General features: G+C 42.1%; 1 protein-coding gene and 1 long non-coding RNA gene across 6 annotated transcripts; both read right to left on the bottom strand.

Moving 5' to 3' along the window:
• Window positions 1-16,486: 16,486 nt before the first annotated feature.
• Window positions 16,487-24,637, bottom strand: Pdp1 (pyruvate dehydrogenase phosphatase catalytic subunit 1). Of its 5 annotated transcripts, none has more exons than XM_076924167.1 (3): window positions 24,475-24,626; window positions 23,803-23,837; window positions 16,487-20,366 (listed from the first exon to the last, which is right to left on the bottom strand). In XM_076924167.1, exons 2-3 carry the CDS (start codon window positions 23,831-23,833, stop codon window positions 18,706-18,708), a joined length of 1,692 nt encoding a protein of 563 aa, XP_076780282.1. In that variant the 5' UTR covers window positions 23,834-23,837; window positions 24,475-24,626; the 3' UTR covers window positions 16,487-18,705. The 5 variants fall into 5 exon arrangements, with proteins under 5 accessions (XP_076780282.1, XP_076780283.1, XP_076780284.1 ...); XM_076924168.1 differs by lacking the exon at window positions 24,475-24,626 and adding an exon at window positions 24,077-24,167; XM_076924169.1 differs by lacking the exon at window positions 23,803-23,837 and having other exon boundaries at window positions 24,475-24,637.
• Window positions 24,638-56,231: 31,594 nt separating this feature from the next.
• Window positions 56,232-64,275, bottom strand: LOC143438530 (uncharacterized). Its single transcript, XR_013107299.1, has 4 exons — window positions 64,013-64,275; window positions 60,114-60,189; window positions 57,578-57,829; window positions 56,232-57,264 (listed from the first exon to the last, which is right to left on the bottom strand). It is a non-coding gene; the product is annotated as an uncharacterized LOC143438530 (long non-coding RNA).
• Between the last annotated feature and the right edge of the window lie 7,814 nt (window positions 64,276-72,089).

Below are 72,089 nucleotides of genomic sequence, written 5' to 3'. Positions count from 1 at the left end.
GAGTAAAACTGAAATACCTATTCATCCAGAAATCATTTTAACACTGGACTGTGCCTGTGAGTCTATCAGTGTGGTGGTTTGAATAAGGACTCAAAGTTTTGAATGTTTGGTCCTCAGTAGGTGGAGCTGTTTAGAAAGGATTAGGAGGTGTGGGATCATTGGAGGAGGTGTGTTGGGAGGGGGAGGCTTATGAGATTTCAAAAGCCCACACCATTCCCAGTTAGCTCTCTCTATCTGTCTCCTCCTTATGGATCAGCTTTAAGTTCTTAGCTACTGTTCCAGCACGGGGGCTGTCTGCTTGTGACCATGGCCTTTGCCATGATGGTCATGGACTTGATCAACCTCTGAAACTGCAAGCCCCAATAAACTCTTCCATAAGTCACCTTTGCCGTAGTATCTCTTCACAGCAATTGAAAATTAAAGACATGGTGTGACAGAAATGAAGTAACAAGACCTCCTATCTGTGCACAGGTTAAATTATAGAAAGTGCAGTCACTCTGATTATTTCAAACACTTTCTTTATGACCTAAGGCCAGTCATGGGCTGTCAGGGGCATCCTTGCTTATTATACACTGAAGGCCTAAAATCAGCCATAGACCTAAGTCAGCCTGCTAACACAAAGTCTTGAGTCTCTGTGGAAAAACACTGAACAAATGGCCATAAGATCTTGTAAACAAGTAGCCTTGGTGGAAATTTACCAGCCTGGATAGTCATAGACCTTGTGGATAGGTAGACTTGGTGGATAGTACCAACTTAGGTAAGGACAAGTGAATCATAGGCAGAGTCATAGTGACCTGTCTCCTGAAACTTCACCCATCTGATACCCTGTTCTGAAAGATATCTGTACTCCCCTTGAACACCTATGCTCCTGTGTCATCCCCTCCCCCACATCCTGCCTTTGTGTGTTTATAACCCCTGTGTGAAAAAGTAAAAATTATGATTTGATCAGACTATAGACAAATCGTGGTTCTTTGCATTCACCTGTCTCCCCCATTCTCTCTTCCAGGTGATCTCCCCGGATCCTGTTCACTGCCCTGCTGGATGGGGCAATGGGCCAAGTACTTCATAATCTACGTCTTACAAAATAATGCCTCCTACCTTTATTATCCATTTGCAATTAAGCACATTTATGCAAGGCCATTATTCAAAAAAATAATTGAGGGCCAAAGAGGTGGCTCAGCTGTTAAAATCTAGGCTCACGACCAAAAAGAATGTAATTGAGAATATAAAACTCTACTGTAAGGGATTCACTGAAAAAGATTTTTTAAAGAGACACAGACAAATATACTGCAAATGTGCAAATAGACCAAACCTACGTGTGTGTGTGTGTGTGTGTGTGTGTGTGTGTGTGTATGCAGCATCTTTAAATGGCTATGGTGGTATGCACATTATCATCACCACTTTCAATATTTGAAAACAACCTTTTAGGCTATCTTCAGGACACTGTATTAGCTAGATTTTTCCTTGTGTGGCACCGTATAAAGAGGAAAGAGTTGTTCAGTTTATAGAGGTTTAGTCTATCTTGGTCAAATGTGTACTAGAACAATTGCACGTTGGTGGACAGGAAGCGGAGAAGGAAGAAAGGATGCTGGATCAAACATAGCTTTCCCCTCCCCCCCCCCCCCCATGAGACTCGGGCAGAGTCGCACAGGAGAAGCGGGATTCGAACCGGGAGGCACAGGGAGAGCAGAGGGCGGGGGCTCACCCTCTGCATGCGGCTGCCTAAGCTGCTGAGCCACCGCTCATTCTCTCGCCACCGCTCATTCTCTCGCCACCGCTCATTCTCTCGCCACCGCTCATTCTCTCGCCACCGCTCATTCTCTCAGACATAGCTTTCAAAGTCATAACCTGGAGTCCATTTCCTCCAGCCAGGCCCTATCTCCCCCAAATAGTGTTGCAAGTGTGGGGTCAAACATAATACACACGCCTGTTGGTGATATCTCACGTTCAAACCATAACACTATTCAGGGCAGCGCAGAATTCATTAAAATGGCTCCATGAGGCACACATTTTCAAGCATGTCAAGTAGAAGTGCAAATAAACTTCCCATGTTTTCCGTATTGTATCAGCAGCCCTGGGGGAAAGATATCACCCATAAGGTAGATACTGGTAAAGAAACTGTGCCAAAGAAATGAAAGTTTTATTTTATAGATATTTCTAAATGAATAGTGCATAGAAAAGCTGTACAGAAAAATACAATATTTCAACCCAAGAAAATTTTAATTAGAGGGGACAATAGAACTCAGGCAACATGATGGGGAAGTGGGGATTACTGAGATTAAAGGTTTAAGTTGGGATCGAGTTGGGAGAGGAAACAGTATAGGGTGAGAGACAAATCTAAGAGTATATAAAGAATCCTTGTAGAGCTCCGCTAATACCAATAACTGGCTGCTCCAGTGCGCATGCGTCACCTACATCACACATTCCCGTCCAAGGCCCAGGGAACATCATGAAACAGCCAGAAGAAATAGTGTAAGAGACTGTGGGTTAGGAGTGGGGCTGTGAACTTCTGGACATGGCATGGCTGTTACACACAGCAAACCACAGCAGCTGTGGTCACCTGTATTGTCAAGCCAGCCAAGATTCCAGCATGGGTTCGGGAGTGGCCCCAAGGCCCCAGGCTTTGGAATAAGCTATCAGCATTTTGGGCAAGGAGAGTTATTTTTCTTAGAGGGTGCAGTAGGTTGCCCATGCCCTATTGAGTAGCCCCACAATCACGTGCATACAGACAGCACTACCTACAAAGGGAGGCTGTGAAGTTGGGAGGGATACTGGGTGGGGCACTGGTGGGAGTTGGAAGGAGGTAGTGGAAGATGAGTACAATCTGAATACATTGTAGGAACGTGTGCTAGCTTCAAAGAATAAGTAAAACCTTTTATTAAAAATATTCCAGTATCTACTAGGATTGTCAGAAGTTGAACCAGGTGACTTGAGGAGAGAAAATTAGGAAAGGCTAGTAGATTTCCATCCTGTGTTTTTTCATTTCTAGACGGCATCCGTTATCTGTTGTTTTTCTACAAGGCTAGCACTTTAAAGAACCTACAGACATGCTTGGAGAGAAAAAAACATTCATGTAAAGTGTTGATTTTTTTAGTATATTCAGAGCTGTGCAAACCATCAATTTTGAAGATTTTCAAAATCTTCCTTCTTCAAAACAAAAACAAACCAAACAAACACAAACAAAACAAAAACAAAATCCACTGGCAGTCACGCCTCTCATCTCCAAATTCTCTTCCCAGGTTTAAGTAGCTGTTTAGCTGCTTCTGTCTTAGTAGAGAGGCCCCTTTTGAGTATTTCATGGTGGAATAATATAAAATGTAACTCTTATCTACAACGTTGTTCTTTTACTTAGCATAACATTTTCATGACTTAATCATATCCTAAATACTTTATTCCTTTGGTACAAGGTCATATTACATTTTATGGACATGCCATATTTTATTTATCCCTGTGTCAACTGGTGGGCATTTGAATTGTTTCTACCTTCGGATATGAATAATGCTTTAGATTCAATAATAATGCTTTGTATACGAAGAATGCTTGAATGAATGACTGTGCATAAGATTTGGGGGGGGAAGGATGTTAGGCGTGACTATAAAGTGTCTGCTACCCAAGCTCAAGGACATAAGTTTTGAGCCCCATGATCAAAAGACATGTAAAAAAAAAACAGCTAGGGCTTAAACCCCATCACTTGGGGTTGAAGACAGAGACAAGCAGATACAAGACAATCCAGTCAATTGATGAGACCCAGGCTCAATGAGAGTCCCTGTCTCAAAAAATAAGTTGGAGAGAAACAAAGTAAGGTAGCTGATATTTGCTCAAGCTAGGCCTAGTAGGGCAGAATCCCTGATGCCTCCATAACAAAATATAGAACTTCTCCAGCACCATGTCTGCCTGCAGGCTGCCATATTTCCTGCCATGATATAGACTAAACCTCTGAACTGTAAGCCAGCCCCAATTAAATATTTTCCTTTATAAGAGTTGCCAAGATTATGGTGTCTCTTCACAGCAATAAAACCTTAAGTAAAACAAATTGGTACCGGGGACTGGGGTATTGCTGTGATAGGCCTGACCATGTTTTTGTTTGGAGGAATATGGACTTTGCGACTTTGGATTAGAAAAGCACCTTAACTCAAGATGGGCTTAATGAGCCATCCTAGTAGAAACATGGAAGACAATGGTGCTGACGGTGACTTGAACTGTGGATTTCACTCGGCTCAAGGTGTTCCAGAAAAGAATGTTAGTATGTGGCCTAAAGACAGTGTTTGTGATATTTTGGTAAAGAATCTCACAAGCTTAGTATGTGGCTGCTTTTTGCCCTTGTCCAAAAAGTATGCCTGAAGCCACATTGAAGAGTTGTGGATTCATTGTACTGGCAGAGGAAAATTCAAAACAGCCTAGTTTTGACTCTGTCTTGTGGTTACTAGTATTCACTGTTATGAATATCTATAATAAAAAGGAGCTAGCTGAGGAAGGAAAAAAATTTTAAAAATGTACAATTTGAAGAGAAAGGGGTACCAGGAAGTGGAAAGGAGTTAAGTCCTATGTTCAAGGAGATAAAAAGATTGAAGATATTAAATGGCATAAAGGAAGTGGTGAGCTCTGGGAAGACTCCACCTAGCTAAGCTTCCAATTGTGAAAAAGAATTAAAGAAAAAGCTTAGGGCTAGGTATGGTGGTGCATACCTTTAGTTCCAGCACTTGCAAGAAAGAGGCTGGCACATATCCGAGTTTGAGGCCAGCTTGGTCTACAGAGCAAGTTCCAGGACATTCAGGCTTAGGCAGTGAAGAAAATGATCAAAACCAGAAAGCTAGTGTGGGAGGGGCCATGTTCCAGCCCCGGCGAGCAGCAGAACTTGGCAGTTTTGGCCACAGGGTACTGACTTTAGAGTCAAAGATAGGAAAAAGAAATCTCCCTCCATGATTAAGGAAAGCTGCCGCCGCCAGGCAACTGTCAGGAATGTCCCTAGATGGAGGCCTAGAGAGGCCATTGTGTGAAGCTGTGAAGGCAAAGTCTAGATTGCCTTGGAGACCCCATGATATTGGAGATGCCAAAGTCACAAGATACCTGCCAAGGAAAGCTGCTGACAGGGGATGGAAAGGGCCCCAGACAGAGAAGTGTGCTGCAGTCAACAATGCTGAAAGGAGTTGGCAATCTGAAGTGCATTTTGACATCAGACATGGAGATGCAGAGTTTAGAGTTTACCCAGCAGGTTTTCAGCCTTTCTTTGGTCAAGTATTTCCTCACTATGTTCCCTTTCCTCCCTTTTGGAATGGTAATGCATGTTCTGTGCCATTGTATGTTAGAAGTATGTGATCTGCTTTTTAATTTTGATTTTATAGGGGATTACAGTTAAGAGATTGACACGAGTCTCCGAAGAGACTTTGGATTTTTTTAGATTATGGGGACTTTTAAAGTTTGACTTAATGCACTTCTGCATTACGATATAGCTACAAGCCTTTTGGATCAGGGAGCAGAATGTTGTGGCCTGAATAGGAACGGACTTCATAGTCTCATGTGTTTGAATGTGTGGTCCATAGGGAAAGGCATTATTAGGAGGTATGGCCTTGCTGGAGTAGAGGTGGCCTTGTTGGAATAAGTGTGTCACTCTGGAAGCAGAATTGGAAGTCTCATGTGCTCACTAGACCTCAAATTCTGTGGCAGTCTCTCCCTCATGCCTGCAGATCAAGATGTAGAACTCTCGGCTCCTTCTCCAGCACTGTCTGCCGGTACACTTGCCATGTTTCCAACCATGATGATAATGGACTAAACCTCTCAAGTGTAAGCGAGCCCCAATTAAATATTTTCCTTTCTAAGAGTTACCAAGGCCATGGAGTCTCTTCACAGCAATAAAATCCAAACTAAGACAGGGGGATTCCTCTCAAGGTTCTCTCTCCTTCCTCTTTCTCCTTTAGCCTCTCCTCACCCCCATCACATTCATAATGACCATGACTCTTACTCTCTCACTTAAGAGTGATTTCTCTTAATGAAGATCCTCTCCAGGTTTTTGAAGGGAAGCCATCCCCCCCCCCCTCCTTTCAAGGCTGCATGTTGTGTTCGGGATACATTCATATGAATTCTCATTCATTCTCTCTTTCCTTCTGCTTTCCCACTTTAAGGCTTGATCATGCCCACCCCACTATGGTCATAAAGCTTGCTCTCTCCTCAGAAAGCTCATTCTAAAGGGTAATTATGTTAGCTTCCTTCTCTGAAAATCTGCTCTTCCATATAATTTAAACTACCCCACTGAACTGTCTTGTCATCTTCCTGGTAAACCAACAGACTATGAATGAGAACGTTTCTTTCTATAACAGCAGTCTGTTGGTCTATGCTGACTTCTCATATGCCAGTATCACAGGCTTGATTACTGCAGCTTTAATGTAGCATGTTTTAAAATCAACAGTGAATGCTTCAGATGTATTTCTTTTTCCCCCAAGATTAATACTTTTTTCCTCATTTGGAAAGTCTTTAGACATTATTTCTTCAAATGTGATTTTTTTTTCTGCTTTTTTGCCTCCTCTAATTCTGTATTCTAATCACATATCTGTTGGTATTTTTAATGACATACATCCCACATTTCTGAGAGAATCTCTGTTTTCACCTTTGTTCTCTTTTCTCTATTCACCAGATAGCAATAGCTTATTGACATGCCTTCATGTTTGCAGATATTTCTTTAATTTTAAACCTATTGCTGAGGCCTTTTAGTGAGATTTTCATTTTGATCATTGCACTTTGCAACTTCAGACATTACTTTATAAACATACATATGCGTATATGTATGAGTGTAAATGTGTAAAAATTTGTTTCTAGTGATAGTCCCATTTGCCCTTATAATACTACTTCTTCTTCTTCTTCTTCTTCTTCTTCTTCTTCTTATTATTATTATTATTATTATTATTATTATTATTATTATTATTATCATTTTGGTGTTTTGTTCGAGACAGGATTTCTCTGTGTAGCTCTGGTTTGATAGTTCCTATCCTGGAACTTGCTCTGTAAACCAGGCTGGCCTTGAACTCCGAGATCTGCTTGTCTCTGCCTCCTGAATGCTGAGATTAAAGACATCACCAACACCACCCTGTTTTTTCTTTTTAAAGTATGGCTTCTAGCTGGGCACAGTAATGCATGACTGTAATTCCAAGATCATGGTGACATGAAGGCCACCATGATCTACATAATGAATGCCAGGCTGGTTAAATCTGCAAAGCAAACCTTACCTTGAATTAAAAATGGCATGGTTTCTTTCAGTACTTTGAACATATTTATGAACATATTATGAACATACTTGATCTTTGCTAAGGCTAACATTTAGGTTCTCCACAGGGCAAAACATGTTCTCCACACCTTTAAAACATGTGCACGGGCCATACTTTCTTGTTTCTTTTCAAAGCTTTTGATTTTTATGGAAAATTAGACTTCTACTATAATATAATATATATAATATAATATATATTTATTATATTATATATATTATATTATGTTAAGCTTTAAAGTTACCCTTCAGAGGACATTCTCAGCCACACCAATCCTGTATCTTCCACCACAGAATTGAAGGTGGGGAGAGACAGGGAGCAAGTCACATCCCAAGGACCACACCCTCACTACCCGAGATTTAATATTCTTGACTAACTACTTATTTGTTTGCTTATGTCTTCTATGTCCTCTTCAGTCTCTGGAGTTTTCAAGTGCTTTTTTCTTTTACAATAATTTTCCCATTAATGATCTTTCACCAGGGAACAGGTTGAAGGAATTTCTTTACCACCATTCCAGAATTGGACCTCTGGAATTTGAATTTGGTTTTAGCAGAGGGGAAAGCACAGTCCAAGCCAGTTGGCAGCCAGAGAAAAGAAATAACTTGGAAGCAAAACGAACCCACTGGTCATGGTTACTTACCTCCAAGGGATTTTGTGGTCCAGCGCACTCTGGAGTTCGACCACTTCTTGGCTGAACCAGCAGTGGCAAAGCTGTGAGCAGTGATGGGTGACAGCTGAGTACCATTGTGACAAGTGACGTCAGAGCTGGTTTGTTCCGACCACAGAGAGATGGAAAGAGCAGGTTGGAGTGGTAATCAAAGACAAAAATGTGGACTCCAGAAGGAATGTACAACTATGTTCAGCAGGGCGGTGACCAGAGACAGGAAAGGAAGGAGGCTCCAGTGGGGTGGCATGGTGACCAAACAAGTAGTGGGCTCCAGAGAGAAGGCAAAAAGGAGGTGGGGAGTAGGGGTCTCCCCAAGTTTACAAGTGGAATAGTGGGAGGTGGACTGGGAACGTCTTGGGCTGGCATTGTGTGAAATATTCACCTGCCTACTCTAAGACTCTGTATAGCAGCAGTATCAAATAGCCATATTCTATAACCACCTACAAGAAGATGGAAAGTCTGTCACTAAATGAAAGGTAAAAATAAAGAGCAGGAAAAATAGTCAAACTCTAGTCAGTTGCTTTTTGTTGTATTGTATGTATGTATGTATGTATGTATGTATGCATGTATGTATGTATATATGTATTGGTTCAGTTGCTGTTTGTTTGTTTGTTTGTTTGTTTATTGGGTTCTCCAGACATGTTTTCTCTGTGTAGTCTTGGGTGTCCCAGAACTAGCTCTGTAGACTAGGCTGGCCTTGAACTCACAGAGATCTATTTGCCTCTGCCTTCTGGGTGCTTGGATCAAAGGCATGCATCACCACCCCTCAGCACTATTTTTTAAATATGGAAGTTAATTCTGTGAAAGAAACCTAACAACCAAACATTAGCTTAGGTTAATTATTTTAAAAAGTAGAAAAAAATTAAGCTATTGTTTAAACATATTTGGGCATATTTAAATGCTGTTATGTTGATGAACGGTGAGCATGTTACAGACGTATAAGTACAGTACAACTGAGTTATTCTAAATGTAGAAACACACAGCAGAGGATCTGGAAAAACAAATAGCAAAAACACCTGCCAGTGCATTTTACAGTTGACAACCACATAGTATAAGTTATTCCAGGCAATGTTCACCAAAAGTCTACAGAGAAAATAGCATTTGTATATTCATTTTCAAATAAGGACTCTGAGACAAGTAGTAAAATCACTTCTGGAAAGGGCCAACTTAAGACACAAATCTAGATGAGCTTTTCTGGGTGAGGTAGCTTCTGACAGTGTCCTTCCTGATGCATGGAAAATGGCTAACACCTGGCATCCTTCAACAGTGAGACAGTGAGGCTTACTTTATTAATCTGTCATTTGCTTTTCTGTGATTTTCCTTTTCTAAAAGGACTGATTTTTGTCTTTGTGGCTGAGTGTTTGCCTGCATGTATGTATGTATGTATGTATGTATGTGTACTGTACACGTGTCTGGTATCTACAGAGACAAGAAGAGGTGTCAGATCCCCTGGCACTGGAATTACATATGGTTGTGAGCCATCACATGGGTGCTAGGAAGAAGCCTAGGTCTTCTGCAAAAGCAACAAGTACTCTTACCCAGGGATTCAGCTTTCCAGCCCCATTTGTCTGTGTTTTCCCGATTTGCTACAATGAGCACTTACTAGGTGATAAATTCAGATTTGTTTTGAAACAGCCTTAGAATAATCAAACACATTCCACATGGAAATACATATATTCAAATTTGTATCTCCCTTGTAATTTTTAGAAATGGACATGGTAGCGTGTATCTATAATACCAGAACTTGGGGGGCTCAGTCAGGAGGAATGGCGTGAGTGTGAGGTCAGCCCATACTATACAGTGTGTCTCAGGTGAGTCTAAGTTAAACAGTGGGAACCTGCCTCCAAAAGAGAGAAGAAAGAAACAGAACAGGGAGGGAGTGAAGGAGAAAAGAATAAAGAAAAAAAAGACATAGATTTATGTCTTTGACCATAAAAATCTCAGTGTAAAACAAACATTTACAATGTAAGCTTGTCATTATTTGCTTGTCTTGTGAAAAAACTGAACTATATACTTGACACCAAAAGTATAGAAAATCAAATGATTCCTAAGTTACACTTAAAAAAAAAAAAAAGCAGGGTAAGTGAAAACATCCTGACCTAGAGGAAAGTTAAGAAGACTAAAGTCAGTTCAATCCAATAGGCATTTTCTGTAACAGGATTGGGAGCAAGCACTGGGGAAAGTGCCAAAGGATACAATGTGTGTGGAGGGGACCTGGCACTTGAGTGCAGGGCACCTCTTGTCTTCTGCATATCATCTGCTGACTACAGCATGTTGAATCAGCATCCTCAGCCTTATTCCATGTACCACAGATAGCCATGACTGGAAGTGGTAGGCAGCCATTAATTGAATTGTTTTTTTTCTTATCTGGAAAACTTCCTCTTAAGTTATGATCTTTGAAATCGGATAAATTTCCATTTTACTGAGATGTAAATAATCCTAGATGACTTTTCAGTTTTAGATAGAATCTCCCTAACACTGATTTTTAATACCTTTAAAATTCAATATACTTCTAGCTCATGACACTATTCTTTCTTGAGCAGGTAGCAAGAGAAATGAAAGATTACATCCATTACAAGACTTACACAAGGATATTTATAGGATCCTTATTCATAAGAGCCAATGACTGGAAATAATTGAAACGTTTCACGGAGGTGGGTGAATAAACAAGTTATAGTATAGTCTAACAATGAACTATTATTATACAACAATAAAAACAGATCAAATAACCAATATACATATGTAAACCTAAAATATATAGTGATGTGTGAGACCACATTCTAGTTTCTATAGTGACAGACATCAGTATGCAGTTATGGTCAGAGAATACCGATGTGTTTGGTGTGTTCACATTATGCTATATATTTGCTAACCATACTCCTAATTTCTTTTTCTCTAAAACTAACTTTGAACAACTTTAAGTAGGTACTCTTATTTGTAAATGTTGGATGCTAAGGTTTAAATAAGCCTGAGTCTCAAGGACTGACAATGACAGGTTAGTGAAAATGGACAACTGGGAAGTTGGTGGCCTGGTACTAGATTGTCCCTGCTCCTTCCTGGGTAAAGTTCTCTTTCACTGACAACCCTGGGAAGCTGGAGCTATCCCCATTTTAAAACAAGAAAAACAAAAGAGAAATAAAAGGAACTCTCGGTAAGGTAACAGATTAGAGCTGTCTCGATTTGACATGGTAAAGGAAAAGTCAGAATAAGAAAAAAAAACAATGTTCTTGAGAGAAAGAGAACAACAAATGAGGTGGGGTGTGGGGAAAGAGGAACATTATGCATTCGTGGCAGGAGCATAAACCTTGCAGCCATTATGAAAATCAGTCTGAAGGGTCTGAAAAAACATTATCCACCTATACTGCTTCTGGACATATGTGCTGGAAGGAATGAGTCAGCATACCACACGGATACTATTACGGCCATAATTACTGCTATTCTGTTCACAGTAGCCAGGAAATGGAACCATCCTAGATGACCACCAAACTACACAAACACAAACACACACACACACACACACACACACACACACACATTTCCTATTCTATATGTTCTAAAAGTCTTTTCATAAGAGTATAGATAGATCTATACGTATCTATGTTTTAACACATATGATATTTAAAGGTAGGGTGTAAAGGCTGGGCAGATAGCTTGGGTGTGGCACACTTGTCCAGTGTGTGCTTGTATGGGGGCTCTGTACTTGTGCTTCCTTCTTCTGGGGATGATATTTCTGGTTCCTTTTCTGTTTGACAAACCTCCTTTTATCTCTCAAATCTCTGCTCAAGCATCAAGCCAATGAAATTACTTTCCAAGGCCTTCTTTGACCCTGCAGCACAGAGCAAAAAGTGTTTTCTAGATTATGGCTAGAATTTGTACTTGTTTCAATTTCAATAATTACAGAAAAGTAATTATTCTTTAACACAATTCTCCTCCCAAATACATTAAGTTCCCTGAAGGCAGATCTTTTATCTTCGACACCCTTATCCTTAACTGCTATCCTTGGTGCCAAGACTATAGATTTATTGTCTATATACGTTTCACAAAATGGAATGAAGAGCTGGAAGCTAAATACTTGGACACTGCACTACGTTATGGTGACAGGCACTTCTGGTTACAACCGATACAGCCACAATGTGGTGTGTATTCTCAGGCACACTCCACCGATTTGTGGATGGCACCATACCCTATGCACTGTGGTAACTGCTGGGCTACCACAGATTTTGCTTCTTCCTGTGCAGATTGCTTCCCAAGAACTCACTCAACAGGCATTCCTTGGACCTTCTTGATAGTGAGGGAATCATTCTGGTTGCAGGGAAAGGTTTGGCAGTTTGATGATTAACATGTAGGCTTTGAAACAGCCATGTTTGTTTGGTGTGGGATGCTCTGACTTACCTAGCCTTATGTGCATATAGGGAATACAGGCTTGTCTTAAAGATGACACTGTTTAGGTCTTGGCACAAAAATCAGCTTTACTCTAAATGGTTCAAATGGGTTACTTACAGAGGTTTGAGTAATAGTGTGTGTTGTGGGGGGAAGGTTGGTGGGACACCCAGAAACTAACGGGACTAGAGAATTCCATGCAATCCCGTGGCATGAAAGGACAAAGGGATGAGTATTACTTGATTCCAGTGAGTCCTAGAATCCTAGAAGGGGATATAGTTAAGGCTGGGACTGCAGCTCCCAGCTAGAAGGGAAAGAGGAAGAAATATCCCCTCATCACCCCACTCTGACTAGCTGCTGGTGTTATCCATTGATTGAACCCAAAATGGCATTGGGATACAAGTGAGACCTGGGGGTGTACCCTTCAGAGTAAAACAGACCAGGCAGAGACAATGAGAGAGGGGGTTATGGGGTCATAGACTAGCAGGCTCCAGGAGTAAATAAAAACAAGTAATCACCACTTCTCTCAGAGCTCGCTACATAGCAAGTACTCAAGAAACAGCTGCTGTTACTGCTATGACAACTGCCAGGCCAAGGAAGGCACTTCCTAGTTCTATCTGATGTCATCTGAGCACCCATGATCATCAGACACCTAGACATGATGCAGACAGCATGGCCTGCATTCTCTGGTCTGCTTAGTCTCACAGCTGTTGTTCTTCACATCAAGGCCTTAATTATCTTGTGTCTGTTCTTCTCAAGCTAAATTAGGCTGTCTAACCTATCCCCATGTTTTCTGGGAGAAAAATAATTTCTGAGCAAAGTTCCTTTGGGAAAACTGTCCATCTGGGCAGCCACTCACTTCCCATATGCCAGCTTCAGACACTTTCCTTTTTCCTTCTTATCCAACAGACCAAGGGAAAATGGCCGTGCTAACAACTATTTCAACTGTTGCTGCTGTAGCATAAAACATAGAAGCCTCTTATAAGGGCTTAAAAATGTATTTTAAAATCTTTTTTCTTGGAGAAGGCATGTTGGTATATGCCTTTAATCCCAGCACTCAGGAAGCAGAGGCAGTTTGATCTGTGAGTTCCAGACCAGTTGGACCTACAAAGGAGTCCAGGCCAGCCTGGACTCTGTTACAGAAAACTATGTCTCAAAACCAAAGCCAACCATCCAACCAACCAAATAAAAAGAATAAATCCTTTTTCTCCTGTTGGGCATGCTGCTGCTGTCCTTCCTCTGCTTGGTAGTTACTGCTGTCTCAAATCCAAGGTATCAGAGGATCTGACGTGATTACAGCTGAGCTGATTAGAGCATGTAATCACTACTTCAACATCCTCTTCCTCTTTGCACTTTCTTTTACATCTCTTGTCATGTTTCCTATTCTTCAGCACCCTTGCCACAAGGCTGGGCTCTCCAAGAGTGCCAAGGAACAAATCACTGTTCCTGCCCTTCAAGAAGATAATTTGATTAATCACTGCAAAGGAGTTAAAATCTCTGGCTATTTGAGTCGCTGGCATCTGGTTTGTTGAGTGCCTAGGGTTTGAGGTTTCTGAGGGCTGAACACATTCACTAACTTCCCAGCATGGTAGTGGATTGGATGGCATTTAGTGGACTAGAAGAACTACAGATAAGGTCAGTTACATGGGTAAGGCTTAGAAGAGAAAGATCAAGGAGTACCCTTTAGGTAGTAGTATGAACTTTAAGTGAACTAAGGTGAGAAAACCCTTTGAGAGTTAGGTGTCAGATGCTTCCAAAAAGTAGTGGGTTTTTTTTGAGGGGAAGAGAGGAGCAGAGGGTCCACTCTAACACCTCTCAAAAGGTATACAGAGGGGGACTTCTGATGGTCCAGGACTGGGTGAGGACCCTGTGGAGAAGTTCTACTGGAGAGTGGGTGTGGTGAAAAGATGTTTGAGCTCAACTGATTCATTTATATAGCTGAATCGTTTAGGTCTCTCCCCAGTTAAGGAAGCAATCTCTCTAGGAATGGAAAAAGGGGTGGGGGCTGCAAAAAGATTAATTTGTAGCCGGGCAGTGGTGGTGCAAGCCTTTAATCCCAGCATTTGGGAGGCAGAGGCAGGCGGATTTCTGAGTTCAAGGCTAGCCTGGTCTATAGAGTGAGTTCCAGGACAGCCAGGGCTACACACAGAAACCCTGTCTCGAAAAACAAAACAAAAAAGATTAATTTGTACACTTCATGGTTTTTTTCTTTTAAACACTAGCTTTTTGCAGCAAGCCCTTCAGTTCACTTTTTAGAAATTGTGACTGTTAACTGCAAAATGAAACGACTGTTACAAGAATAAACTAATTCTGCATCTGACTGCAGTGTCTTCTAATAAAAGAAAGAAAAAAATTCTTGGAATTCACATAAGCTTTTTGGTTGTACAATTTCTAATGTAAAATAACAAATTTTATTCAACATTGTACCGACTCAGAGAAGAAAGATAACCCATAGATGCTGCCCTGGAAGAACTGAAAGTCTCTATGAACAAAGTTCAAAAAATATTACAACAATTAGGTGTATGTTACCAACCTATATACTGGCTAAATAATTCCACATCAATCATATGCTTATTAAAATGTGTGCACTGGATGATCACTAATGGCTAATAGACTATTACATGAACATCATTCCTGATATATCTACTTTGAAGATTTGTAATGAGTCTTGTTTAGAAAGCAATGCTGTGTATTGTTGAAATTTAACCCAAGATAAATTAGATTAAGAACTGGACAAGCAGAGTTTAGTGGGATTAAGTTTGCCTTTCAAAGTAAATTAATTCTGTACACAAAGGAAATGACCTTCATACTACAGTGAGTCAATTCCAGTGTCATTGTCTTCAGTCATTTAGCTCTTCCAGGAAGTGGTTATGACACATCAATTTAACAAGATTCAACTTGCAAATCTGAAAAATTCTAGATTATCAAATGTTACTTATGAAAAAAGTAAGCATTCAACTTACAAAATACAAATGAGACCTTCCTTCTATACTCAAGGACAAGGCCAACAATAAAACAAATTCAGGAATGTGTTTGCCTAGTAAACAGGAAACGCCCATTCAAGCAGTATTAACTGTGTTTACTACAACAGAGCTGAACCTGGTGGTACAGGCCTGTTACCTCTAACTACCTGAAAGGCTAGTACAGATCTGAAAGTTCAAGAGCTGCCTAGACAACTTAGGAAGGTCCCATGTCAAAATCAAAGTGTTATGTATATGCAAAATAGCAAAATAAGCACTAATCAAAAAAAAGCAAAAAGAGGGCTGGGGTATGGCTCAGTGACAGAGCACCCGCCTAATATATCTAAGTGTCTACATTCAATTCCCAGTATTGCAATAAATGCAGAAAATATCAAAGTTAGTCACCCAATCCTTGCTGTGATAGGTAGCACTTCACTATTTTTCTTCCTTCATTCCTGGCAACAATGATTGGTATAACTTTTCTTGTTTTCTTAGGATAGTCATTTAATGAGTTAATGAACACAAATTTATCAGTGGAAGAACTGTAGAGAGGTCTACAGCCAAAGACTCTCCAAAGTTTTCACCATGAAAATTTTGCATCTTTTATTTTCAAGGTTAAGGCATTAAAACAGACTCCTCCCCATTAAAGTTATTACAGGCTATAAAACTCACCTGTATTTGCATTTGTAAAGGTGAAGCTTCACCTTAACCAAATAGTATCCCTAAGAAACCATTCATCTAAAAACCAGCTTAAAAGGAGACTTGATATGGACTAGAAGTGTTTAACAGAGAATGAACAAAGTTAAAAAAATTACTTCAACAATTCTGTGGTCTATCCATACAATGGGATAGCTACTCATAAAATAAAGAACAGCCCATGAAAACATTCAACATAAAATAATCTTTTTTAAAAATCAACATAAAAAAGTATAGAACTTCATGAAGTTCTAGAAAAAAAGTAGCACTGCACTGTTTATGTGTGGAAAGGTTAACTAGAATGGAACATGAAGTCACTTTCTGGTATACTGTGAAAGGTATCCTTTCATGGATACTGACAGCCAGATTTCACATTATAGATGTAAAGCCTTTTAATTTTATTGAATATAAATTATAACTGGACTGAAATAATTAAAGTGCTATTCATTTATTGGCTCCTAAGTTAAATACAACCTCCCATAGAAGGCATACAGTGACTGCTACTACTTTTAAAAACCCACAAAGGCATCTCAGAAAGCAGGTATAAAGCTTTAATTCACTGTGGGCATTTCTCTAACCATAGACAGCATTCAAACCAAATATCACACCACCGATTCTTTTTAACTAGCTCAGGACATATTGCATGGAACATGAAGCACTGACTAAATATAAATACAGAAATTGAATACATGTAAGAAAGTTTAAATAAAACAAGATTAAGAAAGACTAAATTTCATGAACATTTATATAAGCTGACTTTACTTCTAAACATTATGTCATGATTATGACAAGTCATAAAATCACAACTGCTTTTAAATAACAGTACCTAAAAACTTTTGACTATCCAGTTATTTTCATTTTTTCCACATTGCATTTTCATTTCTATACATGTAGGCTGGCTTTCAGACTGTAGATAAAACTTCTTGGGTAATAAAGATTACTATCTTTTCACAAGTACAGAAAGTACAATTTATATTCTCTGTATTATACTGAGATGAGACATTAGTGAGCACGTAACACAGAACTCTCCTATGGTGGTATTCAAAAGCAATTCCAAATAGCACTAAAAGTGGTGTTTCATACTGTAGTGTCTCTGCAGACATTTAGAAGTGGTATTTAAAAAGTTGACTTCAAAAAACAAAACCTAAAAGTACTTTAGAAAACAAACTCTATGCTGTTCTGAGCTGCAATCGTCCTTTGTCTACTTTCATTTGGACCTAATTTTGCAGCCAGTACTTCTATATATTGATTTAGGATTCACAATCCAGAGTCTTTGAACACACAATTCAGATACTACAGAATTCTGAAAGGACTCCTATATTGTCAACTAATTATACAACAGAAATTAATCATGTTTTATATAAAAATCTATGTGAATTTTAAACAAAATCAGATTTTTCTTAGTGAATTACTGATGAAAATATATGCACATTTGTACACAGATCACCATTAAATGTAGGAACAAAAGTATCATTTGATGCATATCAAATAAACTCCTAGAAAGCCTACTTGAATATACTTATTTTCATTTAAGACAGTATTAGAAAGGACTGCATATAATTATGGACACAGCTGCAAATACTTGATGCTACTAAGTGTTCTGTATCAGGCATGCACAGGTTATAATTTAAAGTTTCTCATGTATATATCTTAACACATATATAAGCTATAGTATGTTTAAAGCATTTAATAATATAAATCCAATTGTTTTAATTGGCCTAAGTGGGAACAAACAAAAAATTTTTTGTAACTGTCATAATACAATATTAAAATCTTGCTACTCAAGTTGAAATTTAAACTTATTACATGTTATTTTTAAAACTCCAAAATTCATAAAAATTCCTATCACAATTAAATAAATAAATACAATTTCTCAGCAGCAGTTTGCTTACCCACCACACATACAGCTTGTCAAGATTTCAGGGACTACAGAACAGTGACATGCTGATAACTATGGGTGACAAAAATTAAACTTAGCAGTCTCTTTTCATTCTAGGTATATCTTTATTTCAAACTAAAGCTTTTCATGAATACAAATGAGAAAAACACATTTTCCCTTTATTTAACATTCACTAGAAGGATAAATTAAACTAAGAACTTTTATTGTCTTTTAGGTACAGCAAAACAAACATTTCAGTTACACTGAGGAAATCATGGGTGAGGAAGAACAGTTTAGATTTTTTTGTTTAGGAAGCGTATTTTATCATACAATCACAAAAACGTACAAATCCAGATTTCTTTGTTCATGGTCATTTATGGCTTTAAGTACTGGACCTGAAAAATACTTTAGGCTAAAATAAATGCATGTGAATAAATACCTGAACTGTTTATCTTAAAAAGAAATGCAGAAATAAATATTCTCGTATACATTAGAAGCCTTATTATAGAAGAAGTCTGCGGATGGGCATGGTAATGTTTTTTGCCTTTACTAATACTCCCAGGAAGATCCTTGCTTTTGACCTATTCAAGATCATATCTGCCTATCTTCATACTCTTTAAGTTGGTGAGTCACTGTTACAAGACACCTGGGTAAGGAAACAAGCTGCCTCAAGTGCAGGTACCATGAGGTCCAACAGACAGAACAGACACTCATGATGCTATCATCTGCTGCACAGTCAATCTGAATACTAGGCTAGCTAGAATATCAAACATAAAGTGTTTAGAATGAGCCACTGGAATATTTACTGTATTAGTTTCTTTCAAACATCGATCTGCCCTTCAAATTAAAGAACTGCCAGGGTAGTATCATTTACTGTTCCTGGTTTTGATATGCCCCTACAACATGAGAATTGAACTGAACTACAATGATTGTAATGTCATCTCTATACATGCGAGCAAGCTCTTCAGGAAGACTAAGCATCTTAGAGAGTCGTTCATGATCAACTGCTCCAAATTCATTATTGCCTACAGCATGGCGAATGAGATGGGTTGCTGCATTCTGATCCTCAAAGACTGATGACATCTTTGCTCTCCTTTCTGTTAAAAGGCCATGCATCTGTCCCAGAGTCACCTTGTACCCACCAACGGCTATTGGCTGTTGGTGATGCATACCAGTTAAGTACTCACCCACAATCCTAACCACATCTTGTCTATGCATAGTCTCCCACAACCCATCAGTTGCTAACACTAGGAATTTATCCTGTGGCCTTAATCGGTGATAAGTTACCTCTGGCTCAGCAGTGAGATAAGGAGGTGTATGATAGTTAGGAGGGATAAACTTGGTGTATTCATTGTCATTCAACTGGTCTGGGCCAGACTCTATCACTCTCTTTTGAAGGTCAATGCTCCATTTGAACTTTACATCTCCAAAAGCCCTAAAGGGCATCAGCAAGCCAAGCAGCCGATCCTGCTTTACCACGCTCTTGGCCTCATTTTTTGGGTGTTCCAGTTTCAGACGCTCTAGTTCTCTTTCATTCTGAGCATTGTGGTCATTAGAGAGTGTGACTGCTGACCAAGAGCCATCTTCTTCTTGCACACCTAGCATGGCTCTACTATCGCCAGTGTTAGCCACATGGAGGTCAACACCATCTACATGGGCCACACAAGCAGTAGCCCCAGAAAATGCTACCCGAAGAACCAAATAATTGAGAAAAGAATTAGGATCACCGACTTGAGCCTCCAATGAAATGTCATTATCAAGTCTCTTGAAAGCATTAATTAAAGCCTCCTTAACATCAATATCAGCTGATTCTCCAGTATTGAGGTCTATAAGCTCTTGCCAGTAAGTCCTCAAGCTGTTGAAATACAATTTGGATGCCTCCTTACTGAAGTAATCATTGGGGTGCTTGTGCCACTGAAGGATAGGTAGCAGTGCACGACCACTCTCCACTGCATTTTCAATCTCTAGCAAAGTCTCATGGGGTAACAAGGATACAGCAATATAATAGAAGAGTCTTTCACTGACTGCCTGGGAACAAGCACAGCCTGCATGACCATCAAAAACCCCCAAAAGCATCCCTCTGGTCTGCAAGCATGTTGCTGCACTTCTCCGGTCCTCTATAGGTGCATTTGCAGGCAGCTGATTGCTGTCAAATCCAAGAATGGAACTGACATTTTTGCCATCAAATTCTGGTACTTTGAAGCTGTATTCATTAGCTTTAAGGATGCTGTTGACTTGTGGAGGTGTGAGGTAAAATTTCTGTGGTGTAGAAGCATATCTCCTTCCTTGAGTATACTGCCACCAGTTCTCCCTTGGCCTACAAAAGGTAGCATATGCTGGATGGGGTGTGTATCTCAGACGATTCTGAGGAATGTACGGTGGTGAACAGCAGAGATGTTTGTGATGGCAGTAACATGCAGTGCCATAGATTCTGCTCAGTTCACAGTTACGGACCAGAGGAAAAAACAGTTGAGTCGGTGCTGGCATGGCATCAGAGAACAGTGGTAGACTGGACGTTCTGACTGGGATTCCTAGAGAGCAAATTAAGACAGACATACAAACAAAGGTTACACTCTAAATTATCTGACAAGCTTTGCTTTATAGAAAATATTTTCTAAGGCAATTTATGTAAAATCCCTATGCTAGGTTAATTTCTACAGGGTGTTTTATGATAATTAACCATAAACTTTCAACTATTCATGAAGCCAGGAATGAACTACAGTTAAGTTTCTGTTTTCTTTTTCTCTTTCCTTTGTATTTCTATGTGCAGTGCAGACTGTTCAGCATACACATCTATCTGGCTGGAGAGCACAGAGCAGGAAGTTATGTAACATTGTGCCGCAGCCGTCTACCTGCCCAATCACCACTCTCCCTCTCTATGCTTTTCTAAAGAGCCTGAAGATCTTCCATCTGCACAGGTACTTCTACCATTTATGAAGATCTGTTCCTTGACCTGTGGTCAGTTGTTGGCATTTGACCACACTTGGTATCACCAAATGCATTAATATATCCTCAACAAAGGCATATTTATATATTAGTGGTAAACTATATGAATACACCTCTGCATTAATACAAAGTTTATTTAACCTCTATAGAACATTTTCTACATGGTAAAATTGAACATTCAAAAGAACATCCATCCACTGAGGTTTCTGAACCTCAGTGGATGGATGTTCTTATAAAGCCTCTGTCTCTACAACACTGTGCCAGCTTAGCAAGCTAAAGAAGATAGTTCTGCTCTTCGATAAATGATCCCGGGAAAACACAGTTCACCTCTCTGGGACATTCCCTCCTAAACTTAGCTGAATACATGGAAGCAGACACTCTAAGGCCTCTTTAGAATTCATGCTTTTATGTTTGAAGTACCGAGGCTCTGAATCAAATACAGGATTTACTGATTCATTGCTGAATTTTGCTGTACCATTTGTGATTTAAAAAAATTTCAAGTATTCTTGTAGCTATAAAACCTGATTTTGGAAACGTAAAGTGATTCCTGTTTCAGATGTTAATTAACCTGCTATCATTTTCCCATGCTTAGATGTCATAAAGCAAGCTACAGAAATATTACTTTATCTACTAGAGATCCCTATTCATTCCTTGGGAAATGTTTTCTCTTTTGGTTAAAAATAGATATTTATTTGTTATACGAAAACAACAAAAAAAAAACCCCATAAATTAAGCCCAAGGTCTAGATTATTATAACAGTATAGCATAAGTATCCTCAAAACAGTATTTTATAATAGGCATTTATCTAGAAAACTTGGGTGAACATGTATATCTATTTCAAATAACATATACAAGAAAAAAGAATTTTCAGAAACACATTTTCTCTGAATTCCTAAGATATCGTCTCATGCATTCATTTAAATTACAAGGAACAGACTTTAGAACTGTTTAAAATAAACAAAAATAGGAAAATAAAACAAATCTTATTATCAACTATTTTTTTCAAAAGCTGAATCTATTAAGGAAAAATTTTAAGTATCTCAGTGTTAGTAATATATTTAAGATTTTTCATGTACTTTTTGGTGGGCAATTCGGGAAGTAAAAAGATAAAATGAAGGAAGAGAAAAAATCAAACACTGAAAGTTCAGATTTGTGTCTGCCTTTGTAGAGAGCATCAAATACACAAGCTAGACAGAATGTCTTTGTAAGTAGTAAAGTACTGGACTACCCAAGAAGAGACTTATTTCTAAAGACAAAAGTACAAAATAGAGAGGACTAGATTTTTTTGGAATTAGATTCCATAAATAAGGCTTCTGAAATGAAAAAGAAAAATTTCTAAAAACAAAAATTTACCAGAACCAACCACCTAAATAACAACAGTTCAAACTGAATACCTGAAAGTCATCCAAAGGTTAAGGGTACATGTCTAAGCCAGGAGATGTATTCAAATATGCCACATCACAATAGCTTGTAGATATAAGCTCATACCTTTTTCATGGATGTATGCACAAAAAGCTGTTCTATGCTTCAAATACTTATATTAAAAATTAAAATATAGGTGCAATTCTAATGGAAGCAAATTTACTTCAGACATCTGTAAGTTTGTATTACTTTAAAACTTAATGTGAGAATTGGGAATGGCAAAGCCCCAACCATTTAAATAACACCTACTCGAGGCATAACAAGCCTAGGAAAGCTTCCCTTTCCTTAAGTTCCTGTGTTTTGATAGTTTTTCTGCCTTTAAAGTCAATTCAAAATGAATGAAATCTGGTAACAAAAGAGCCTCACGCAGCAGGTGCTCTGAATATCTGAATTCAAACACTCTGCATCTTTTTTTTTCTTCACAGCCAAAGTATTTGAGGTTAAAAGTCAAAATAGCAGAGTGCGCATGATTTTTTTCAATTATTATCTTTTCAGTTACTCCGAGATTAGTATATGGGTTGCATTCCAATTCTTCAGCTCTTAACATGCTTTTTTAAAAGGCATATTCTTAGGGAATAACATGCTTTTTTAAAAGGCATATTCTTAGGGAATCTGAATTCATGAAAGCCTGCTCTGTAATAAGCATTCTACCAGGTCAGTACCAATTATATAGTATCTCCATCAGACCAGAAACATCTATAAGTCAATACACTACTAAATGCTTTGATATGATGTATAATAAAGATGAAAATTCTTAAATTCTTCTAAACGTCCTGTAATTCAACAAAAAATCTCTGTGCTGACAAACTTGCTAAATTAACAAAATAGAAGCCTCCTGATTAGGCAATAAGAATTTCAAAGTAGTTCTTGGTTAACTTGAGCAATCTCACTTTTTTTTCTTTTTTCTTTCTTTTTTTTTTTTTTTAAGTTCATACACCATCACGGCCGACACTTGGCAACATTGTATAAAGCATCTCAGTCTTGGGCAGATTTGACTGATATTGCCAACAACTAATAAAAAGATGCGCTGTAACCAGAAACAGAAAGAGTCCCATCCATTCTTTCTGATGTGCTGGGCAAAGCCTGTGTAAAGATATTATTCCACTTTATCAATAAACCCATGAACCAAATCAATTAGAAAGATGCTACTGGTGCACCTACTCTGGAGCTTCTCGATCTTGCAAAGATTCTAACGCAAATGAGAATAAATACTACACTAGTCATTACATGTATCAGAACCTCCGTTTATGTAATCTGATTGCATTAAATACCCTGCATAAAGATTTGCATTTTTTCAGCATTTTCTGCAAACGCCTAGCCATTTCACGGCTTAAACTCAGTATCTACAAGAATGAAGAAACCATTATCCTTAAGACACAAAGCACCAAACCAGCACTTGTTTGATCAGTTTCCTGTGCCCCTACCAGAAAATCGCACTTACTAAGATATCAAAAAAATTCTGGTCCAGAGCGCCTTTGTCTCCTTTTGCTTATCTCACCCTTTAATTCCATGAAGACCCCTAGAGCCATCCATTCATACACAAAACCAGTCACCATCCTTCCCTGGGTACCCAACATAGGTAGTTACGTGAATACCTACCAATTCGTCTGGGCCCGGGACACACACACATTCTCCTGTCATCACAACACGGAGCCGACAACATCCACAACCCGCGCGGACAGCAGCAGCGACAGCAGCAGCGGCCCATTGAAAGCAAGGCAGAGATGCTCATTAGAGGAGGCGGCGGCGGGGAGGCGGGAGCGGAGGAGGGGCGAGGTCTCGCAGCAGCCCAGTGAATGGGCTGGGAGGGGAGGAGAGAACGGAGGGAGGGAGAAAGGGGAGGGGAGAAGAAGAAGAAACCAAACAAACCCACCCTGCCGGCGAGGCGGCATCACAGCCCTAGGCGGGGGACTCCAGGAGCCCCAACAGGCGCAGCGCTGCCGCTCCATGCAGCCAGCGCGCCGAGCCCACAAGCACTCAGCATCTTCAGGCCCGCCGGGCCCCACGCGGCGCCCGCTTCCGCAGACCTCCAGGCGCAGCCCGCGGCCGGCAGCCGGCTCGGCCACGCGGGGCCAAGCGTGTCAGCGGGGAGCCGAGGCGGGCGCCCCGCGCGCTGACAGCCGGGTGCCGTCCGGGACCCGTGGCAGCTAGTCGCGACCGAGGCTCCGCGCGCACCCGGCCCTCCACCCGCGGCCGCTCCCCACGCACGCCCTCCACTTCACCGCCCTGACGCCCCCTCACGACACGGCAGCGGCGGACGAGGATACGAACCGGGCACAGTAGGGCACCCGCTGCTGTCTGCCCCGGGTGGCGGCCGCACCCCTCCGTGCGCGTCCTTCCCTCAGCACCACGGAGCACCCTGCCGCGCGGCAGCTCGGCCCAGACCGGCCCACTCCGCGCCCCTGCCTCGCCCGGCCTCCACCCTGCCCCGCCCCCACCGGCGCGCGTGCGCCTTCCGCCTTCCGATTGGCTGAGCGATGACGAGTGGGCGGGACCCGGAGGGCCAGAGGGGCGGGGGGGCGGAAGAGGGCGCGCTCCCCGCCAGTTTTGTGACGTCAAGGAGGTCAGACAATCCCTTCCATTTGGCGCGGTTATTCTATTGGTTCCACGTGTGCGCGCGCTCCGTGACCACGCCCCGTTGCTGGTGAAGGTGGGGCTGCGCGCGCCGCGAGGCGGACAACTTTGGTCGGGTTGTATTTGGGCTCAGGGATGAGGAAGCACCTGGGCGGGATCCAGCATCTCTGTGCGCGTGGCGCCTCGGGAGCCAGTTGCTCCCTGGCGGGCGGGCTTCCGCGAATGCCTGGTATCTCTGCGGGCCCGCGTGCTGCGCTGGGCTGGCCTGAGGGCCAAGCCTCTTCTGCACCGGGAGGCCCGGGGTAGACCGCGGGAGCAACACGAGTGAGGCTGGCGGAGCATCTCGGATATGTCTCGTTAAATTCATTCAAGACCAAGTTGCTGATTTTAGGGTTATTAGGTCGGATGGTGTAGTCTATTATTTTTATGGCCCAGGGCTAGGACGCTGTTGTAAACAAAAGCAAAAGGAAGTTTGATGAAGGAATTTTTATCTTTGTAGAGAAGGCGTGTGCTCATGTTCTTTGAAGGACTTTGAAATCAGCCTTCCCTCCTTGGGTCTGACTCATTCAGGGTTATGAATTTTAAAATGCAGTCAGTGAAAGTGGGACGAGCACTGGGCTTGGAGTCAGAAGAACCTTTCAAGTTTTCCCAGTGACAAAAATCCATCTTCCTCCTATGAGACTCATTTTGCTTGTCTGTGGGGTGAGGTTAGGCTTAGGTAGTGGTTACTCACTAAGGGTTCTTTCTGCCCCTTGCCACCACCCACAATTGTCTCTTTATGGGTTAATGCCTTCTTCACTTACCTACATCCGCATAGATGCCATCTTCATGGCATGAAAGTTTCTTGGGAGAAGCTGTGCTTCTGCCCAGTGTTAATGGAGTCTACGTTGATTTATTCCACACACTTTATTAACAAAGTTTACTATGTGGACTAGATAGCTGAACTCCCAAGTTTACTGTGGAATTTTATTAATCCTGAAGTATTTAACGTTTTATGTAATAAAGGAATAGCTTTATATAACCAAACCTGTAATTCACAATTTCCCCAAATCTTTCAAGCTGCCTCTTTTTCTAAACTGGAGAATTTGCTCATCCTCAGGAGAGGCTTATGGGTAGAGATGCTGGGTGAGGGGAAGAATAGAGGTATCACAGGTACCTAAGATCCCTATCAATCTCCTGCCTTCCCCTCTTGGAGACGGAGATACATTTATCTTCTCCTAACAACAATCAAATTTAGACATTTCTATTTAGATTTATACCCATATGTCCTGATCCGAGGGTTCAGTTTGGTGTGGACACAGTAAGGCAAGATTGTGTATCCTCAAGTAAAGTTTTAGGGAGAGTGCCTTATTTCCTGTCTTCACCTATGCATAGTTGGGTGTGCATCTAATTAAAATCAGGTGCATTATTGGAAAGAAAGTACACAGCTGAAAAAAAAATGGTTGCAGGCCCTAATCAATCAAGCAAAATAGAAGGTCTCATTACAACTCTTACCAACCAAATGATTTTTTTTGAACTCTAGAAAAGGAAACCCCAAGCAGTAATTCATTCCTTCAGTAGTCTTGGGTAGCCTACTGTCAACCTATATCTTTTTCTAATCTGTTATTGCTTCATTTCAATAAAGTTATCATGCAATTATTGCAAATCTGTGTGAGGCCTTATTTTTAGTTCTCTGGATTAAGAGACTGAGAACCTGGAAACGCCTGACCGCTGACTTATTTACAATAATAATTGTAAATAATGAGATTCCGGAATTCTTGCCTAAACAGCAAATGACCTTGAAAGTTGTTACGTTAGTCAAATTTGCTTATCACATAATATTATCAGAGTCACATAAAGTTCTCTTTTCAAACTAATCTTCGTGTCTGCATGGGAAATTCCAACTTGTTTTAATATGTCTGTTCTTTCAGTTTTCTACCAGAGTGGTATTGATTTCTCCATCTTATTCTGGCTTCTGGATGACCTGGCTATATTTGAAAATAACGCTGATACTCAAAAAAAAAAAAAAAAAAAAAAAAAAAAAAAAAAAAAAAGTTACTTGCCATGACTAAATATAGTCAAAAGAATTTGTCATCAAGATTGAATGCCAAGATATTTCTGGAATTGGGATAAAGCTTCCTCAGAGTGATGACTTTGAAATAATCTCAGTTGAGGTGTGAGTTCTATTCTCTAGTTACATGGCTGAGTGATGTGCATATTGTGACATGCCAGCCTACAGGAATCCCATCTCCCGTGTCCTGGATGAGGTTCACTGCCTTGATTCTCTTCTGGCCTAGCCTCCCTCTCTTTGGATGGAATCCACTCAACTGGACTTACTTCAGTAGTGCTGTTATTATGTGGCCAGAGCAGAGCCGGGACAGATCCGTGGGTTTTCACATTGTACCTTGACTTTTTGAGCCACCAGAATATCTGTTGGTATTTCATCGTTAAAAGATATTGAGAAGTAACATGAAAACAGCCTAGGATTATTGTAGAAAAGGAACAGGCAGAGAGAAAGCAGGTCTTTGAAAAAATTAACCATGTCTATCTATCCTACACAAATGCCTGTGAGATACTAACACAGAGATAAGTGACCAGTAACATTGAAGTTGTTCTCTTGGCACACAGCAGATGATTCAGTCGACTCAGAGGTACCAGCCAAGAAGTTTAAAATAGACTTACATGGGAGTGTAACGTGTCAGCCTGGTGGTTACTGTTTGCCCTTTGCCAAAATCGGAAAGAAGAGAAGCTGATTCTTCTTACTACTTTTTATTCTCTACGGGTCTAATTACAGCAAGTAATTAGTAACTAAACAATCAGTGCTTGCTTTCTTGGTGTGGAGTCTTGAAATTAATGGTACTTGGAGTATGTCTTAATCACTGTTCTATTGCTCTGAAGAGATACCATGACTAAGGCAACTTATACAAAAGAAAGCATTCAAATGGGGGCTTGCTTCAAGTTTTAGAGTGTTAGTCCATTATCATATCAGGGAGCATGGTGGCATACAGGCAGCCATGGTGCTGGAGAAACTACATCCTGATCCCAGGCAGCAAGCACAGAGACTGGGTGGGTCTGGCCTAGTTTCTGCAACCTCAAAGCCCATTCCAGGGTACACACCTCCTTTGACAAGTACATGTCTGCTCCAGCTCCTTCAAAACAGCTTGCTAACTGGAGACTAAGCATGTAAAAACATGAGCCTATGGGCCATTCTCAAAGTACCACATTCTGCTTACTGGACCCCATAGGCTTGTAGCCATATTATAATGCAAAATGCATTTAGTCCAACTTCAGAAGTCCCCATAGTCTTTAAGTGCCAACACTGTTTTTAAACAGTCCAAAATTTCTTCTGTATCTTAAGACAATTTCTTAACTGAAACCCCATATAAAATAAATATTAAAAAAGCAGATACTCTAATATACAATGGCACAGAATATACATTACCATTCCAAAAGGGAGGAAAAGGTGTGCGTAGTAAGGAAACACTGGATCAAAGCAAGACCAAAAGCCTAGCAGGGCAAATTCCAAATTCTGTGTCTCCATGTCAAAGTCTCCTCTGATCTACAACTCCCTTCAGCTTTGTTGACTGAAGCACACTTCTCTCTTTGGGGCTGGTTCCACACCCTGTTAGCAGCGTCTTGACAGTTTTCCTACAACACTGGCGATTCCAGCATCTTGGGTTCTTCAACACAGTCTAGGCTTCACCTTCACAGCTCCACACAATGAAGAATGACCTCTCTGCACCTCCATGCAGGGACTGTCTTGCAAAATGCCTGGCCCATTTGGCTTTCCTTAACCTTAGATGAAGATTCCACAACCCCTTTACTCCTGTATCCTGGACTCTTAAGCCAGAACCAACTGGCTGAAGTGCCATGTTTTTCTGCTTGCTACTTGAAATGTGTCTTAGTCACTAGGGCTAAGGCTAGGACTAGAACCAGTGCCCCTAATTTTATTATATTTTGCCATAAGCTTTCAGTTATTATTGGTTTTCTTTTCTACTTAAGCTTTCCTTTAATGCTTTTTCATAAATTGGGAGCTTATCTGGGTGGAGTCTTGCCCTGAGGTCACTCACTACTCTATTGCATTTAGTGTCGGGCTTTTCTTTAAACTTTTTATCTCCATAAGCACCAACATCACCTTTTCTGCTGTTCTTTCTCTACTTGTCTCACTTGCTCCTTTTCATTGTAGATCTGCACAAGAGAGATCACTAATGACCATGTGACACAGTCAATACTAGGCTGTCATTTGAAATCTCCTCTGCCAATACCATTAATCCAAAACTCTTACAATTTAGCCTCTGGCATATACTTTTGGATAAAGGCAAGAGGCAACCATATTCTTTATGAAACTATCACCAGAATGAATGGTCTCTACGCCATTTAGCTAATATTCTTCCCCTTTGAAACCTCTTAAGTTGGGCCCACATGGCTCTCAGTACCACTTCCAAATGCCTAGTAGGATGGCCCAGTAAGCCCTGCTTAAAGTATTCAATGACTTTTCTTGTCCAAAGTCCCAATATGTTTCTGTTTCTTCAACAAATAGCATGATCAGCTCTGGCACAGCAATGTACCACCCCCTGGTACCAACTTCTTCCTTAGCCAAGAGCTTAACATCCTCATCCTTAGGTGATAGGCACAGAGAGACACTGGGCTTGATGTGTTCTTTCCAAGCTGTTCACTAACTGAAGACTAAGAGTGCAAATATATGAGCCTATGGGGACCATTTCTGTTCAAACCACCAGAAAGTAATACAGTGAAATTAACAAATCATGTTCTGGACAGAAACAAGAGCAGAGACTGTGGCTTGTCTCATCCCTGATATTCTGAGTGCATTTGTAGTTTCTCATTTCATGTTTGAATTTCAAGAGGCAATGCAGAGTGATCAAGGAGAAAAATAAAGTGAGGGCAGAGGTCTCCTGGCTCATGGGAAGGCAATTTTTTGACGCTCATTGGATTTACTGGGTTACTGGGCTGTAACCACACTGTAAGTCAAGAAGCATCTCTATTTTCTAAAATTACCTGAGCAGTCACCGACTTTTCCTTATTATTGTGTTCAGTGAATGCACTAGGCAGGAGACCTTTGTCCTAACTTTTAAGAGAAGCTCTTCTTTTCAAATATCAAACGGCAAAAATGTATGAAGGCTCCCCGGGGGCTGGAGAATATCTGTCCAGCTTGCTTAGGTGGGTCTGGGTAGAACATTTCTGTTCCTTACATATGGGCCTCTCTATTGAGATGCATAAAGTATGGCGGCTGGCTTCTCCTGGAGTGAGTGATCTAAGAAAAAGTCCCAAACAGAAGGTTCAGCAATCTTAGGAGTGACATACAACCATCAGGGAGATAGTCTGTTCATTATACAAACCAACCTTGGTAAATCCTTGGGAGGAATTCCATAAAGATGTGAATTCTAGCCCCAAAGACCACCTAGGGTCTTCTGGGAAGCTACTAGCAGCCATGCAGGAGTACTGAGGTGCATCTGTGCCATGCTGCCTTCATGAGGGCATTGGGTTTAAACATGCTTGAGTTTTGGCACCTACTGCTACTTCCAGTTCCTTTTTCTGACAGACTAGGAGAATGAGCATCAGCCCCTGTGATGATCTGTTTTCAGTCTTCCTCCAATACCCCTTCCAATCGCTAGGGCTGCCACAATTTCACCCATAAAACAGTGTACCTCACAACTTTGATCTCTAAGTGAATGCAAATCTTACCTCTGAGGCAGAACTAAACGACTGAACTTTCAACATGCCACTAAGGAGCTGAAATAACAAACAGAACACAATATGTTATCTTCTCTTCATTAGAAACAATTGATTATAATTTTAGTTCCTCACACTTAAAAGAGTGAGGAACTAAAATTGTGAACTATATTGTGTGTAAGGAAATATATTGTGATAGATAACATACAAGGAATTGAAAGATTTTAATGGTTCTACTTATAAGAGGAAATTATCAGTGTATCAAGAATCCCATAAGTACTTTTTTGTGGAACATATTTCTGCTGCATTGCTGAATGGCAGCCAGATTTTTGTCAGAAAAATAAATTAGAAAATGTTGTTTTCCTGGTTTCAGGGAACTGCTGGGCTCGGTGTTCAGTTTTCAGACCACAAATTGATGACTCATCAAAAACAGATCAGGATTAATGAGCACTGAGAGTTTCATTTACTGCTGACTATTACCCTACCTTTTGATGGTTCCTACTCTATACTGTGTCTGAAAATTCCATTCTCACTGGAACACGTATAAATCAGTATCATTAACAATGTTGAAACACAGCTCTAAGCCAGTCTCTTAGCTGAGGTTGTTCTTCAGGACACGGGTGTTTTCTACTTACTTCAACTTAAGTTTAAATCCCCAAAGCCGCGCCTGTGTGCCCGTGGAATGTGGATGTATTTGTAGCTTTCTGTTCATCTCTAGGACTTTGGTGGTCTGCTGTGGCATGCCAGTTGGCAAATGGTGATCAGTTTGGTATAGGGAAAGAATCTTTTCTTTGCATCTAACTATGCAACTGTATTTGATAAATCATTTTAGAATGCTTTATGTATTCTGGGACTCACATTCTGAAAAGGGAGAAAGAGTGGGACAATCAGTGTCATCTGGGTGGCTGTGGAGATGACTCCACAGGTAAAGTCACTTGCCACTAAGCCTAAGGACATGACCTTGATCTCTAGGACCAACACAATGGAATGTGAGAAAGACCCCTGCGGTGTGTTCTTGCATTACCACCACTGTGCACAGGTGCATGCAGGCGCTCAGTCTAAATAAATTCAATAAAAATAAGAACCTTGTGATGTAGCTGTTGGATAAGCTTGACAGGAATAATTATGTAACAGTGTGCCATAACAAAAGTTATTCACAAAATGCTCAAGAAAGAAGAAAGACCATTTCTCCATGACAGGAGAAGGAGAGAAATCAGCAAAACTGTTCCCTGGACCCATCCCTCCATTTGAGCTTCAGGATAACAAGAGAATTTTCACTAACAGAAACTGGCAGAATGCTTTAAAAAAAATGGTGGACAATGATTCTAAAACCCCAAAGTTCGATAAGATAAAACTTATTAAACTTACTTAGCTAACTTATTAAAGCTTATTTAGCTAAAGTTATGTTCATTCCATAAGTTTTTTATTGTGTTTTTTTTTTTTCTTCTGCAGTCATAATAATACCGTCTGTGACTGGCTTCTCTAATTGCAAAATGAACTTGACAGACTCATTCCAATGCACTTTTCCGGGGATATTTTTTTTTTAATTGATTGGTCCTTCAAATCCAAAAGATTAGAGTCTTGTTAATGGTGGTTACACAGGAGCTGGAGGCGGACGAGAGATGCACTTGTTTAGAAAGGAACTCCTGCTTATTGGCCTAATCATATCTGCATTAAGGGAAAATTAATTTGCAAGAAAGAAAAATATATATATACTTGCTTGCAGCTAGTTTTAAATGCTTTTTTTTTTTTTTTTGTACTTATCTGGTAAGTATTGGTGAAGGAGAAAAAACCTGTGTCTGCAGAAGCAGAGAATGTGAACTTCAGAAAGCAGTTGCCAACATAGAAACGACTATGGGAAGTCTCCCCACCCCAACCTTACACCATTAAATACAATCTGAGGAATATATGCCTTCCACTTATTTCTGTATTTTAGACTTCAAAAGAACCTTCGTATATAGCGTCTGCCCCTGCTCCCAGATTTTTTGCAAGGGAAATGGAGAAAGAACGGGCCATTGGATCTGTATGTCTAAGCAAGTCATCAGTAACAGAATCCTTAGCTAGGCCATGCTGAAGGCTCTGCCCAGTGTCCCTCATTCAACCCTTTTGCTGAAGCAAAGCATTCCATACAGTCAAGTGTGGACTGCTCTAGAACTGAACTGCATCCATGATTTCAGTGAGTGTGTCATCTGTGATGAGGGATTGAAGGGGAAACAAAGACTATTGAGAGACTCAAGAATATCAAAAGATATTTAGAACAGCATTCCTGTGAACTCTGAGGGCAGTGACCTAACAGGAACTTACCTGTCCTGAGCGCCTGCAAACACAAGCGCTTTCAGACACCATCAAAGACTTCCTTGAAGACTTGCCAGACAACAATTGTAAATAACAGGTTTCATTTCTACCCTGCACTTGGATTCAGTCCCTGTGGAGACTCAAGCAAGAGGGCTCTGAGGTCAGGCGTGTTTCATTCAAGTCCTTGTCCCACCTCAGTGTACTGTGAAGGCACAATCTGTGCCAGGCCTGCTTTCCACACTCCCACAGTAAAGCTCAACAGCCCTTCATGGGCCTTTGCAGACCCGTATGGAATATGCACACAGTGACTGCAGACTGCTACTCTTAAGTTTTAATTTCTAATGCTGCTGTTTTCTGGAAAGAATGCCATTTTTTTCTCTGCCATTTTCTGTTTGCTGACCCCCATACATGAATCTGGAGGGTCTTCATTGAAGGCTAATTGGTTCTTCTGGAGCCCCTTGAAACTAAAATGTTTATACCTGAACAAAAAGGATGCCAAAATTTCTAGGGCATATCACCTCCTTTGATTAATTATTATGCATTTAATAAAATGGACCAAATTTTCTACCAATAGATCTAGACAAAGTGGAGAAATAAGCAGTTATGCAAACGACACAGCATATTCACCGTGCTCAGATCTCTGTCTTTCCCCATGACCTTTTAACAATGGAAACTTTTAACTTTCAGAAGGAGGTTACTCAGCAGTGAGGACAAGCGAGTTTTTCCTGGTTCCTGTTGTGTTAAAGAAAGAAAGAGGTAGAAAGATCTGTGGCCTCAGGAGGGGCGGTAATAACCTGATCCAGCACACAGAACTGAGTCTTGACACTTGTCTGCCTTGAAGTGACCAGCTGGACTGTTGGAGGGGAGAGGAACTAAGAGGCCCTCTGTACTCCCTTTCCTACACTCTAGAGAAGCATATTTTATAATTAAAAGGAGGCAGAGGAGTCAAAATGTTACAGCTCTCCTTTGGGAAGCCTGTATAAAGTTGAGTTGAACTAACCTGGAAGAGCATGACTTTTTTGTCATTAATTCATCCAACCTATAATTATTGGACACCTGGTGTGTACTTGACATTATTCTGGACACTAAAGATAAAACAGAACAATGACCCTGTTCTCGTGGAACCTGCAGCCTGGTGGGGAGAGCCATAGAGAATGACCATCACAGGAGTCCTGCAGTGATCATATCCTCTTATGGCACAGGGATGTCCTGGGGCTTGGCCTGGTGCCTTATGCACCCTGAGACCCAGGTTTAATATTCCCCCAGAGACTTTCAGGATGTGTTTGTGGTACATTGAGTACCAAAGCAATAACTTCCAGCTAAAGTAGAGAGTATGTTGACCTCTCAGAAATTATTGTCATGGCTGTGAGGATCTATTTTTGTCCTGCTTTCTCAAGTTCATGTTCTCTGTGGTAGCCAGCAATGAAACCACCACCCTGCTGAAGTGTAATAGAATAAGCTCTGTATTATCCATGGCACTGCAGCCTTGGCATGCTGAGAAGCAGACTTTGATTTGCCTAAAGTCGTTTTATGCTTTAAGCCTTGGGGCTGCCTCCTATGATGTGGCTCGTGAATACGTTTAACTTTTAGTGTGCCTTCTTATGTTTCTGTGTAATTTGGGGGCTCAAGGGGACAGGGGATTGAAACTAGGTCAGTGTATTAATGCAAATTTTAATAAAGGCTAGAGTGCTTAGATGAGACCCAAACCTGGATGATGTTATTTGGCTGGTAAAGCTCTGAGAGTGCCTTTAGGTTTCTGTAGGCTGGCCAGTGGTTTGTAAAGGAGGAAGGCTCGTTTTAACCTTAACCTCACCTTTACCCCTTGTGAAAAATGAGCCTCAAGCTGAGTGTGCTAGGTATTGCACGTCAGCTGTGAGATGCTGTGTTGTGTGAATATTTACTTTTATATCTGGACCATGGTTAGGCATTGGGAACGTGAACTCCTCCAGTGTGCAGATGATTCATTATCCTGAGAAGGCATCTTTATTTACACTGAGAAGATCCTGCAGATAGATACCTAACAAAAATCTGCTCTCCTTAGTGCTGACTGTGGACTGAAAAGGCACTTGATGCTGAGATGCAGTGGGAATGCACAGCAAAGGGGTCCATTTCTAACCGAAGAATGTCTTTATATCTAACCTGAATCACGAAGCAAGTGGACAAAGTCACCTTGCGGGTCACTTCCTAGAGCAGGCTGCTCAGACCCCTTCAAACTGTATGTTGTGAAAGTCAAAGGAGTAAAAAGACAAAAGTGGGGTGCTGGGAAGCTCCAAATTAAAAAGTTAACAAAGAGACACGATAGGCCAGTGACTGGGGCCTGCATCCAATCATAAAGGAAGCGAGAGAAGAGGGGAAGAGGAGGAAGGAAGAAAGAAATTGTCTACCAAGGGCAATTAGGGGACAATGGGGAAATTGGAACATAGACATTTTATTATACAGTAGTTTTGTATTGGCTTAAATTCTTTGACCATTCATTATGAAGGAGGATGGATGTGTCTGTTCTTTGGAGACACCCATTGAAATATTTTGGATGGGAAATCCCATGAAGTCAGACACTCTCAAAGGAAAGCAAAAGGTAAGGAATTATCAAGAGAAAAACAAAAGAAGCCAACGGGGTGTTGGCGAATGCAGATGGAAGGAACGAATACTTTCCAGTTCTGTAGATACAACAGTATGGCTCATGTTTTAAAATTTATTTTAGGTTTTTACTTATTCACTTTATATCCTACTCACTGCCCCCTCCCAGTCACTCCCTCCTAAATCCATCCCCTTCCCCTTCTCCTCTGAGCCAGTGGGGGGCCCCTGGGTAACACCCCACCCCCCAGCACTTCAAGTCTCTGTGAGGCTAGGTCTAACTCTACCACTGAGGCCAGACAAGTCAGCACGGCTAGTAAAACATGTCCTGCATATAGGCGACAGCTTTGGGGTTGTTCCAGTTATTCAGGACCCACATGAAGACCAAGCTCTTCATCTGCTGCATATGTGTGGAGAGGCCTAGGTCCAGCCTATATATGTTCTTTGATTGGTAGTTCAGTCTCTGAGAACCCCTAAGGGTCCAGGTTAGTTGACTCTGTTGGTCTTCCTGTGGAGTTCCTATCCCCTTAGGGGCTGCAATCCTTCTTCCCATTCTTCCCCAAGCTCCAACCACTGTTTGGCTGTGGGTGTCTGCATCTGTCTGAGTCAGCTGCTGAGTGAAGCCTCTCAGAAAACAACATGCTCCTGTCTGGCCTTTTCCCTTCCACTTTTAATATTCTTTCTTTGTTCTGTAGATGTTGTGTTTTGATTATTATGTGCCAGGAGGGTTTTCTTTTCTGGTCCAGTCTAGTTGGTGTTCTCTAAGTTTCTTGTATGTTTATAGGCATCTCTTTCTTTAGGTTGGGAAAATGATTTTTTTCCTGTGATTTTGTTGAGAATATTTTTTGGGACTTGGAGCTGGGACTCTTTACCTTCTTCTATTACTATTATTCGTAGGTTAGGTCTTTTCAGGTATCCCAGATTTCCTGGATGCTTTGTGTCAGAAATTTCATAGCTTTAACACTTTCTTTGCTTGCTGTAGTAGGGTCACTGTGCTTTGGAGGTGTCATGTTGCCCTGTTGATTGTGTTCTTTTGAGAGCCTTTAGCCATCTGGGTGGTTTTGGTCCCTGGATGTTCTGTTGTAGTAGGTATTGGGAGAGGGGTGAACATTGATGGTCCTGGCGTGGCAGGTCTCTGATGGCTATCCTTGTGCTGTATGGTTCTGGACCTACAGCTTATGGGTAAGCCTCAAAGCAAGGAAGCCCAGGAGCACAGACAGGATTCTGGAAAGGGAATCATAGGGGTACATTCTTCTGCTTCTTAGGCTATCACAAGCTGTGGGAAAGTGGGCTGGTGGCCTCAACCCCCTTTATTCATCCCTTTGGGCTGCCTAACAATGGATCACAAACAGTGTGGCTTAAAACGACAGGAATGTATTGTCTCACAACTCTAGAAGCCAGATATTAAAAATGGAAGTGCCACGTGGTCCCTCTAAAGCCTGGGTAAGAGGCAGGGGACCCTTTGCCTCCTCTTTACTTCTGCCAGGTGTCAGCCACCTTGGTGCTTCTTTCTGGTTTAAAGCTCCAGTGCTTCCATCTCTGCCTGTCTTGCATGGTGTTCTCCCTCGTATAGTTGTATGACAGTGTTTCTTCTGTGATAAGGACACCAGGCAGACTTACTTGGGACCCCACCTGATGACTTCATCTTAAGCTCAGTATGTGCAAAGACCCTATCCCAAAGAAGGTTACATTCATAAATTTGGGTATCAGGATTTAAACGTATCTTTTGGGTGGACATAATTCAGCCCATAAAAATCTCCCTAGTTGTTTTTCCCACTCTCAGATAGGCAAGGGAGAGGGGAGGGGAGCTGTTGAAGCAGTCAACACTGAGTTCCCTCAGCTCTGAGTCTGAGGTCCTGGGCATCCTCCCAGGTTCAAGCATTACTCCGCTTTGAGCAATGAAGCCATCCAAGAAGCTTAAGGAGGAGCAGGTCCCAGGACTCTATGAAGCACAAATAAGTTGATCATTTGCAGATGTTAGCACAAGTAAGCACTTACACATATACTGCTCACAATCACCTGTAGCACAAGTAAGCAGTAACATATTCACAGTCATCTGCTTTGTGTTCATTTTTATTTGTTTGGTTGATGGTTGATCAAACATTTTTAATTTTTTCCCTTTTTTTTTTTTTTTTTTTTTGCTTGATAACTTGTGTCTTGGAGACAGAATCTCCTGTATCCCAAGCTGGCCTCAAACCTGTTGTAGAGTGGAAAGTAACATCGAACTTGCAATGTTCCTGGCTTCACCTCCCTAAGTGCTAGGATTACAGGCATGTGCACCATACTTGTTTAATGTAGTGAGGACTGAACCTAAGGCTTCATGCATGCAAGGCAAGCACTCTACCAGCGGAACTACATCTCAAACCTCAAGGCATCTCTGTGCTGAGTTCTCATCCTACTGCCCCATAAAACTATAAAGATGGGATTTTAACATTTGAAAAAATAGGGTTTAAACACAGGAAGCTGAGGATTGTGTCTGTGGCTCTAGCACTTTGGAAGCCAAGGCAAGTTCAAGGCCAGTCTGAGTTACATAGTGAGGCCCTCTCTCAAAAAAAAAAAAAAAATTTAAAATCAGAAGTGATTTTTTTAAATGTTGTGCAGGCCATCAGCTAGAACAAAACTCCCCTCTCTGTCTCTGTCCTTCAAGCTAAAAAAAAAAAAAAAAGGCAAGATAAGAGAGGACATTCTGTAATACAGTCCTGCATCCCTCCTCCTGGTATCCAAAGGGGGAAAGACTTTGAAGTCCTCAGGGGACTTGCAAGCAGAAGTGGGAGAAAGGGCTCCACAAATGGAGATGAAAATCTGTCTTCACTTTCTTGATGTCCCTGTACTTCAAAGCCTGAGCCATAAGCCATGGAAAGGCAGAGTTGAAAAAGGACACCATCTCTAGTGTGACATTCTGTGCTCAAAAATGCCTTTCCCTGGCCTGTATTTCTATTGTGTGATTTCAGTTGGAAACCAGGTTTGTAACCAAAGCCAGGGGTTATGTGTTCTCCATATGGTACATGTGACTTGAGAACCGCAAGCAGAAGCCACAGCAAGGTGGAATCATCTCCAAAATTAAAAAGTGCTGTTTCCCCAACTTTCAGTAAGGATTTAGATAAACTGTGGTTTTCTTATAACGTCCTTGGGGCGAGAGAGATAGCTCAGTGGTTAAGAGTACCTGCTATGCAAACATGAAGTCTAGAGCTTGAATACCAGCCCCCATGTAACAGGTACATCTGTCCATCAGCAGGCCAGAGGGAGAGTTGCTAGGGACTTCTGGTTCAATGAGAAACTGTGACCTCCAGGTTTAGAGAGAGAGAGACCCTAACTCAAAAGTAATAGGGACAAGATTATAAAAGAGAACAGCTGATATTCTCTTAGGGTTTCTGTGCACCTTTCTATGTGTACTACACACACACACACACACACACACACACACACACACACACACCTTTTTTAATGTTGAAGGATTGTCCTTATGAAAAACTGTCATTTGCCACCAACACCAGGCAAAAGCACTGGGAACTCTTGTTGCTACTGTTGTTTCTTTGCCATTCCCTCAGCGGTGGGAGTTATGGGCATGCAGGCATTTCTGTTATTGCTTCTCACTCACAAGGCCTCTGCCTTAGCTGACGGAAATTGCATTGTGCTGGATAGTAGTTCGCAGGTAATTTCCTTTAGCAGTATAGCAGCTTCATTTTTTATAGCTGTCTGTGAGTTTGCAAGCGATTTCAACAGCTAGTCCATACATTACAACTCCCTTTTTAAAGTGCATATAGCGCTTCCTCAAGATGGGATAGAAATCATGCAAAGGAAACACACATGCTGTGCATCTCAAGAACTCAGCCACCATGACTGTAACAACACACTGCATGACGAAGAACCAAGGTGAGGAGGGTGTGCAACAATCAGTCATAGTTCCCTCTGGTCATGTGCAAAAGTCCCTCTGATTATATGTTAGGTGTCTCTGGGATTCCATATGTGAAAGAAAGCATAAGATGATGTGGTCTTCAACTATGGCTTTATTTGGATTGTGTGTTGTAGTGTTGCAGGCATTGGAATCCTCTCATCAAGTTACAGAGCTGCAGTATTGAAAGCTTTATCATACCCTTCCATTGTGGATACTTGTTCCATTGATCTCACATCTGGTGGTGTGTAACAACATAAAACGGAGTGAAGTGACTGAGCACACAGCAACGAACTCCCAATTCTGTCAGCTCTTTAGCTCTGAGCTTGGCTTGGTGATTCTGCTGTGGGTCATACCTGGGCTCAGTTGGGTAGCTTCAGGCAGTGGCTGGGTCAGCCAGAAGCAGGTCTGGTAGTTGACCTACAGTACCTGCATCAGCTTGTCGATGGCGTCAGGCTTTTCACTGGCTGCTGGGTTCCAGAAACAGAAAAGATGGCAACTCCCAATGTGCACACTCTTCCAAGGCTACTGTCTGTGTCATGTTGGCTAAAGCAAAGCACATGAAGAAACTCACATGCCAGGAGATAAAGTGCCGTGATCATCTCGTGGTGAGAGGGATGACAATGTATTGATAAACTGAAGGATATATCCTATTTGTTTGTATCCTTTTTGGTTGCTTTTAGACAAGGCATGCCCATTGTAGCCTGTGTTGGCTCTGAACTGCTTCTCCTACTTCAGTCTCTCAGTGCTGGGATTAGAGGCATGTGTCCTTACGCCACATTTTTCAAATGTAGGGATGAGGATTCCATTCTACTAGCTTCATGGAGGAGCTCCATGGTATTGAGTCTTGCCTGAAAAGGAGGCGATGGGAATAGGTTATGTGCATGGCACCTGTGTATAAAGAACCAAAAGCCTCCTTTGGGAAGTGAGAATTTATCCTAAGAATGGAGAGTCAGCAGATTGCCCAAGGATGCAGTCAGTGATAAGTGTAGCACTTCCCTGTCCCACAATGAGTTCAACCCAAGGAGAGGCTACACTATGAAGAACACAATGGACTTTCAGAAACATATCTAGGAAGATAGATTTAGAGGACAAAGGGAATGTTTATTGTGTGTGTACATAAATTTAAGGCATAATTCAAACTAGGAGTGAAACATTTTGTTATTTATTTATTTATTTTCTTTTTTTATTAGATATTTTATTTACACTTCAGATGGCATCCCCTTTCCCCATTCCCCCCCCCTTAGAAAACCCCTATCCCATGCCCCCTTTTCCTTTTTGCATTTATACATTTTTTTAAAAATAATGTTAATCATAAGCGTTATAAGTTTGGAATTGTTCAATCAGAGGTGTAACCCACTGACCGACCTAGATATAACAACTATCTTTGACTGGTGGAGATACATGAATATCTGCCTCCCTGTCTCCCCCCTCTTTCTCTCTTTCATCACCTACCTTCTCCTATCCTTCTTCTCCTCCTCTTCTTACCATTTTGTTATTTATTGATTTATTGGTTTATGTATATGCATGTTTGGCCTGTGTGTTTGTCTATGCACCACTTGCGTGAATGATTCCTACAGAGGACTGAAGAAGGCATCAGATCCCCGGAAACTGGAGTTACAGATAGTTGTGAGCCATCGTATGAGTGCTGGGAATTGATTCTCTATAAGAGCAGCCAGTACTCTTAACTGCTGAGCCATCTCCCTAGTCCCTGAAAGTGTCTTACTGGTATTTTTCCTGCATTGCTGTATTTGGAGTTTAGCACAGGTGAGGATGATTGAATGTTACTGTTCGTCTACATGGAAGAAGCCAGTGTGTCCTGTAGGCAAATTGGGTCCTTTAGAGTACTTTTGCCTCAGATGTGAAATAAATCTGTTAATTCATCCTGGTTTAATGAAGGAACAGACTTTATTGGGGGAAAAGAAAACCGTATTAGTAAGATCACACAGGAAGGGAATGGGTTCTTACTTCCTGTGGTCCCACAAAGAGACCAAGGTGGTTCTGGAGGATGCATAGCATGGGTCCATATTCCAGTACGACTGGGATCCCTTCTTGTCTGCATCCCCAGAGAAAGTAGACTGGAAGAGCTGCCTTAGCAGCAGAGTATATTCAGGGATCTTAGTCCAGAAAGCCTGGATTTGAGGCCCACTTGTTTATAGACGTTGCTGGAAACCTATATGTGTAACTTCTGCAGGCCTTGGAGACTGGAGGACGGTGTGGTCTCCCTGCAGCAAGGGATCCTAGACTTGGGTGTCGTTTTGTTTTGTTTTTCTGCTGAGAGGTTTCTAGTTCCATCTAGTCATTTCCTTGGTGGACTCTTAGGGTCATTTTCAGACTGTGCATCACACTGTGCTGAGCTACAGTTGAGAATCCTAAGACTTGATATGTGACCTTAGAAGAGGTGCATCTCCCTGACCCTAGTGGCCAGTTCGTTCCTTACTCTACACGTTCTTAGGGGACCAAGTAAGCACGGCCAATAGCCAAGCAATTAAAATTGGAGGCAGTGTAGCCAACAATGCTTTCAGCCCTCCACCTTTCCTATTAGAAGGTACATCACAGCCAGTAAATGTTGGTGATTTGCCCACACTGTACCAGCCAAACTTCATCTTCATAACCAATATAAATTCCTATATAAATAAATAAATAAATATATATAAAAAATATATAAAATATATATATAAAAAAATAAATATATATAAATAAATATAAATTCTTTCAACCTTTGGGTCCTAGAACTGAGAATAATGAAAAATTAATGCTTACAGTCCTATCCAGTGAGCTGGAATTTTTTAAAACATTTCATGCCATCAGAAAGGTGGAATATAGTCCACTATATGAGGAAGAAGTTTAGCCAAAAATTTAAAGCAAAATCCAGGGAAAAGACAACAAGGATAGACACAGGGTGATGCTGCTGACCAAAATACCAAGAAGCCAAGCCAAACTCTAAAACTCCTTGCTAATCAACCCTTCATCTTGTCCAGCTTTCAAAAGCTTAGGATAGAAAGGGATGGAGAGAAAGAGAGAGAGAGAGAGAGAGAGAGAGAGAGAGAGAGACAGAGACAGAGACAGAGAGAGACAGAGAGAGAGAGACAGAGAGAGACAGAGAGAGACAGAGAGAGAATGAGAATATGATTCTGGTAAGAAAAAAAGAAAAGAGAACAGAAAGCAGGGGGCAGGGGGTGGGGGTGGGCGTGGGGACACTTCTGGGAATGGCTTCTTTAGAAAAAAAAAAAGGATGACTTGAGAAATGTGCCACTTCAGACAGGCTGCATGAAGAGATGATCTTAGGCTGGTGGCCCCTTCCTGTAACCTAGAAAGTGTCTGCTAATAAAAATATCAACTTGTATCACTGATGTCACAGAAACACTAAACCCTAAGACCTTGAGTCCTGGGCTTGCTGTTATGGGAAGCAATTATTATGGCTTAAGTCAGTTCAGTCAGGGTTTCTCTGACTCAAAGCTGAATATATTACTAAGAGCTGCACTAGTTAAAAATCTGTTTTTTATTTTTTTTTAACCAGAAAATGTGGGTTTAAACACCCTACTCTAGTTAAATAAAGACTTTGTTGTATTTTTTAATGCAACTTTTAATAATATATGGACAAACTACTTCAAGTTGGTGAGCAACAGAAAAATATCAAACACAGATTTCTTTGGAACATTTTGCTGGAATCCAAATTCTCTTCTAGAATTTCTCAGCTGCACACGGTCAGAAATTCCTTAGGCATTCTATGTCAGGAATGAACAGCAACCTGAAAACATACATGGGAAGACCAAAGCAATCCATGTTGCATTTAATTTACTTTTTCTAGTTTCCAAGAATAGCTTGGAAATCCTTGTCTATAGTTTACCACAAGCTCTGAGGTGGAAAAACTAAGAACATGGTAGCAGAATCGTAATTCTTGTGCAAAGGAAATCATGTGTAAAAGCGTGAGCAGTATCCAGAACCAAGGGCCGTGAAACATGTTTAGTATAGTTATGATCTGAATCGGAAATGTCTCCATAGACTCTTGTTTTGAATGTGCCCCAGCTTGGTGGCTTCATTTTGGGAAGCCATGAGACTAAGGTTGGGCCTAGCAAATAGAAATAGGTCACTTGAAAGTTATAGGTTAGCCCCTAATTTCTGCCCCATGCTCTGCTCCCCGTTTTGCCTTGATGCAAAGAGCCTTTGTCACATGTTCCCACTGCTGTCGACTCTAGCATGTCTTCCTTGCAGTGATGAACTGAGACGCTCCGAAACTGTGAGTCACACTGGCCATGGTGGTTCAAGTGCTTGTAATCCCAGCACTTGGAAGGCAGAAGCAAGAATATCAGCACAGATTCTAAGCCAGCCTGGGTTATTTAGTAAGTTCTAGGCCAACCAGGGATACATGGTAAAATCTTGACTCAAAAAAGCAGACTCTGGAAATGGCTCTGCGGGTAAACTGCTTGCTGTACAAGCGTGACAACCTAAACTCAGGTCATCAACACTCACATGAAAACCTGGTGTGGCTGTTTACATCTGTAACTGCAGCACTTGAGGTGAGGAGTAGACAAATCCCCGAGGCTCACTGTCATGTCATTCTAGCCAAAATGGTAAGATTCAGGCTTAATAAGAGATGTTATCAAAAATTGAGGTTATTAGAGGAAGAACCCCATATTGACCTTTGTTCTCCACAAGCACATACATGCATGCATAAACACATAAACACAGACACATCAAACAGAATTTAAAAAGTAAATTAAAAACCCCTGAAACTATGAGCCAAATTAATCTTCCCTTAGGTTGTTTCTATTGGGTCTTGTCTTTGTAACTATTCTATTACTGTGAAGAGACACCATGACCAAGGCAACTCTAATGAAAGCAAGCATTTAATTCAGGGCTGGCTTACAGTTTCAGAGGGTTACTCTCTTATTATGGCAGCACACATGGTACTGGAGCAGCAGCTAAGAGCTACATCCTGATCCATTGACATTAGAGAGTGGGGGAGGGGGAGCGGTAAGGACAGGGGGAGGGAAAAGAAGAGGGGGAGAGGGAGAGAGAGAGAGAGAGAGAGAGAGAGAGAGAGAGAGAGAGAGAGAGAGAGAGAGAATGAATATGAATTGGGCCTTGCATGAGCTTTTGAAATCTCAAAGCCCATACACAGTGGCACACTTCCTTCAGCAAGGCCACACCTCCTCATCCTTCCCACACAGTGCCGTTCCCTGATGACTAAGTACTCAAATATAGACCTTATGGGGGCCCTTCCTATTCAAATGCCACAGGTATTTTGTCATAAGAATGCAAGAGTAACTAATGCGTGACCTTTGAGTCATGCTTAGGTTTCTTGGTGGAAGGGGGTGTAGAAACAATGGAGAAGCCAATTAGATTAGAGGCAAATTAAAGGCATGGGTACTTGTGCCCACCTTTGGTTTAGACTTCTGAGAAGTGCTCTCCTCCACAGCTAAGGCTGCAGATAAGCAGAAGGGCGATGCAGAATGTTCCTTCAGGGAGGTGAACTGCCCAAGGAATGCAGGGTAAGATCCAGGCTTAATAAGAGACCTTATCAAAAATTAGAGGAAGGTACTCCATGTTGACCTTTGTCCTCTACGTACGCACACATGAGATAGGCTAAGACAGACTCTCTGGTCTTTTTCCTCTCTACCCTCCACACACATACTGCCACCCAAAAGCACTCTAATATTTACCTGCCCCTTTGATGGCTGCCTTTTGACTTCAGCATCACTTTCAAGGGGCTTCTTGTTCTGGTCCCATACTTACTGATGCTCTTCCATACCATGTAGCCTTTGACCTTTAGCCCAAAAGCCTTTGCTCAGGCTAGTCCCACACCTTAGATGTTTATCTAAGATATCTAGATCCCTCTGCCCCCATTCTCATCACTCTCTCTGTCCTTTAGTGTGTCCAGCGAGTAGAAGACGGTGCTTGTTTAGCTTAAACTTAGCAGCTCTATGGTAGTAGGAAAGTTATAGGCTCTGGAGTATTGCGCCCAGTCCTCCCCTAAAGACTCTGGCTATCTACTTATTTGTCCTGCTATTCTGTAATTGCCTGTGTGGCTGCATATGTCACATTTGGCTGTCCCCACATTCTGCCATGTGTCTGTGCTGCCCCTAGCAAAGAAAGTGGTCTAGAAGCACCTGCAGTTGTTTACAGTGGGAAACAGAGAGAACTCGTTCATCCCAGTTGCTTTTCTTCTGAATGTTCCGACCTTGGAAAGTTACATAACCTATCTTGACTTTGTCTTCTCACAAACTGGGCTGATCACACCTACTCGTAAAGGTTACTGAGGCAATCTATATTTTGTAAAAAAAAAAAAAAAAAAAAAAAAAAGACTATAAATGGTGTTGTGGGGGGCAGAAAATGAGGGAAGATCTGTGTTACAACGAAACAATGATAGTAATAATAGCTAGAACTTTTCAATAGCGGCCACTTGCTAAGTGTTTTATGCCATCATCTTTGTTAACTTCTCCCAATACTTTGAGCATTTTTGTAGTTATCATGCAAATAACAAAAGTGGGACTCAGGAAGCTGAGTGCCAGCCCAGGAAGCCACACTGAGAATGAGTGCAAGCCTTAGAGACTGAAAGTTGTCCTTTGTGCACCCATGACACCATGACGTGACAGCTGCTTTCCTGGTGTCAGCTGTCCTCATTTGACATTCATTCTTAACCTGAAAGACAGCAGGCGCAGTGTGTCCTGCAAAGATCAGAGGAAGAAACCAAAGGGACCTTCACAGACTGGGAGGGAGGCGATGGGATCCTGGTTTGGGAAGTACAAACTGAGCCAGGCCAGTGAGCTAATCCACAAAGAGGTCAGGAGAGAGAGAGAGGAGAGTGGGGTGGAGCCGAGGTGTGACTAGGCAGTTGAAGGACGGATGGACAGACGGACGGGCAGAGATTGAAATGTGGTAGTGTAATTTGATGAGGTGATGAGCAGTCAAGTCTATTCTGGGCAGCACTTGCTGTTGATGTTGACCTGCAAGGAGATCTTGCCCTCTATTTTATGGTCAACAGAGGGGAGGCCACCAGAGGTACAGTTTTGTGTGTGTGTGTGTGTGTATGAAGCTCCCTAGGAATCCTTTTGATATTCTTTCTTCCTCTGCACGTTTGTCTTCTGTGATTTCCAATGTCTCACAGACTGGGCAGGGAGGCCAGGAGAGAGAAACTGCCGTGTGCTGGAACACAATGGATGATCTCAATTCCTATTACAGGTCTTTCTCTCTCTTCAACCCAAAACTCTCACCTTCTTGAGTGCCTAGAGTCAGCAGAGCTTGGCAGGAAGCTAGGCTTGCATATGCTGCCTCGTTTTCTCCTCACACAAGTTTAGTTATTCATCTGTATTTGAGCCAACTTACCTAGTTATGAAATGGGAATAGTAAAGACTGCCTGGGCTGCAGAGACAGGTACAAGGACTGCTCCTGGCAACTGTAGCGCTTGCTGAGTCGAGGCTGTTGCTCTCTTTAGTTCTGTCTGGGGCTCTAACAGCAATGTATCGTTCACTGTTTGTCCATAGGCCTCTCATTTGTATGCCTTTAAATTTTGACTAACCAGACACAGCACAGCGGGACAGATAAGAAACAATAAGGAAAAATACTCCAGACTGAGGACTTTCTTCTATGCTGGAGTGAAGTGACCCCATCTTTAGGAACTTTTGGAGCCACATTCCTCCATATCTTTGGACTCTATTAGACCTAGTCCTGCCAGGAGTATCCTTATATGTAGGTGCCTTCATAGGCAAAGCTCAACCTCATTTTGTCGGTTCCAGACGCTACCGCCAGCCACATCTCCTGTGCCTAGTAGAACTGTTCGATTTCAATGTAGCTCTATCTATCTATCTATCTATCTATCTATCTATCTATCTATCTATCTACCTACCTACCTATCTACCTACCTATCTATCTATCCTGGGTTCACCTCTCTGGGACATTCCCTCCTAAACTTAACTGAATGCATGGAAGCAGACACTCTAAGGCCTCTTTAGAATTCATGCTTTTTGTGTTTGATGTTTTATGGGTATAGACTGGCACATAACAAAGTGATTTTATTTGGGGAAATATATTGAGAGAGGGGACTTAGAATCTGCAGGAAGCAAAATGCAATTCTGGGCATGCTCAGTGGCCGCATGGGAGAAGAAAAAGATATTTTTGGTCTCCTAGATGGAACCCCTGTGGTTATCCAGCCAAACATTGTCTGTCTGCATTTCCTTGTCACTGTGGTAGGTAAGCCTACTCAGTGTCCCGAGAGGCCTTAGTCAGAACCCTCTGCCGGAGATCCTTTCTTTCCCAACCAAGCAAGGAACATCATATGACACATTTCCTAACAGCAGAGAGGACTGAACAGAATCTATGCCACGAGCCAAGGATGCTCTTTATTCTGATTCACAAACCTGCATCTCTTGTAGCATTCGTTTAATCAAGTAAATGTCTCCATGAAATGTTCTAAGAAGTAGTGCTTTTGAATTGGGCATGACCCTTTACAGGGGCCTTTTCATTGTGGAATCTTATCATGTAAGAGCCCCTTTGAAAGTGCTCAGTTAATAAAGATTATAACAGAACCCCTTGGTAGAGTCTTCCCTCCCCTCACCCCTTACACCATCTAGCAGCCCTGCTTGAGAAACTGCATCTTTTTTTTTTTGTAAACTTCTTTTATTTTTATCAGATGGAGATGCCAAAATATTTTGCCAGCTTCCAAGGAAACTAATGGAGAAGGCAGAGTTGTTGCTGTTCAGTTAAATCCCCGGGATTGGGGGAGGGGGTGTGTGGAGGAGCCCACAGAGCACAGGGAGCACGTCCCTGCTGGAGTGCACAAGGTAATATGCTTGTTTGACACAAGCAAGGGTCATGTGACTTCTGGAGCCCAGCTTTCTTCTTTAAGCAATGGCTGTATTCTGGGAGCTGCCCTACCTGCCTATGTCACAGTTGTGGAAAGAGCTGGCAAAATGTCTGACAAAGGGCTTTGAAAGGGAACAAGCGCCGGGCGGTGGTGGCGCATGCCTTTAATTCCAGCACTTGGGAGGCAGAGGCAGGCAGATTTCTGAGTTCGAGGCCAGCCTGGTCTACAGAGTGAGTTCCAGGACAGTCAGAGAAACCCTGTCTCGAAAAGCCAAAAAAAAAAAAAGGGGGGTGGGGGTGGGGTGGGGAACAAGCCATACAGCTGCAAGGGACAGCCATTATACTGTCATGACTATCTACCCTTACCAAAAGCTAGTACAGGGTTTTTTTTTTTCCCCCCAAGTAAAAATTTTCTATTTCCAAGTTGAAATGGTTAAATTCCATTGGGTTTATGGGACAAAGTCACCAGCTTTCTCACTGAAAATGAAATAGTATCTCTTGTTAACTGACTCAGAGAAGTCTGAGCTTTATCTGCGTACCACCTTTTACTAAAAGACTTTTTAGCCACTCTGTTCCTGGATTTGGAAAACATTGCAGCAAACATCTTTTGTTTTGTGGCTTTGCAGGGAGCATTTATGCACCCACACAGAGCCGGCCATTTCAGAGCTTGCTTTGCTTCACAGAAGGCCAGACATAAGACCTGCTCTGGCCGAAGATAATGTCAGGAAAAATGAAGAAGCTTGGAGCCTGGAGCTACGAGCACCCTCTGTATTGAACAGTAACATTCGCAGGCTCAAAAGAGTGGAAGTTAGAAAGTTAGAAAGACCGTGAAAGTAAGTTAAGCAATAGGGAAATAAACATAGGTTTACAATGCACGTTGCGTAAAGACATAAAGATGCTTTGAGCCACTTTGCATATCGGTTCTTCTGACTTTAGCCAACTCTCTACCCAGTGCATACCATTAATGCTAATAATAGCATGCCTTCATTAGCCGCTACTGTGGGAACAAGGAGTATGTGTGCATCTCTTCAGCTGACCCCTGCATAACTCAGACAGAGGAGAAAAAAAGAATCTGTGTTCACTGCTCCCCAAAGTTAAGGTGGTAGTGTTTCCATTAGCCTGCAGAATGGAGAATAAGAATTGGTCTGAAGGTGTTGTGGCTACCTATGTGTACATATAAAATGGCAATTTCAGCCTGGCTTTACACTGATGGGTTAACAGAGAGAGGCCACCAGGCGTCAAAGCCCTTCCTCATACCAGGCTTTCTTACCGATGAGTCATAGGAGAAACCTGCAGCTTTGGGCCCCAGTGGAAATAACTCATTTCCCCAGTTGCTCAGCAGCAAAACACTAAGGCCAACGGCCTTCACGGTCTAACAGTGTCAAGCACTTTCTTTTCTGGTCTTAGCATTGCTTTAACATAATGAAACCAACTCTTGTTATCCCCTCTGGAGTTTCATTCTAAAGATCCTATATTTAGGCATTTTCTCCTCTTACTTAATAGGAGTCAGGATAAGAAACTCACCAGGCCTAGACTGTCAACTGCCAAAAATAAATATGCTTTCTCTTTTAATCTCTACATTATATTTTGCCAAGCTTCATTACAAAGCCAGACTAACTACTCCATGAAGTGTTTTCACACTGTACAGGTTATAGAATTTGGCTTTCAAAACCCTGAACATGTGTTTAGTCATCATTGAAAAAAGACCAGAGAATATTCTTTGTTTATGTTTATATGTTTAAAATGTTAATTTCACATTAAACCATGCCAACATATCGATATCAATAAAAATTGATGTCATGGGAATCAATGGCCCCAGAAGTACCAGACAGAATACATATGTTCTGGAACTTTCCCCAGTCTCTGAAACTTTTTCAGACTCTAAAATCACCCAAGGCTCTTCAAGGCTCTCAGTGTAACTATTTTCTCCAGATTGAAACCTCCCTTCCTGAAGGGAATTGGGAGTGGCTCCAAGGACTCAGAAAGCTTGGAAGTTACAAGATTCATAAGGCTCCTTCCCAGGATGATACTGCTGGGGTGGGGGTGAGGGCCAGGAGGAGGTGGGTGAGTAGGAGTCTGTCTTTAGTTAAACTGCAGCATGTTGGGCTGGGCACTGCCAGGGATGTGCTTTTCCTGAATCATCAACCATGCTGGGGCGAGCTTTTCAATGCAAACAACCCCAATAAACTGATCGGGTCCACATAGGCTTTGGTAGAAATCCTTTCTTTGGTCACTCATTGGCACCATATCTGGAATGAACGGACACTGAAGACCTCACATGAGGAAAAGTCACCCAACAAAGTCCGGTTAGGAAACTGAAAAGAATGTTTACAAGACTAAATATTATGAAAACAAGGCCACAGTGTATGTGCGTAAGGACAGTCAGCATGTTTATTTAACAGGACAGCTCTACTGCTTAGGTTTTGTTGACTTGATACAACACAGGGCCATCTGGGAAGAAGAAACCTCAATTGAGATGTGTCCATTAGACTGACTTTTAAGCAAGTCTGTGGGACATTGATTAATGATTGATGGGGAGCAGCCCAGTAAGGGTGACACCATCCCTGAACAGATAGGCCTCAGCTGTAGAAAAAGGCAGGCTGAACAAGCCTTGGGGAGCAAGCCAGCAAGGCCCATTCCTTCATGGCCTGTGCTTCATCTACTTTCTGCTTCTAGGTGCCTGCCCTGACTTCTCTCTGTGATGGACTGTGAATAGACCTTTTCCTCCCCCAAATTGCTTTTGGTCATCACGTTTTATCATAGCAGTAGAAAGCTAAGTCGAACAACATCTAAAGAGAAGACTGCCTTGGAGCCTGTAGTGTGCAGCTTCAACCCTTCTTCCTCTGTCCTTTGCATCTTTCTACATCTTCATCTTCCTATTTATGTTCAGCATTTCAGCACTCAGGGCCTGAATTCCTCTTATTTGCTAGGTCCCAGGGATCCAAAGCTGAAACTGTAATGGCCTACATCTTTTGTGACGTCTTCTATCTAATGATAGAAATAGGTACGATGAAAAGATTCATTCCTGTCATAATGGAGAACACTCGTTTTTACAGAATGGAGCGGAACTGGGGCTGTATAACTTTGGGGAAGCAGGGACTAGAAGGGTCTCAAGACAGATAGTAATGGGCTCATGTGTCTTGATGTTGGAGACTGTTGATCCAGACCCAGGAGACTCAGTGGTGTAGCCAAAGCCTGAGTACCAAGAGAATGGATAATGTAAGTTCGGAACTAAGTCAGAGCCAACAGGCAGAAGGGTTGCATCCAACTCTTGGATTGGAGACAATCAAGCAAAAAGAAGGAATTCTTTTTTATTCAGTCCTTTTGTTCTATTCAGATCTCCAACTAGCTGATAGAGGACAGTTTGCTTCACCTCTATGGAGTCACATGTTAACCCCACTTGGAAACATTCTTGCAGAGTTTGTCCAATTATCTGGACAACTCACTGGCTGGCCCAGTCAAATTGACACACTAAATTGACTGTCACAGGACCAGTGAGAAAGCTCAGTGGGTAAGGTGCTTGCCATGCAATCCTGGTGACCTGAGTGTGAGCTCCAGAATCCATGTAAAGGCGAGAGGAGAGAACAAACTACAGATGTGTTCTCTCACTTCCAAGCCTATGTTATGACATACATGACCCTCATTATGTACACACACACACACACACACACACACACACACACACACACCAGAGAGAGAGAGACAGACAGACATACAGGTGAGGACAGAGACAGACAGGCAGCAGACAGACAGAAAGGACAGACATAGAGACAGAGTCTTCCATTGCTTTGTGAAGACCTGAGGTTTCTGCTGCCCCAGGACATAAAGAGGCTGCAGATGAATTGTCACTTCACCAATATTAATTCCTTTCAAAGATGCTGTGGACTCCTTCCTCTCTATTTTTCTATCATCAGGGGCCTGTGCCTGAAGCACTTTTAGTATTTCTTTCCTTTCTTCCTTCCTTTCTAACTAGCTCCTAATTTAACTTCAAGTCTCATCTTAGGCCATTCTTCTATTGCAGGAAACCTTTCCAGACACTGTTTCCCTCTTTGGCCCCAGTTAAAAACAGTGCCCATGGGTTCCAAAGCACGGTCCTGAGCTCTTTGTGTTATAGTAGTAACAGGAAATACACTCCATTGTTAAGCAATGCACTATACACATTACTATCCTTGTAAAAACCGTAGAGGGTAGATATTATGAAGAACCCCATTGCAGTGATAAGAAAACTGGCTCAGAGGAGAGAGGTGAAGTCATTTGCTCCAAGGCCATAATTGGGTAAGAAAGTCAGGATTCGCAGTCAAGTAACTGCTCTCCTCGTCCTATGCTCTTTTCTGTGCTGTGCCATGTGTTTTGTTCCCCAAGACCATGTGCACTGGGGCAAAGACAGTGCCCTTCATCTTCTGGAGCCACACCATTGAGCACAATGCCTGCTGTACAGAAAGAAAAGGAAGGTTGAACAAATGCAAATGGACAGGTGGATGGTGAAGGTAAAGAGGGAAAGGAGAGAGCAGTGCACGCAGTTGCAGATTGCTTCTTTATAAACTTAGAATAAGTAAAGAAGCAATAGGTGGTTGCTGGAGAGACACATGAAATTAAGGCCAATGAGTGAGTGTGCAGTGAGAATGCACAGATCCCACCGAGAGGTCTCATGCAAGGAGGAAGGCAGCCCTTGAGAACTGCCTGTATATTCTCAACTCTCTATTTTGTAGGTTTTCTCAAGCGTGTACCTCCCTGGGCATTCCATTTAGAAACGACTTACTGTTTGCTGATGGCTGCATGAAAGAGCAATCCCATTGATCATGCCTATTTTACCCACAGTAGCTGCTGCTTTTAAGGTCAAGTCTGGAATGTTCCAAGGAGTGAATGAAGCGAGGCACAGAGCATGAGACATTCAAGAGGCTGGAGAAGAGACAAATTGTCCTGTGCAAGGCCAGAGGCGAATAAAGGGTCCATGGCTACAGTTACTTGATCAGTAGTATCTGGACTCCCAGTCTTCAGACTCTTAGGCCAGGACTTGAGCCTCAGCTTCTATTGTTTGGCACAGTGAGCTGAACGCCAATCTGGAGTCAGGTAGAAAAAAAGACGAGTCTTACGTTGATGCATTACCTTGGTAACGCTATTGTGGTGAATACAAGATTGGATGTATCAAGAATCCTTGGCAATAAATTGATGTTTAAGAAGAAGGTGACCGTCCAAGAAGTAATGATGCCACATCAAGTTGGCTCCATAGAGATGTGCTTTGTACATCCAAGCAACGTCACCAGGCTACTTCCACCCCACTCAAATGTTTGCAAAGGGGTCTTTGATCAACTCAAACCTTAGTTTAAAATCATATATTTGGCCACTGTAACTGGAAGACTTTCAGTGTTCTTTCTGGAATTCTGTGGTATGAATTTGCTGATAAATGCCAGTGTTTGCATCTATTACTAAGGCTGATGAGGACCATTGTTTTCCTAGGCACATTTTTGAGGCCAACCAAAAACCATTGCCTTATGTCTAGAAAATGTCATCAAGACACTAAGGACCAAACTGTGTCCATGTCTGCTCCCTATCCAGTGCTCAGCAACTGGTGGTAAGAAGCCATAGAGAGGCAGAAGGCTAGCTCTGTACTCTGTTCCCGTGTTCTCTGTGAGTCACAGTGTTTTCTGCCACCACAGCAGAGATCTAGTGACTCTAGGAAGCCACAGTGAACTTGCTTGCTCATGAACAGGGTAGAAAGTGTGGCTCCTGTAGCATTCAGGACTTAGGCATACATACATACTTAGAGCCCTAACATTGCATGGTCTATGAACACTCTCCTTTTCTTCTGGCCACACAACCTTCTGGTCTTTGTCCCCTTGCTCCTTCTATGTCCCTAACTAGAGTCACAGGGGCTCAGATCCTTGCACACTTTCCTGTTTTGTTCAGGTCCAGCTCTAGGCTAACTTTTCTATTCCCTCCAAGTTTTATTTTTATTTTATTTTATTTTATTATTTTTGCAATAGCCCACAACATTGTGGGTGAAGTTTATTGGATGAATAAGGGAAAGGAAGCTACAAGCACAGTTCCAAGTCAAATGCACTAATTAGCAACTCCATGTGTTCATGTGTGTGGTACACGTGTGTAGAGGTACACAGGCACATATGTGGGCATGTGGAGGCCAGAGGTCAACCTTGGCTGTCATTTCTCAGGAGCCGTCCATCTTGGTTTGTTGCTTGTTTGTTGCTCTGTCAGCGAGCCCCCTGACCCCCCGGTACCTGCCTGTCTCTGCCTCCCAATAGTGCTGTTCCAAGTGTGTGTCACCATGCCTGGCTTTTCACATGTGGGCTGGACAGGGAGCTTGGGTCCTCACATCAGTGTGGAAAGCACTTTACTGACTGAGCCACCTCCCCAGGGTTCCAGAACAATACTTTATGTGACCTAAAAGTTGGTGTCACAACTTTATAACATGGACCAAAAAGAACCTCAGAGTTAGGGCAGTTAGTGCCAAAGTCCTGTTAAAGCTCAAATGTTTTAGATAATTTTTAGTGGGACAAACCAAAGAAGATGGTACTAAAGGCAAGCATTGAATAGATTTCATTTTCACCTAAAAAAAAAAACATCAGCCCCTGAAATGCCATGCACGCCGACACCACCCCTCCCAGCCCCATTTATTTTTACATATTTACAATTTTACATATTTACTTATTAACATTATCTTCTATCTTTACAATTACAAAATTATTTCACACCGGGAGAGTGTGCAAACATAGAATTCATTTCAACATAGACTTTATAGCATCTGTTTTATCCTTTAAAAAAAAAAAAAAAAAAAGGCAGTGTTTGCCCAAAACGAACAACAGTGTCTACCACAGAGGAAGCCCATGGGAAAATCAAGGAGGACATAAAAGAGTAACACAGAATTCACACAGACCTACTCTACCAACTCAAATAAATAGTACATTATTATTTTCTAAGCTTCCCCTACTAGGAAAACAAAACAAAACAAAACAATCCCTAAATCTGTACCTTAAAAATACTTTGACATTTTAAGCAGTTAATTCATATTCCAGACCTGAAGAGCGGAACTCAGCCACTCCCTGAAATCAGCCCCAAATGAACATGGCCAAGAGCGAGCCATCACCCTGCGTACACCCGAGGCTGCAGTGGGGGAGGGAGCTTGTCCTTCTCCACATTCTCAGAGTCGATGGCTGCTAAGGGTTGGGTCGGGGGCTTAATCTCAAGTGGGTATTTCTCAACAATGTCTTGAACTTCCTTGGCAATCCCGTCTGTCCAGTCTATTAAGTCTTTTTCAAGTTTCTTGGCTTCGTTCATGATCCTTTCCTGCCCTTCATTCAACTGACACAGGAGGTCCAAGTTCTTAAACATTTGTTTCACACCTAAGCAGGCCTCTGGGGACCAGCTCTCAGACTCTTGCTTCCTGGGGGACGTACACACACACACACACACACACACACACTTTTTTAAGTATTCAGAATTGAGTGGCAGGCAAACTCTTTCCCATAGAGGTACACCTCCAGGGTTTTGGCCTTTTTATATGATTCTTAAGTTAAAGCACAACCATGGGCATGTGTCTCTGCTTACTGAAGGTTCCCACGGGTGGCCCGCCCTGACGGCAGCATTTGTGATGACGGGACTTGGCTCTTGGCTCCTTTCCCACTCATTTCCTTCCTTCCTCTGCATTTACACTGTGTTCTGTCCACCAGGGACTCCTGATTGCTTCCTTTGTGTTGTAATTTTTCTTGTTTTTTTTTTTTTTCTGACAATCTTACCTATTCTTCTCATTTTTTTTCCATGCAGAGATAATAGTTTTAGTGACTGTCCTGACTTCACATTTATGTCTCTAATGTTAGTATAGTTTACAATTTAATGTCTATACCTCTGCTTCTAGATCCAAATTGGACATGTCTTCTATCTAAGGCAGAGACCTTCTCAGACTAGGTACATGGTAGGTATGAAGGAACACGTTGAACCCTTAAGAATGAACATACAAGGAAGATGGCCACTTACCGAGTGAATTCATAAGCCAGACTAATCACTATTCAATTTTTATGAACAAATTTTAATGGAACACAATTGAATAATAAAAAGTATTCCATTCCACTGGTGGGTGGTCTGTGCCTGTAATTCTGAAGTTGGATCACTGAGGTAGAAGGATCATGAGTTCAAGAACAGCCTGGAATACATTTCGAGTTACTATTTTTTATTTTTTATTTTATTATTTTTTTTTTTTTTTTGCTGTCCAACATGGCCTCACACCTTTATTCCAGTCAGCATGAAGTAAGAAGAGCCCAAACCAGACATACATGTTCACTCTCAGACTTGATATTTTGAAACTTTCCCATAACACTTCATTTATATTTCATTGGCCAGAACTTAGCCACACAAGCACATCTGGCTGCAGGGCAGGTAGAAAATCTAGTCTTCGCTTGCAGTTCCCAGAGTAGCAAGCACCAGCGTGGTGGGTGTCTCTTAAGGAGTAAGAGAGGGAACGGATTGAAGTAGACAACTGTGTTGGCTCTAATCAGCACCTGCATTGCCTGGATCTTTCTTCTTTAGGCTACTGCTATTGCTCTTTGTAGCCTGGTACTGTTGTGTAGCTGGTTCACCAAGGCACAGTGACCTTCATATAAGGTAACGTGCTGTGTATTTACTCCTGTGGAATAAAGGAAGTACCGAATAAATAACAGTTAGAGAAAATTGAATCGACTTGGAACAGTGCACATTTCTGATGAAGCTGAGCCTGACTCCCATAAAGGTTCGTTTTCTCATTTAAAACTTGAAGCTGATGCTCGTCTCTAGCTAAGATGAAATGCCTGGAGATGTGTTACCACTGATGTGGTGTTGTGAACGGTGTTTGAATCTATCTTAGTACAGAACAATAAGGCAGCTCACAAACCGAGTTACTAGACCTGCAGCCTTGGGATGGCTGCGAATTGCAACACTCCCCAACCCCATGACTTTCTCATCTGTAAATTATAAGCAGCACTATCTTCTTCCCAAAGAGTTAATATTTCAACCTATCACTGCTCCAAGGCTGTGGGGCAGTGAGCAGAGCCATTTGACGTGACAGATAAAGTTCAGTAGGAGTTGTTTCAAGGACAGATTTAAAATACAAGGTCCTGGGGCTGGAAAGATGGCTTGGTAGTCACGTGTCCATATTCTCATAGAGTACCAGAGTTCAGTTCCTAGCACCCATGGCAGGTGCCTCTCAACCTCCTGTAACTCCAGCTCCAGGGGATCTGATGTCCTCTCCTGGCCACTGTAGGGACCTGCACAAAATATAAACAAAATTCATTTAAAAATAGCAAGAAGGGCCTCTCACACCTTGATCTCAGAGCTAACCAATGTTCACAGAGCAGGCTATGTGGAGTTAAGAAAGAACACAAGGCACAGACGCACCACTGCCTCTAGAACTGTAGGAACAGGAATGGAGGCAATGTGGCAGATGGTGGTGTTCGTGGATGGCACCCAAACACCACTTTATATTCAATTCATGCAGGGATAGTCCTTGCTCTGACTCCATATCAATATATTAATTGGTGAGAGACTTCATAACAAAATAACACACAGTAAGTGGCTCACATCACAGACGTTACATGTGCTCTGGTTCTTGAGGAGACTGTATCCAGGTGTTGTTTATCAGATTGTCTCCTGAAGGCCGTGGAGGAAGGATCTGTTCCAAGCCTTTCTCCTTGTCTTGAAGAAGGCTGCCTTTGCTTCCTCTCATCTTTCTTCTGTGGGCGTCTGTCTCTGTGTCCACATTTCCTCTTCTCATAAAGATATCAGTCATCTTGAAGGAGACTCCATCTCACAAACATTATTTAATGTCATCACCTTTGTAAAAAATTCATTTCCAAAAACCTTTATATTTTAAGTTCAGGACTCTAAGCTATCATTTCGAGGGGGTGGGTGGGTCACAATTACATCTACTTGCCAAAGAAACTTCTAGAGATAAATTAGCTTGCCTGGAGATTCTCCTACAAGGAGAGCATGTGGGTGTCAGTGGTGGGGGCGCTTCTCACTTGCAATGGATGCCTTGTGTTGGTGAAATAGAATTAGAAAGAAACCCACCTACACCAGAATCTCTCTTCCCAAGAGTCAAGGAGAGAGGAAACAGTTTTGTTATTGAATAAGCACGAAATCGGAGTGCACGAACATCGTGAGAAAACTGCGAAAGGGATTGCAGAGACAGAAAGAAATGTTGCTCTTTATAGACAAGTAGAGACACTTCATCCCACACGTGTTCTCAAGATCAACAAAGCCTGATTCCCAGATAAGAGGGCTTCCCAGGACAATACGCCAGGTAGCTTATTGCCGGTGCACCTGGTTTTGTAATTGATTCCTTTCTTTTCTTCCCTGAGATATTTATAAACCGTTTTAAAGGCTGGCTTTTCAACCCATGTGTGTCTTTCTCTAGTATTTGAGAGATAGCGCTTTGAAAGGCAGAGGCCGGGGTGGGGTGGGGGGTGCGGCAGGGGGTGCAAACAGAGATGGTAAAAATGCTTGCTGGACAAATATGAGGACCCGAATCTCAATTTCCAGATACTGAGTTCAAGTTGGGTGAGGTAGTGCAAACGTCTGCTATTGCAGAGCTCTTATGAGGAAACGGGGGTCAGAGACAGGAGGATTCCTAGAAGCTCTTAGGCAGGCTAGTCTGGCCTACACAGAAAAAATAAATAAACGAAGACACCTCATCTCAAAATAGGTGGAAGGGCAGAGCCAATATTCAAGGTTCTGAACTCTACACCGGTGTGTTAGCACACACATGCCTGCATTTACACACACACACACACACACACACACACACACACACGCACGCACACGCACACACACGCGTACATAGGTATTTTCTCACACATAAATCACATGTGTAACATTTTAATAAGCAAATAAATAAATAGGAAGGTAATGCCCAAGAACGACTGTGACCCTATCAGTCAGGTAACAGGGAGGAATGGGAGCCAATACTTCTATTAGAATTCTACATTCGAAACATCATTCTTTTGTTGTATTTTTGATAATGCTACATCTTAATTTTCCTTTTCAGCTTAATTTTTAATTTATTTTTTGTCTCATACTAAAATATTTATACTAAACTAAATGAACTCTGTCCTTGTCCTTCTCCTTGGCCTGGAGAAAGGGTCTGTGCTCCACGCTCTCCAGCAGGAGATGTCCCCATTTCTTCTGAGTGGCTTCAATAAGTGAGCTGGAATGTCCACTGTTCTGCCTTATGACTAGTCAGGATTTTTCAGGGAGGTGTACTGGGTCAAGCCTGTTCACAGATGTAAATTGGGAGTACTGAGATACAAAATGACCTAAAAAATCCTTTGAAGTCCCTTCTCCCAGTAGCATCCTGGCTGAGACAAAAACATAGTCTGGGTTTACACCAAATAAGAGATAATGATTCAACTGTGTTCTTAGACTCGAGGAACAGGTGTACTTTTTGTTCACCTTGGATGAACTGATTTTCCAACTTCAGACTAGAGTTTCCAATTCTATAATGCAGTGTCAGCTAATGGCTGACGTGACTAGGAGAACAGATAGGCAATATTTTAAAAGACAGAAGGAGAAATGGTACCCAGATCAGTAGACCACTCATTGAAATGCTGTTTACAGCTTTGTAACTTCCTTGACAGCCAGGCTTTCCATCAAGTCACTTTCCCGAGTCCTGCAGTACAGCGGGATTGTAAAGAGTTTCAATCTTTCTCGGTAAAACTTGCTCATATACCCCTTCTCAGCCCATCCTACCCTATCTTTCTCAGCCTGCTCTGGTCCTCTCTGTCTTCTCAGAGTCTCAGGTCCATCAGTGGCTACCATTTTCAGCACAGACTTCTGAGACCTAGGGTGTGGGGTGGGGAATGATTACAGCATAGAGTAGGTTTTATTGAAAAGCCCTGAGACTCCAGCGTGGCTGTGCAGGGGAATTGGGGATGGAATTTTAGTGAGTAGGGGTGGATGATCTGACTTAAAACACTCTTTATAAAAAACAAGGCTCTGGTCTCCCTAAGCCATGGTACACACACACACACACACACACACACACACACACACGGAGACTCAGGACCTAAAACAACTCTTTATGGAAAGACAATGTTTTAGTTGCTACTTATCCACTTACCCGGTGTTTGATAGTTATGTTTGCTACATTTGAAGACTTGAATGATTGATTGTAGGAAGACTCGACTGTAGTCTCCCTGTGTAGACAAAGCATGGGGCGTTCTCAGCATTTGTCTCTGAGATACAGCTTTCTGCCATTGTCTGCTGCTTTGACCAAAATAATTCCCACAAACAGCTGAGGAGGATAGATTCCTTCTGGCTTTCAGTTTCAGAACATTCAGCCCATGCTTGCCTGCCCCCTGTTCTTGGACAGATCATTGTGACAGTGCAGGGTATGTCATGGAGGCTGTCTTCTAGTTCTTCACAGACAAGCAACAGAGAGTGACAGAAGAGGATCCTGGGAGTATATTATCTCTGTCCCCTCCAACCAGCTCCCACCTCCCAAGTTTCCAAATACTAGGTTTCCAAGTACAAATGGTACTTTCAAAATAGTACCATTATCTGGAGACCAGCCCTTCAGGATATAGGCTCCCTGGAAGGACACTTCATATCCAACTGTAACATTCTGCCCCTTACACCTGAAGCATACAATAAATTAGAATCAGTGATTTTTAATGAAGAAACATGGACGTGATAACTCATCAGGTATTCAACACCTTTCATTCAGCGTTTGCAGGAAAGAGCAGGTTTCTGTACTATGGAAAGCTAACAGACACAGCTTAGCTCTTTGCTGGCCTTCCAGAGTTATTGGGATGTGCAGCAGATTGCTTATCTGGGGGGATATTATCTTGATTTAACTTAAAGTAGCCCCCCATGGGGATTGCAGATCATAAAGGGAAGCACAGGAAGACATCAAGGAAGAGGCAGAGCTAGGCCATCTCCAGTTCTCAGAATGAGCTCTGTGTCAGCCACATTAATGAGACAAACCTCCTATCTAGGTAGATGTTGCCCAAACACAGTTGGTATAATCAAGAAGACAATTTGAAACGTTCATTTCCATCCACTGGCATTAGCAATACGTGAAGAGAATACCAGGCCTTGTTAGAATACTGAACTAATGACAGTGTGGAGTTACCATGCTAATCCATGCGTTGAAAATGAGGCATTACTAGTAATATCATAATTACGATGAGAGCAAAGAGATTGAGTAACATTAATAAAATGGATTATTTGAAAAGTAGAATGCATCCTATCTTTATCTCATTGTTTTTATTCCGTTTTGTTCATATTTTAAAAGTACCCATAGAGAGCGCCACATTGATGCAAATATGCCTGCCCACTTACCATGATGGCAGATGGCTAAGACAGGTAGATGTCCAGGGTTGGGAACAATGGAGAGTGGATTGTCCAGCATACCTCTGCATCTATCCAGTGATACTATTAAGGCATCAACTGCACTAGAAGTCAATAGGTACCGAGTCCCTACTACAGCTAATCAAACATGGGCTAGATAGGACGACCATTTGATGATTTCATGGGGAGGATTTAAGTCTCTCTCAGAGTATTAGACTGTATGATTTTATTTTCTTTCTGAGATAGAATCTCACTATGTGACCCAGAATGGTTTGGAACTTATAGTCTTCCAGCCTCAGCCTCCTGAGAGCTGATAGTACAACCATATGCCGCTTGCTCAACCTGGATGACTTCATTTCCATCCCTGGCTTATATGTTTCGGTGGCTCCTGTGTTTCCATGGACTTCAGGAAGCTTTTCCACGGTGTTTACATCATTTCACCTTTCACCTCATTGGCCTGTACATGTGTCTGTCTTCTGGTAGGCTAAATTCTTTGAAGGCAGGGGGTATCTTGTATTTTTATTTTAACTTGAAAAAGGTTTTTTGTGTATGTGTGCATGTATTTGCAGGTGCATATACTGTGTGTGTGTTCCTGTGCACATGTGGACAGCAGAAGACAACCTTACGTGTTAAACTTCAGATCCCCTGCCTCTACCACCCAAGCACTGACATTATAGATGTACACCACCATAACTGTTTCATACAGTGCTGCATAGAAACGATGACTCCATGCTTGTTGGGTAAGCATCTTATCAACTGTGCTACAAACCCAGTCCACCTTGGTTTTTGAGACAGGGTTTCTAATTGTAGCCTGGAACATCCCTAGCAGTCTAGACCAGCTGGCTAGTGAACCTTCCATGTCTCTGCTCTCTTCGCACTAGCATAACAAGCATGGACCACGATGTCTAGCTTTTTAATGTGGATTCTGGGGAACTGAACTCGGATCCTTGTGCTTACAAGGATATCTGCTTGTCCTTATATTTCTCTTGTACTCTTAAATCACCTAGACCTATGTTTTACAAATTGGTAACATTCAATAAATACTTGTCAATTTAAGTTATGAAATATTAGTGTTTTTAATAAAGATAAAACCATTCTCTGACTGCCTGAGAATAACCTATCAAACTGCAAAGAAATGAACCCAGGAAGTTGTTGACAGGTACTTCTTCAGATCAGTTTTCATAGAGAATGTAGACCAAGTTCAGTATTAAATATCTATTACTACAATGTCCTGTGCAAAGATGACAGGCTCCATCATCGATAAGTTCCTGCACCTCCAAGGCTTTTAATGGTGATAATTCATGTATTTTAATTGAGAAGTTGAACTGTGCTGTGCACCATGAAGATTACAGTGAGATACCACTGTGATTTCTGTTCTCAAATTACCCAGAGTTGAATTTAGGGTTAGGAGAAGGAAGTGGAGGATCATGAAACACCAGGTACTGCATCAAGAATCAAACAAACAGAACTCTCAAGGAGTCCAGGGGCAAGGGGGATTTCGAAGGTGGAAGGTACTGGAGAACAGCTTTGAGCAGGCTTTGAAGGCACTGCCTGCTTTGTTAGCTGATGAGAATGTCTCACCTGAGAGATCAGAGTCCTCTGTGAACCTTCCCAGGCTTCTTTTTCAGTTCCCAGAATTTCTTTGTCTTAGAACTGCCAGCAATATCCTTTGTGTGCTGCCACAATAAAACCCCAAACTTAATGCCCCCAACCCCGGCCATAAATGCAGCATATTGTGGTTGGGATGTCAAAAATTCTTTAGAGTGATAGCAACAGATCCGCAGTTTTATAAGCATAGATAGTTGCTTCAGGAAACTTACCATGCCAGATGGTTCATCTAGGTAGAGCCTGAAAAAAGAATCTTAGCAGTTGAGCTGTGCAGAGGAGAATTTAGCTGGGCAGGGAAGCTATAAGTCTGTCTTCGTGACAACCTGAGCTGCCAAGTGGCTCGGAAGTGGCCCCACCAAGCTGGTCCTGTAGGTAGGCCCAGGGTAGGTGGCTCTACAGAGGCTGGCTGGCAGGCGTGCCACCGCTAATCTAGGCCTGCTTGATGACTAGCTCTGCAGCAACTGCAATGCTTTCAAAGCCATCAGGGAAACCGATTTAGTGCTGTTCTTTGATCACATCCACCTGTGTTGAAAGCACAGAGTTCAGACTCTTCAGTGAGAGTTGCTGCAGGGACATTTTGTCATTAATGATAGATTAGGAGAGCAAGTTAGTGTGAGTGGGACAGAATCAGGGGGAGTAAGGGCCAGGGAGAGAGTTCAGCAAGCATGGAGACCTGAGTTCAATTCCCAGAACCAGTGGAAAAATAAAACATAAAAGGTAAAAAGTCTGGGCTGGTGGTGCAAGCTTGTGACCCCAGTTCTGGGAAGGTGGAGGCAGGCAGATTCCTAGGGTTCACTAGCCAGCCAGCCTCATCTACTTTAGCGAACTCTAGTCCAATGTAAGACCCTGTCTAAAAATCAAACAAATAAACAAACAAACAATGGTGAATTGTACCCAAGGAAAGACATTTGAGGTTGTCCTTTGGCTTACATACTCACTTACATATGGATGCATGTGCAGCCACATGTACACACAAATATGAACATGCACATGTATGAACATGGATGCAAATACACACTTAAAAAGAAGTAGGACAGGTCAAACACAAACAAGCCATACCACTTCCTGTTTGTTGTTATCAGGAAAGATGGCTGCGTGGTTTCCAACTACAGGTGGTCGTGCTTGCTCCTTGTCCCTTCTGGTAACAAACAGCAAACTGGAAGTATTGATTTCTTTTCGTCGTTGTCCCTTGGTGTTAACACCTGCACCTCCATACTAAAGTTGTAGTCTAGCATGTTCGCACAGCTTTCCTGAACACAGGGCAAAATGGAGGACTCCCTTTTCTTCCTCTTCTCTGTCTGATCTGTGGAGCAGAGACCTGAGGAATGTCACATAGTCCTTGAAAAACTTACAGGTTTGACTTCCTCTCTTCAGATAAGAACCTGCTCAGCAAGTTTTGGTATTCCTGGATTGCCTCTCCATGCAAATGAGGTATTCTCAGAACCTTAAGCATCAGCCAATAAAAGTTTACCCTAAGAATAACCCCTTCCCAGTCTCCAAGGTTCATATACAGCCGTGATTCACCCTGAATGAAGTATATGAGCACAAGCTGTTTCATTGAATGTCATCTAAGACAGCGGTAACATTAAGATCCTCAGAGAAGGCCTTCCCCTATCTTCCCTTGGCATTCCTGGGTGGACCAGATCTTACAGACCCCACCCATTCTGGACTCTCCTTCAGCCTTCCAGCTTGGTGTTCAGCTGTGCCAGGACACCCTAAGGGAGAAAGTGGAATGGGGAACCACACTTCAGTGCATGAATTCAACAAGCATCTGTTGGCAACCCAAGGTCTGATGCTGTTCTCTTGGTTTGCAGTGTGTAAACTAGTAACACTGCTCTGGCCGATACTGAGTAACCATTGGTGGAGAGAACACACCATTTGTGATACATTGTGACAGGTGGATGCCACAGGCCACACAAATACAAATACCGGTACATACGCTCTTGATGACTAAGATATAGTACTTTTGTCTTGTTCTGGGCAGTGTAGAGGTGACTGCCATAAGAGGAAAATCAGCACGATGGTGGAAGCTTCTGGCTGGCCATCAGGGAAGAGCTCCAGTGAGTTTGCTTTGAATGGGGTGTGTGCTATCTGAAACTCAGTTAAAATGTAATCTCCACTGTAGGTGGTTAGTAAAGAGGAGAGCCCTATCTGACTATGAGGTTTAGGAATCAGGCCTCTGGGAAGAGTCTAGACTTAGAAAAAAGCAACATTGTAGAATTCCCATTGACCATTAGTCATTTCGTAGAAAGAGAGAGCTAGATCAGAATGCACACACAAACAGACACACACACACACACACACACACACACACACACACACACACACACACCTACTGTTTCCTGCCATTGCTTGGGGTGTGCTGCCAGCAAGAAAGACATCACTGCAAGATGCGACATAGGCCTTTTCTTTAAAGCACACCATATCTGCTCTATTGTGCTACCAGTGATTTAAAAAGTGGCCCAAGACAGAGCTGAAGCCTTGGTTAAAGTTGGAAAGTTTGAGAAATGGTATAAGAGGATTCAAACTAAAAGATCAGCTTAGCAAAGGCCCAGTCACAAACAGTGAGTTCTCATAGCAAATCTTTTATCCAATGAACATTCTTCTGGCATCTGTTTTATTGAGAACTTTCCTAGGTACTCGGAACATATTGCTGAATGCAACAGGCAGATTCCTGCTTTCACAGAGCTGCTTTCTCAGCAGAGTAGATAAACAAAAGATAAAGAATGAAACACATTAGGTGAAGTGTTTAAAAAAGAGGAAGAAAAGGTAGAGCCTAGTGGAGGGGTGTGGAACATCCAACTGATTTACTGTTTCTAAAGGGCAGCATGCAAGGGAGGAGAACCACCCAGAGCCAACTCTTCTCTTAACACTGTACATGGGACCGTCCATCTTTCATGTTTGCCTGAGAGATCATCCAGAAACCAATCACATCACTCCTGTGATTATAATAATTTGGAGTTCATTGGGTTCAAACAAATGTTTTATTGTGTGGGTGTATGATGTGTTTGTGTCAGGGCTGGATGTGTTTGTCACAGATTGTAAGTGTAGGTCAAAGGACAACTTCCTGAAGTTGGTTCTTTCCTACCATGAATCCCAAGGATCAAACTCAGGTCACCAGTCTTGTAGGAGGTACTGAGTAGTTTTGATGCTCAACTTGACACAATGTAAAATCACCAGGAAGAAAAATCTCTGTAAGGAAGCAGCTAGATTAGGTTGAACTGTGGGCATTCGAAGTGTGGGGGGAGCCATTTCACATGGTGGGCCGGGGACTGGATGAAGAGGAAGGAGTGTTCTGAGCATTAGCAGGTGCACATTCTCTCTCTCTCTCTCTCTCTCTCTCTCTCTCTCTCTCTCTCTCTCTCTCTCTCCTCACTCTCTCTCTCTCCCTCTCACCTGTGAATGTTGCATGACTTGCCTCTTGACTTCCCCACAATGATGGACTGGAATCATGAAACAACTAAACCCTTTCTCCTTTAAGTTGCTTTTGTCAGGGTATTTTTTACCACAGCAACAAGAAACAAAACTAAGACGTACATCTATCATTTTTATGAACTGTGTGCCAGCCCTATTCACTTATTTAAGGGTCGTTTCTAACCTCCTTAGCATGCATGTGTGGTATATCCTCTCCCTACCTCAAGCATCCCTTCTTCTGGGGTAGACTGTCCCTTCAGTCTTCTTCCTTTTCTCACTTCCCCTCGGGGATCAGGTAATTGATTCCAAGGAAGCTGGAGCCACCACAACCTTAGCAGCACCCACTAATCAATCCACACAGCCCACACCCAGCCAGCGTGATGAGATTGTGAGAGGAATCCATTCAAAAGCGATCCAGTTAAGATTGTTCCTGAAACGCTGGCATTTGGCATGCTAGCCACACACCACTGCGTGAAAGAGACTCCTCTCAGGGTAGACATCAGTGATCATGGGGAGATCTACCTGATGTACAGATTGACAGGTTGAAGGAAGCATCAAAGTGTGGAGAGAGCTAGTGTCTAAGCCCTGAGAACATAGAAGGTGTCCGAGTGTGTCAGAACATGTGGTTCTCAGTGCAACCCAGCAATACAGCAGCAGCTAGAGACAAATTCTCAGGCCCCACCCCAGTCCTGCCATACAAGGGGAGCAGGCTCCAGTCACCTGTGCTCCTATGAACTGAGTGGAATGCTTGTTAAAGTTTGAAAGCCACAGTCTCTTCTGGTTACTTCAGCCAGTAAATATCTGCTTATGAGCATAAGGCAGTTGGGTTTTTGTTTCCCATGTCACCTGTACTTTGAACTAGCCAGATGGATGAAGCAATGACAAATGCAGCTGTAGTTGTGTCCTTTGCATCCCCAGGAATCTGTTTACTGGGTGGGGGGAGGTGGCTCCTCTCTTGCCTCTGAGTGGAAATCTGAAAGAGTCCCATTCTCTTTGCCTTTTTCTTCTTTTCAAGAGTTGCTCATTAGGACAATATATATATGTCCTAATATATACACTTTATGATATGTATATATATATATATATATCATAAAGTGTTATCCTGCTGCTGACAAGGGTATACAGGTCACAAGTGCTAAACACTCACAGTGAGGTGCAGTTGGGACCATCTTTTAACCCTAAATAAACTTGGCTCCCATTAAACAGTGACTTCCCATTTCTCTCCTCCCTGGTGCCTGGAAACCATCATTCTCTCTTCCTTCTCTGTGCATTTAACCACCGGAGGCACCCAGGTGTGGTATATATACATCGCTTGCCCTTTTGTCAGTGACTCCATGCATGAGACACTGTCTTCAACATTTATCCACATAGGCCTTACGTACTGTGGTCTCTTGTCTGTTGAAGCCTGAAGGAGTCTGCTATTTGCACACTCCACATTTTGTTTATCCGTCATCCACCAGCAGATGCTTGGGTGGCTTCCAGCTCTGGGCTGCCAGGAGGACGCATGCACACATGTCTGCTTGAGTCTCTGTGTTCTCTCCCACCCATTCCCACTTCAGATACTTCACAAATCTAGTCTCTCTTTCTAACTTCTTTCTTTCCAGAGTGATAGATGAGTTCTGGACATTTGGGATATTTTTTTCTCCTACTTCTTTCAGTGTAACTCAATCCCCTGTTATACAACTGAAAACGCATGCTACATCCTTGTTATACTTCTTAAAGTGTGAGTCATAGCCCTGCCCTCAGAGAGGAAGGGAAACTCATGGGTACTTAAGAAACACAGGGCTGGTCCCAGAAAGAGCTTTCTGTGTCTTTATCTTATAAAATCGGTGTAACAACTTTGCCAAATAAGGACTCTTATCTTTTACAGATGAGGAAACTCAGTTTTAGACAGGACAAATAGTATCTCTGGTCCCACAGCTCCAGATCCCAGATTCAAATCCTAATAGTTCTGTGGGTCTGTAGAGCGATTACATAATCCTTTCTCTCTGCTCCAATTTCATGTCCAACTGGAGAGATGAAACTAAGTTACAGAACACTGATAATATTTTTTAAAAAGTGTTTGTAAAGGTTTATTTTAATTTTATGTGAACGAATGCTTGGTCTCCATGTATGTATGCAGTTACCGGTGGAGGCCAGAAGAGGGCATCAGATCTCCCTGGAACTGGAGCTACAGATGGTTGTGAGATGTGGGGGCTGGGAATTAACAGAAGTCCTCTGTACCGAGCGGCCAGTGCCCTTAGCCACTAAGCCTGCTCTCCAGCCCAGTGGTCATAGATGAAAGTGGGAATACTCATTCACTGTTTGGAGAGCAATCTGGGATGGAGCTGAACTTTCTTAGAATCAGTAACTTTTGTATCAGCAGCACTTAAGGGAGAAACCATTCCTAGGCTGAGGACTCCAGTGGGATGAAGGTGGGGAAGAGAGAGTTGGCATGAGCTATGTGAGGGGCAGAGGTTGGCTCTTCTGAAGTAGAAGGCACCTATTACAGATACCAAGCAGGGAGTTTAGATCAGACAGTCCCACGAACATTAGACCAAAACTGCAAGTGCAAGCTTTGTGAAAGCAGCTTTAGCACTTGCATCAGGAGGCATGCAGTCAAACCACTGCCTTATCCTAACTGGAAATCTTGGACAAGTCAGTAAAACACACACGCATTCTCACTGTTTCCTCATCTGTAAAGAGAGAGATCAATATCCACTCTGTACACTGTTGTGAGAAGCTGTGATTGATATTCGATGAATAAAGTGTTTGTCCCAGGCCTGGCTCATGACCGCTCAGCCACAGTAGCAGCTGTTGTCGCTGTCAGTGACATGCGTATAGGCAGCAGAGTGTGCCAACAGGGAAGCATGGCACTTCCTCATGTCAAGAGTGCTGACCCAGCATGCATTTCAGGGAGACTTCCTGACAACAGAAGTCAGTTTGGAGTATAAGATGACATCACAGGCACAGGGGCCTAGAGGGAGCTTTATGGTTACTGGGTGTGACATCGTGAGAAGGGGGCTAGGGATAGTAGACAAAGCTGGAATGGAAAGTGAAGACGAGGGGAACTGGAACATGGGAGTATAAAGCCTTCAAGAGAGGAGAAGTCTTGACAACTCCACACTCAAAGCAAGACAGAGGAGGGACAGGGAGGAGGAGAGAGGAGAGTGGTGTTCATGACATCAGCAACCAGAACTAAGGCAGGAGAGCTGAAGGTCTGAGAGATGGGTGGAGATGGGGAGACATCACAGGGAGGTTGTCCTTCCAGAATGTTGACTTTGACATGATGACAGGACATGGAAAAGAACACAGAGCAGTTTCCTTTGTGAGCAACTGATACCAGAGACTATGAGGGGGATTCAGCACGGCAGAGAGACAGAGCACAGGAAGTACAGGGCAGACCTACGTAAATGGATTGAAGCTCTCTTCATGTTAAACATTCCCGGTGCTTAAAGTCAATAACAGCAGAGAAGCAGGTGATTGTGTCTTTTTCAGGGAAGTTACAGAGACCTGGATACTACAGCCGGCTCCAGGTCAGCCTTCATTTACCTAACAGGATTGCCCCGTGAGGCAAAGTGCCAAGTGGCCTGCACTTCTGGATGAAGGAGGGAGGGGGTGTTACAGAATGTGGTGTTTTTCCTGTGCTGAGAAGCACTGATTTTTGTCTGCATAGCCCTCATGTGTTAACCATGCGACGAGACATTAATGCAGCACTAATTCTCATGCTAGGATGCTAGCACCCAATGAACGTTTGACTGGAAATTCCCCGAACATTTCCTGGTTGCTAGGTTACTCACCAGAACTACTGCACTGTATATTTCTTCAAGTGTTCCTGTGTATGCACCACTACTTCAACCATGTTCCATTATTTTTTTAAAATACAAAATGAAATTTATCTGGTTTAGCCATGGTCATATGGCTTTGACCTCTCAGTGTGTGTCTGTGTTTGCATGTGTGCACGTGGACATGAATGCATACGTGTGTGTGTGTGTGTGTGTGTGTGTAAATGCACTTGGTGCTCAGGCATGTGTGTCACAATGTAATGTATGTATAAAGATCAAAGGACAACTTGTGGGAATTGATTCTCTTCTGCCTTGTGGATTCCACAGATAAAATTCAAACCACCGGGCTTGGCAGCAAGCGCCTTTGCCTGTTTTGGATCAAATTCATTCACTGTAAAAATTAACCAATCTAAGAGTTATTCTTAAAGTTAAATTTTCCTTTTGCTTTGAACCCTGTCTGATTATTTCTATGTAAATCACCATGTTGGTCATCAATCTAAGGTCTTAGAACAGCAGAATGTGGTCCATTTCTTATCTGAATGAAGTGGCATGCATCACTAGTTGAGTTCTTGAAGTGAGTCTCCTTGCTATTCAGAGTTAAAGTGGATTGTAAATGAACGTGTTTAAATTTTCTGTAAGCAATGCAGTGTCTCCAAAGGCGCCTTCCAGGCGTGGGGGGGGGGGGGGGAGAGAAGAGATGGCGTACTTGCTTTTGTTTCAGGAGCACACTTGACTATTTGAATATCAAAATTCAAATGAGAAATATTCACATGACTAGCTTTTCCATTTAATGAAAGTTGGATTATCATGAGCTAGCAACCTGGGTGAAATAGAACACCATGCTCACAGAAGAAGGTTTTGAGTTTTAGTTATAGAATTTAAACAATACATTTGAGATTTATGGATGGTGCTCCTCACACATGTTCCTATCTGACCCTGTCATTGTCGGTTACATTGTTCTGCTTCTGCATTGTTGGTTACATAAGGAAGAGACCATGTCTGCCCTGTTCAGATTCCCTGGTACCCACATAGTGGAAGGAGATAACCGATTACCCCAAATTAAGTTATCCTCTGACCTTTATTTATTCACTGTGGCCTGAGTACCTACACACACACACACAAACACACACACACGCACACGCGCACGCGCACGCACACGCATGCCTGAAGAGAGAAAATGACTGTGAAAGCAGATGTTTATTACTGGGCGTTCTAGTCTGTTCCATTGGTCAATATGTTTGTTTCCAGTTTGGTACCATGCTGTTTTGACATGTAGCTTTGAAGTCAGGTAGTCTTAAATTCTAGATTTCTTCTTCTTAAAAAAAAAAAAAAGCTTTACACCAGGCAGTGGTGGTGCACGCCTATAATCCCAGCAGTTGGGAGGCAGAGGCAGGCGGATTTCTGAGTTCGAGGCCAGCCTGGTCTACAGAGTGAGTTCCAGGATAGCCAGGGCTACACAGAGAAACCCTGTCTCAAAAAAACCAAACCAAACCAAAACAAAAAAAAAGCTTTATTTTTTTTTATTATTTTCAATTATGTGTAGGTGTGTGTGTGTGCACGTGCGCATGCATGTATGCACATACATGTGCATATAAATGCAGGTGCCCTGTGAGATTATAGGAATAATATCCCTTGGGGCTGGAGCTAAGACAGTTGTGAGATTCATGGCATGGGTGCTAGAAGCTGAACTCTGGCCCACTAGAAGGGCAAGCAGCCCTCGTTATTTAATTTGGTTTAGTAGTATTGTCTTGAAGAATTTGTATCTAGCATCAGGGATGTTGGTCTTTAATTTTCTTTTCCTATATACAATGCTGTTGCTTGGCTTTGGCATTTAGGAAGACTTGGGGCTCCTAAAATTGGTGCTTCTTTAATTTTGTGGGAAAACCTAAAGAAAATTTTATTTTACATTTTTTAAAAGTGAAATTAAGAGTTGATTACATTTTTTTAAAAAATCAAAT

This window comes from Arvicanthis niloticus, chromosome 25, assembly GCF_011762505.2.
Source record: "Arvicanthis niloticus isolate mArvNil1 chromosome 25, mArvNil1.pat.X, whole genome shotgun sequence".
Lineage (NCBI taxonomy): Eukaryota > Metazoa > Chordata > Mammalia > Rodentia > Muridae > Arvicanthis > Arvicanthis niloticus.
Note: the sequence above shows the minus strand (reverse complement) of the source record. Positions and strands in the feature narration are given on the sequence as shown.

What these genes read in the sequence shown, in the direction of transcription:
- Pdp1 (XM_076924165.1), bottom strand. Translation starts at nt 23,935, where the DNA reads ATGAGCATCTCTGCCTTGCTTTCAATGGGCCGCTGCTGCTGTCGCTGC. An exon ending in TCCCGGGCCCAGACGAATTG is followed by an intron (nt 20,367 to 23,802) that starts GTAGGTATTCAC and finishes TTTGCTCTCTAG; the next exon opens with GAATCCCAGTCAGAACGTCC.